Source organism: Apteryx rowi, unplaced genomic scaffold (genome assembly GCF_003343035.1).
Source record: "Apteryx rowi isolate R43461 unplaced genomic scaffold, aptRow1 scaffold_495, whole genome shotgun sequence".
NCBI classification, from domain to species: domain Eukaryota; kingdom Metazoa; phylum Chordata; class Aves; order Apterygiformes; family Apterygidae; genus Apteryx; species Apteryx rowi.
In genome coordinates, this window is record NW_020450755.1 from 234,277 (window position 1) to 306,365 (window position 72,089).

Here is a 72,089-nt window from a genome sequence, read left to right on the forward strand (position 1 = left end):
CTGAAAACCATTCAGATAACATAGTTTTATCAACTGTGGTAATTTTACTGCTATGCAAATGAGGAATTTGTGCTATGATATGTTTTTTGGAAAAATGACTTGGAGCCAGGAGTTTTAAAAAGCAGACCTATATACAAGTCCTTCCATTAATTTAATGAAAGTCTTTATTCACGTCGTGGCTACTTCTTTTAAGGGTGTATGTAGTCACCTAAATATCTGTGTTCTCACCTTATCATTATTCTTGATGTACCCAGTGAAAGAATTTAAGACTGTATCAACTAAAATTGCTATAAAATATTCCACTGAAAATATTCAGTGTAGCACTTGAAAATATTTCATCCTCATAAAAGCTGACTGCTAATGGGATCACAAAGTTCTGAATAACAGCCAGAAATAAAATCAGCTTAATCCAATAACTTCTTCCTAAAAATTTTAACAAAGGACAAATTAATTTAGTGAAATTAAGTATGTTCATAGTCTAGGTTAAGAAACCTTCAGAATGCTTAATCCACTTTGTTTTAATAAACTAAGTGGAGATCACAGAATTACAGATATCACAGAGTTGCTGAGGTTGGAAGGGACCTCTGGAGAATGTCTACTCCAACCCCCCCCCACTCAGAGCACCTAGGGTCACCTAGAACAGGTTGCTCAGGGCCACGTCCAGCTGGTTTTGAATATCTCCAAGGATGGACACTCCACAACCTTTCTGGGAAACCTGTGCTAGTGCTCAACCACCCTCACAGTAAAAAAGGGTTTTCTTATGTTTAAGTGGAATTTCCCGGATTTCAATCTGTGCCCATCGCTTCTTGTCCTGTCACTCAATACCGCTCAGAAAAGTCTGGCTCTCTCTTCTTTTTATTTATATACAGTTCATATTTATCCATCACGTATTTATACACATTGATAAGATCCCCCTGAGCCTTCCCTTCACCAGGCTGAACAATCCAAGCTCTCTCAGCATCTCCTCATATGAGGATGATGCTCCAGTCCCTTTCTGCTGGATTCACTCCAGTATGCCCACATCTCTCTTGTACTGGGCAGCTCAGGACTGGACACAGCACTCCAGATGTGTCCTCACCAGAGCTGAGCAGAGCGGAAGGATCACCTCCCTTGACCTGATGGCCACACTCTGCCTAATGCAGCCCAGAAGGCTGCTGGTCGCCTTTGCTGCAGGGCGGCACTGCTGATTCATGGTCACCTTGCTGTCCACCAGGACTCCTAGGGCCTTTTCTGCAAAGCTACTTTCCAGCCAGTTGGCCCTCAGCCTATACTGCTTCTTGGGGTTTTCCTTCCCAGGTGCAGAACTTTGCACTTCCCTTTGCTGAACTTCAGGAGATTCTTCCTGGCCTATTTTTCCAGCCTGGCAAGGTCCCTCTGAATGGCAGCACAACCATCTGGTGTATCAAACGCTTCCCCCGGTTTTGTATCATCTGCAGACTTGCCAAGGGAGCACTCTGTTCTGTCATCCAGGTCATTAATGAAGATGTTAAACAGTACTGGTCCCAGTCTTGACCCCTGCAGTTCACCACTAGCGACTGGCCTCCAGATGTATTTTGTGCTGCTGATCACAACCCTTTGAGCTCGGCAGTTCGGCCAGGTTTCAATCCACCTCACTGTCCACTTATCTAACCCATACTCATCAGCTTGTCTATGAGGATGTTATAGGAGACAGCATCAAGAGCCTTGCTAAAGCTGAGATAAACAACTTTCACTGCTCTCCTCCCATCCACCAAGCCAGTCATCTCATGATAGAAGGCTATCAGGTTGTTTAAGCATGATTTCCCCTCCATAATCCACATTGACTACTCCCATTCACCTTCTTGTCCTTCATATGTTTACAGGATTATTTGCTTCATCACCTTCCCAGGGATCAAAGTGAGGCTGACCAGTCTGTTCTCCAGATCTTCTTTCTTGTTCTTCTTGAAGATAGGAGTGGCATTTGCTGTACTCCAGTCCTCAGAAACTTCCCCCGATCACCATAACCAAAGGTAATCGCGAGAGGGCTAATACAGACATCAGCCAGCTCCTGCAGCACTCGTGGGTACTTCCCGTATGGTCGAGCAGTCTCTTTTTGATTCACTCTTTGCATTTGTAACTGTATGATCTGTCCTGTTGGAATCTGGGACAGTGCGGGGGGTCACCCCTTCCCGGGGAGCAGCATGCAGGCTCAGCTGGGGCTCTCACAGGACAGGGCTGGCCTGGGTAGGGAAAAGAGCAACACCCTTGAAGCAATGGAGAGACCTCATGGAGCAACGAGGAGCTGTGCAGCCAGGCTCAGAGGTGACAAGATGTCTGTCCTCAGTGTCCAAAGGGGACCCTGGAGGGGGAATTGCTAAGAGTTGCTGAGACTTGCAAAGGAAAAGACCTGCCCTGCAAGCACACAGCAAGGAGAGGGGAGATTTCTTTACCYGCTCTTTTTTTGTAACCTTGATGTGGGAACAAGAGAGAATTCAGGGAGAAAGATAAGGGGGCACATGGGAAAAACAGTATGTGGCAGCCAAAGCACACCACCCTTTTGCAACATGAGTAACGAACTAGCTGGTGAAGGCCAGACAGTTTGTTCCAGCTGCACGGCGGAGGAGGGAGCGATATGGAGGTATCAGGGTCCTCCCCTGACCACAAAGGGTTGCATACCAAAAAATAATTGCTGCTCACGGACTAACTGTTGACCTGTAGTACCCCCAGCCTCATTATCCCTGATTACCATATTAAAAATCATGCCCTTTGCTGCATAACGATACGTAAATAAGGAGGGCATACCCCCAACAACTGCGCAAATGGCAATCTGGCCAATGAAGTATGTCTGCCGCACTTCCACATCCCACCTTCAGCAACTATAAAACAGAGGATAGCTCACTAAAGTTTTTGGAAGGGAAGAAAACTGAACCCCCGACCTGTTCACTGGAGATTGCTGACGAGCGAGCCTCCTTCTCCCCTCCCCCAAACAGGGACACCACCTCTTTGGTAAGACTTGTGCTTCCGACAAATGTCGGACGTTACCCAGGAAAATATATTATTATTGAAAGCGCTTAATTGTTAGTTTGAGGTCATAGAAAGAAAATTTGTAGCAGCCAGTGCATTTATCAATGGCAATTCCTGAACCTGTTGTATCTGTCACTTTAATAAAATCTTATTCTTTTTACTTTGCGAAACTGACCCAGGGAAAGTTCTCAAACAGGGGGGCTCTGGCAGGCAAATGTAAATTATAAGATAAGGAAGGGCCTTCTGTCCCTCCCTTTCACGCAACAAACCTGTCACATGCTACTGGCATTTCTTTCATCTCAAAGCTCTGCCCAACTCTTGATCCTGTCACAGGCCCCCAGCATAGGATGCGCTGTGCGTTTGGTCACCCAACAGGGAAAGGCGGGGACAGCCATCTTACCCCTGCCACCATCTCACATGTTGGGGCATAACCTGACTTTCCCCTTACTGCAGGTGACTTGGCAGGCCATGGCTATACCCAGCCTGGTGGAGCCTGCATCCGTAAGGGTGGTGGTGGTGGTGGTGGTGGGGCCATCCTGTCTTTTCAACATAGTTCTGCAAAAAGGTGCCGCCACAGACTGTGGATCAGTGGGCTTAGTAGCTGTGCCTGGTACATGTGACGAATTGCTGGAGGGATGTCACCTTATGCACAAGTTGCTCATGCTGTATTAGGAACATATGAGACAGGGCCAGATGAAAAATATCTCCCATATTATGGAATTTTTCAGGTCTGGTGACACAGAGAAGACATCATGGGTGCTCCTCTCATTCCTTTTCCCTCTTGCTCCTTGTTCTTCTTTCTCATTTCACCAGTGGAGGCACTTTTAACTTGTTTTCCACAGCTTACTACCTACAAAGCTGCTAAAAGGAAAACCCAACTGGTAACCTGTGGGAACATCTATTTGTACAATATTTTAGCTGCTTTGGAGTTTTTTGTTTTTTTTTTTAAGATGGAAAACAGCTAGTGTGAAAAACAGCATTTTGCATATGTAATTAGGAAGGTAGGATACAAAGACTCTATTTCTAGAGATGCACAGTTAAGAGTTGGGAGGTTTTGGCACTTATTGAAACAAATAGCTTTTGAAGGTCTGAAATTGCTCCTGAATATATTTTGATTACAGCGTGAGCATAGTAATAAAGGAGTCCCTTGAGAGATAAAAGATTTGGATTCAAATATTAATATCGTTTGGCTGGGTACTGATTATCTCCCCAGCTAAAGCTGTTAAACTCTTTCTCAATTGATAAACTCTTTCTGTCTGCTTGTGGAAACAGTTGGAGCTGGGGTTGGCTCTGCAAACAGAGTGCAGAGCCCTACTTCAGACAGAATCAACTGTTGTTTCCACATTGGTCAGTAATGTAAACCTCTTTTTGTTACCACAGTTTCCCTTTTAGCCTCCAACAAGATTATTCATTTTGATCCCAGACCCCTTGTGTTTCACCGTCCTTTTGACTCCCATTCTTGACTCCTCTTGATCCCTGGTGTATGCTGTGGTTCCAGACTGTCCATCAGTTGAAATATCCTTGACACTAGTGTCAGGTCTGCTAACACAGAAAAAGGAATTCAGCCTGTGTCTGCTTCATTCCACTGGCTTCTGGAGTTCAAGAGGAGCTGGAACTACAGGCAACATTTGTTGTTGGAGTTAAATTTTATTCTTTCTTTTCTGGATAGAGATAGAAGTCTTTCTCTCCATTTTGTGCATTATGGTCAATGACTAAGCTTGCAGACATAATGCTTGCATACAGATGCGAATTTCTTTCAGCTGTTATCCAAAAAAAACAAGTTTCAAAAATTAAGAAGTTCTTGGTGCCCCATTCCAGGCAACTGACCATAGAGTACAGAGGAGAACAGAAGCCAATACTTACTATACCATTGCTAATACTGGCAACTGTATCACAAGTATTTTGATAACTGCATAATTTTTTGTTCAAGCCCACTTCCTGCAGCCAAGGTTTTTAATAGAATTCATGCCTTTTATTAAAAAATAAACACATGGTTAGAGAGAAAAGCTGGAAATGAGGGGCCAGATGCCCTTGAAGTCTCAGTGCTCAGTCAGCAACCCCTGCCAACCATACACTTTTGTTTTTAATTTTAAAAATTTTAGAACAATCTGATTTTTGAATCTTTGGCACTGACAATGCTAATATTACATTAATCTTTCAGAGCTTTAGGGATTTTTTGAATGTTCTCAAACTGCAGAACAGTTCCCCCATCTGTAATGTGAGTACAGTTCATTAAAAAAATCCATTAACATTAATGAGGTACTTAAATAAAAAAAAACTGTAAGAAAATCTCTAAAAATGATATAGCTGTTTTTCTGCTACTAGTCATTCAGTCACTGTTTATAGAAATTCAATAAGTTTCTTTTACAAAGCTAGAATCAACCAATGCTGAACCTTGGCCTCTGTTTCTTCAGAATTATCTTTAAAATAAAAAGGAAAACAGAAGAAAAAAAAGTTTGCAATCTAATCAGCGTCAGCAGCTTCTCTCTCCATGAAAGTTGAATGGTTTATCAAATACATTGTGCAATTTCTTCATCCATTCAACACAGACAAATCTTCCACTCACTTCTTAAATATTATAGGGATATAATATAAAAATGGCAGAATACAGCAGCTCCACCATTTTGTATAGTCTGATACAAAGTGTACACTCTGATACAACAAGCAAGTAAATGGCTGTCAGATGATCAGCAAAACTAAAGCACCTTGATCCTCTGGATCACTTTTTACCTCCATCCATCTGTATGTGTAGCATGGAGGCATATTGAATTCATCCAGGTTACTAAGACATAAAGTCAAACACACACACAAGAACTATAAGAGGACCCAGGCAGAGTTCAGAGTCAATTGAAATGATTTTGTCTTTGAGAAACAAAGCATAAATATCTAATATTAGCATTAGGATGGACTAGCAAAAGCTATATTTATATGTATATATCTATGCATGTATGTATATGCCATCTAAAGTTAATAATTAATTTGTCTTGTAAAGGGTAAGCGCTGTGGAAAGTACTTTAAAACATGAGACAGACCTCAGAGATTGCCATCAAACAGAACTAACTGCAATAGGGATCTGCAGCTGTAATTGATAGAAACATTGATATTAATGCAGAGATACTTACATGGAAGAATTCAGCACCTCATAAACCTCTTTCCATGCAAAAAGTGACCTTTTAAGCTAATGGCAGAGTTGCCTATCTCTTACAGGGGAACTCAGCATGCTCAGCACTGCTTTTTCCCAAGCCACCAGAACAAATCCCTTTTCATCCTTATTCGCATCCTTTTTAGGACAGTTGCATCTCACGATAATGATAAAACAATAACAAAATGAAATACAGTTAGTTCTTTAATCAATAAAATATCCTTCCCTGAGTCTTGTCTGAATAGTTTGTGCTAGAAATTGGCTGAGATCACTGCAAATCAGTATAATAAAATGATGATCAGTCTCTTTGTAGAAAATGAAGCTATAAAGAGCTTTTGTGTTAGCTTTATGTTTTTATTGATAGATACCATATTGAAGACCACACACGTTATCGTTATATATAAGAAAAAACATAGCTGTTTCAACAGACAAAAAATAAAGTGCATTTGATTCATCGGCTCCTTTAAGAGCACTGGCATCTGGACCACATGCACTTCAAAGTCAAATGCTGTACTGAGATGTGCTGCTTTGAAGTACAGCTGCTGATCCAGACAAATTTTGGAGCCTAAACCAGCACATGAATCTGCTGTACTCTGAAAAAAAATCTATTTCAGATGCCAGTTTTGACTCATTTTAGAAAATTGCTGTCTGGATTGCTGAACTTCAAAGCAGAACATCTCAGTGCAGCTTTTCCCTTTGAAGTGCAGCTAATCCAGATACTGGGTCCTCCCCTGCCCCCCCCACCCCCCGCCTTTCTTTAACATAGTTAAAATTGGCATCTGACTTTACCAATATTTCTCCTCACCCTTTGCACATTCCTCTTCCCTTCTCCCTTATTTCCTCTTCTTTTGACCTCTCTGAAAAATACAGCAATAGTCACTATCTTGCTAGCTCCCGCATTATCAAGAGCTGCTATAAAGAAAATGGTTGTGGCAATAGCCTATATCAAGTCACATAATGGACAATGGCCAATTATTGCACTAGGCTTGTTACTGAGTTTGTTAATAAAAACTGTTTAAATCTTACCGTCTAAGAAAAACAAAGCTCAAAATAAATCTCTTGTAAATGCTTGTATTCAGAACATTCACAGCCACATCTCTGTGGTTCTGGTAATGCATGTTAATGGTCATTGGTCCTTGTTTAAAAAGTATCTGAGTTTAACAAGCATTTCAAATCTCAGTATTATTTCCTGTGGTTCCTTGTATTTTAGAAATGCAAGAATTTATTAGACTTATATTTGAGGACATTTTCTCTAGCAACATCTAGAAAGATGTTTGCTATTTTGTCAGAGAAATGTCTCCTTCAGGGTCAAGCTGAGGAAGGCCTTTAGAAAATGGTTTTACTGGGGAAGGAATGAGATCACCATTGGCAGAGTTCGCACAGCTCCTGGCAGAAGGGGGCCAAGGATAAATCAAGAGTGCTCATCAGGAAGGGCAAAAGAGGAGCTAAGACTTGGTCAGCTGGGAAGACCTTCCTGCAGTGACTTCTGAGCAGCCTTGGTGAGAGACTTCAGCCTCCTTCCCCCAGGAAGATCAATTGCTACCAGTTCCGCAGTTTAAGTGAGGCAAAGGAGAAAGGATTTCCCTTTAGAGAGTGCAGAAAAGTCAATAAATTATTCTTCTCTCTTAGTAAAAGAAAATCAGAAAATGTGTTCTTCGCATTGTATATCACCATGGTGCTGGCTGTTCAAATAACTACCTACTAAGGAAGGTCTTAAATAGACTAACAGCATTCTCTGGTAAACTGACCTGTCAAAATGTTTTGATCTTGCTGAGTGGTACCGAATCCTGCTGACTCATTTTTGCAGGTGGCTCGTTAAATCATCACTGGAATAAACCTCCAAAGAAGGAAATAGGCTGAACAGTCCTCAGAACAAACTTTGAGGAACAGGCACATCTGCTTCTATAAATTAAAAAAAATTCCCCCCAAATGGGTAAGCTCTGGCCCTGGACAGTTTTCATGGATTGTATTTGCAAGAAGCTTATATTTCTTGAGTACTATAAGTGCTGCTGACACAGTGTCCCTGCCCCAGAGGAAGGGTGGGAGCTGTGTCAGGAACACGTGGGGGGCCACAGAGTCCTGAGCACCTCCAAACGCTGCTGGATCCATGCTCACCATTAATGGACTCATCTTTTCCATAATCTCTCTGGGCTTCCATTCCTTACCTGTGAAATGGGCACCCTCCCCTCCCAGATCTGAGATGAAGGTAGCTAATGTTTGTGAGGCCTGAAACAGAAGCCCGTAAGGAAATCAGTTGCTACCTCTCTCTTCCAGCCAGGCAGAGGAGACAGTAGGATGAGTAGCTTTACACTGAATGGTGTGGACATGAAAAGGAGAAAATGACTGCTTATTTTATGACTGCAGTGAATTATGGAAAACTATCCTGCATTTTAAGGTTGCCATAATCCACAATCATGAGAAATCCAGATAAATATTATGCCCACAGCCTTTAGTCTGGTGATTTCTGACTTCTGACTGAGTGACTTTGCCACTCCCAAGTTCTTTTAACAATGCTCCTGTCTTATATACACATAAAGGATGCTCCCATTTGCTATTACATTAAAAGCCAAATCATGAAGAATTGTTATACTCTGTTCAACTGCAAAGTGGAAGCAAAAAAACCCCAAAACAAACGCAAGGACAATTTAATGAAAGTATCTCTCATTTGCTGAGAAATAACTTTGGAAAGAGGAAGCACTGGACAACTACCAGCATTTTATTTGCCCAGGTCATAAGATATGTCTGTTAGGTGATCTGTTCTTGTCAGGGAGTCCTTAATTAGAAAATTCCTAGAGAGAGCTCCCACTAGGTGCTTATTAAGATCTAAAGACAAAAGAGTTAGTAGAAAAGCCTGAGGAACGGCCAGAGACCTCAGGTTACACTGGAAGGCAAGAGTGAGCTGCTGCTACCATAGGAAGAGGCACTCAAGATGGGATGCTGGATTTTGAATGAAAAACTGTCAGTCCTGTTATTAGTGAGTATTTTTAGCATTAAAAAAACCTAATTGGACATATATAAATATTTTAAGCTTGTTTAAAAGAGATTTTATGGTTTGCTTACAGTAATACTCCCAAGCTAAATATAAAACTTGCTATAAAATATTCAGCAGCCTCTTTATAACTAGTCTTAAAAACAATTTAAAGTCTTACTGTTTTATTTTTAATTATTTTTAAGTCCATGTACTTTAGTCCTCAGATATAGGGAACAGGGGTTTGGAATTGTATTTCAAATTGTATTCTGAATTATTTTCAGAGGCTTTGGTGAATTGGGGTGGGGAGCAGACCTCCCCAGCTCTTCAGCTCCTAACTCCATTTCTGAAATTCTTTAATTTTAGATTCTACTGGCTTTTTAGAGTCTAAGCTAAGTCCTGTGTCTAAGATCAAGTTTGCCATCACACAGTAAATGTCATCTACATCCTCTATGGGATGGGGGGATATAATCCCGCATTTTCTAAAAGTTAGCCTCATTCCAGCAMGCATTTATGATTTCTATCATCTGTGATCAAGAGCTGCATTGCACACTGATTTTTCAAGTATCTCTCAGATTCTTTTAAAACTATAACCATAAGCATTTTTATCTGCAGTAAAAATACTGCAAGTGTCATTAATCTGTGGCCTGTTTTGGAGGTGGTGTGGCTGGGATTGAATTTATATTTGTTTATCGATACCTTCCACTGGTATGAAGATGAAGATGCTTACCTTTATACACGGATTATGTTGGGAGTAAGTACAAGTTTGATTGTTAAAGGGATCCACAGGGAGAATGTATGCATAGTTTGATTTTATTCACATCTTTCATGATAATAATTTTCCTGATGCTTCAACAGTAATTTTCTCATATAAGAGTATTATGTTAATATGGTATTTCCTTTCTTTTGTTCTTGCTATACCAAACTTGTAATCTAATTTCCTTATATTGCTATATGTACAGTCAGCACTGGCTTGGGCGAGAGCTTCTGCAACATGCCTTAATTTTAACTGCATGCTAATCCTGTTACCAGTCAGTAGAAACCTTATTTCATTCTTACGAGGAGCAAGCACTGTAAGTACCACTTCTCAAATAGCCATATTATCCTTCTCTTTCTATTTCTACAGTTCAGCAATATTTTCCATATCAAACATTTTCAAAGGAATTTTAATTTTTGACAGAGAAGTCTGTACCCTATTGCCTAGTTATTACTGTTTAAATTGTCAGATATTCATGACTGAAGAGAAGCAAGTGGCTTGTTTAACACAGTACTCTAAATGCAACATTGATTTTGGCAGCCGCTGCATAGCACGGTGTCATGAAGTGAAAAGTGAGTTGCTACAAAAAGGGAACATAAGAATGCAACCTAGCCAAATGGAGAAAATACGTATCCATCATGAGTATCCTGTGTAGTTGCATAGTGAAAACCAGAGTGAGGAAATGTATAGATAAAAGTGCTGTAAGGATGAAAAGGAACATGTTTAAACACTTGTTTCTAAGTGGCCACCTTTCAGCTCCTTCCTTCTTGTAAAAACGTGTTTTTGTAATTGAGTGGTCATCTGTTCAGAGGCATTTGTGTTAACCTCGGCATCACACATAGGAAGTGCTTCAGGCTTTAACTCTAATGCTTAGCTAAGGCTTCAGCTGACTGGGAATTATTACAGTCAGAGCAATTCCAATTCCACATGTTTGGAGAAAAAATCGCCAGTCACTTCATAACTCAAAATACGACAGGAATTTTAAAATCATAATATGAATTTATTTTATTGTAATCTGGTTATTGTTTTCAGTTTTGCTTTTCTCTCTTTAGACTTAGAGTGCTGTCACATGTCAAACAGTCCTCAGGAATCAACACTGTTTTACAACAGGTTGAATTCAGGAGCTGACAATTTAAGGAAAGAAACCTTGTTGGACTTGTGAATCAATTCATAAATTAACAATAAGTATTTGTATACACAGTTATGTGTTGTGTAAGAACTTAGAGAACTGGATGTTTTCTTGAAGACAATCAGTATTTTGTCTTTCTGGACAATATTGTCACCTTGAAGAGCATGGTAGAGAGGAACTTGAGTGGCTGCAAGGCGGCTGGGGCAGAGCTGGACCCACCGCCCTCCTGGGAGGCACGGTGTCTCAGGACTGCACCCACCTGTGCTCACATGCTGGGAAGATTTATTAGCTAGGAAGCAGCGTGGATAAACACAGGGATCTTTGGCATGGCGCTGTGCCAGGCCAAGTGAGCGACTCAGACGCCCAGAACGCAGTTCAGGGACTGAAGCAGCTCAGCAAGAGCTGTCGCGGTGCCAGCAACGTGTGTTAGCTTTGGCTCCTTGCAGTTCATAACGGCCCCGGGCTGGCTCGGTGCGGAGCCACACAGCTGTCTCCCAGCGTACCGCCGTCGCGCACTTCCAACAAGGGGAAGACGATTCAGTAACACGTAAGCGTGCAGCCACCTGAGGTCTAGACAGGCTTACTCTCTTGGGGTTTGCATTTCGTGAAAGCAGCTAGAATGTTTTCATTGAGAGCTGCCTTTGCCAGCAGTTTAGCTGTGTTCGTGCAACTAAACCTGAGCCTGCATGCACTGCTGGTCCAGCCTGGCTTTGTATGTAACCAGCTCCGGTGTCAGTACATCAGCAAACGAGCTAATCCCCAGCCCAGATAAACCACTCACAAACTACAGCTGAATGTAGCAGAGTTTTATCAAATCTGTTTTTGAATCCCCACTTAGGCTGAATAGCTTTAAGAAATCCTGGAGTGTTGCTATGCTGAAAATAGTTACCTTGGTCCCAAAATGAAGGCTAAACCAAAATTTTCACTGAATTCCTTCAACAGTTCATTTTTAAACGTACTGAACTCCTCTTCTCTCCTATCCAAAGTGCGAGTTGTAAATAGTAAAGGGAATGATATAAAACAAATTTTGCTTTTTCACCAAGCGCTGTGGAGGAGCACTGAGGAGACAGCTTGACAAAAACATCGTATTTCACAAGATGGTTGCCTATGGAATAGCTGTAAATGCAAGTAAGCTTTCAGTTTTTTTCTTCTTTGCCTTTGAACTGTTTTGAATTTCACAGTGATTCTGCCTAATGCTGTAATCCCCATCAGCTCTGACACATGTGCTACTTTAGTGCGATCATTTGCTGACTGCAACTTTAAATAGGTGTAGAGGTCCCATCTGATTAATCATTCGTGACCTTTTTTTCAACAGTTGATAAACTTTCTGCTTGGGTAGTAACTACTAGTTGCCCTTTTGTTAACTTGACCAACTTGTGCCCTCTTAACATCTAGTACAAATAACTTCTACTAAATCCCTGGGAGTAAATGTTTGGAGAGAAGACGCATCATTGTAGTCTGATCTTTTTAAGGAAATTATGCTTATGAGTCATGCTGCTCATCTGTCCACCCCTACATCCCCTTCTCCAATAACTTTTCAACCAGATAATAAATTTCACCCAAATTTGAAACAAGTAGCTGTCTCAAAAACATCAAGGTCTTAAAAATTTTGGAAAAATAGGTGAAGGGTACAGGGAGCTAATGGCCCCCTAGAGTGAAAAACTGCAGCTTGAGATCAAAAGTTACCTGTTTGGTTTGTCCTGCAGACTTACTGAGCTAGAGGTGTTCGCTGGCCTGGCTGGGAACAAGGCATGGCACCCTCCTGTTCCCAAGTGGTTAAAGGACCTGGAGAGGACTGAAGTTAGGAGGAATTTAGATGGCATGAGGGGAAGAGGAGATATGATGGGGAAGGGGGGGATGTGCAGAGAAGGAAGAACGAAGGCTAATTGGAGGACATAAGCACGTAAAGATGGAGAGGTATCTGGGAGAGGGGACATTGTTCTCTTTGGAAATTAGGTCTCATGAAGTCCACTGCTCTTAGGACAATTTGACATTAGACTGTGGTCCCAGCCTGCATTTCTGAAAACATCTATTTCATGTTGGACATCTTCAGATGCTTAGGGAAGTCCCATATTTTATAGTCATTCTGTGACCAAAGATCTCAAAGGGAGTTAGCCAACTTTTGAAAAGGAAAAGGAGATAAAGGAGTTTATCAGAGTTATTTACAAGCCTAATACATTGTAACATAAAAATTCTACCCCCAGGCTGTCAGGATGGACCTTGATTCCAATATTCTTTTCTCTGTATACAAGGCAGCGGCTTTTCTTTGCATGTATATGACAGTAGTGTCCCCACATAGTTAGACAAGTATATGGAATCAGGAATGTCATTGGGATCTAACAACTAAAATTTGTCCTTTCTATATAATGGTAAAGTTTTTGGAGGGGAAGGCAGGGGGATGAGAATGTGCATCTTATAATGTATTACAATGATTTGCTTATCTGTCATGTCCATTCATTTATCAGAGTTCAGTTTCAGCATAAAGCAGATTCCTACAGAATGGAACATTGCTTCTTTAATTAACAAATCAACCCAGGAATGTAAATTAACCAGCTTCTACTTGGTGTATAATTTGTCATGCTCCAAAAAGAAAGCAAAACTGCACAGTCAAACCTTTTATGTTTTGGGGTTTTACATTCATATAAAATGTTTGCTAGTGCATTAAGGTGGACAGTTTGGGAAGTGCAAGTTTATCAGAAAAGTGATTACTTTGTGGCTTCAGCAATTCCAAAGACAAAGACACAGGGCTGATGTCAAATGACAGAAAGCACCATTATTTAATTCTGTCGTTCTCGAGTGAAAAAATGAAGGTTTGGGTTTTTCTAGAATATAAAATGGACAAATAGCTGATGAGATTATTGATGAAGAAAACAAAATACAGGGAAGTCTGATGAACAAAACATGACAACTTATGAACTCATGCTTTCCTAACAGATAAGTGAGAAACAAATATCTTGTTTGGGAAAACACTACATCATTTTATAGTCAGCCTTGGGTAAAGAAGGGCCAGAAATTCAGCTGTCTGAAATTAAATTTAAAATGCATAAAAAACATTCAGTCTTCATAACACACTGTGTGAAAAAAACACAGTTCCCTCTTCTCACAGTAAAGAGGTACCCACAATCATATTGAGTTCCTTATTATAAAATTTAACAATGTTAAAATGATGTGTAAATAGAAAGATGCCATTTTCCACTCATCTGACACATTATTTATACAAGTACTACCTGTACTGCCTTTTGTTACACAAAAGCATAGTCAGCTCCTATTAGACTATTGCAATTTAGTCGTTCTTAGTTAAGTTAGAGCTCTCTCCTTATATGATCAATAGCCTAAATGTGGCAGCAAGAAGTTAAACCAATTTGCAGATCATATCACTAAGCTTATCCTCACAATATAAAATTGTAGACTCCTTTATTATTAAAGTAACATGTTTTCATCCCAGCTTGCCAGGTGGTGTTATTCCAGCATATTTATTTAATAGCATACTAAAAATAGTGTGACATTAGTATTGTCTGGCTTCTAATAACTAGCTCAGCTGAGGTGTGTGTGACTTTGGATAAAGTACATCTGTAGCTTTAATTTTTCATCAGCTCTAATACAAATTCAAATGCAGGCTTTAATTGGTCAGGTCATAAAGGGATATAATTAGAGACTAGTGGAAGAAGGGAAGCTGGAGGAAAGAGAGAGTAAACAATGCTATCTATAATCAAGTGCATCATTGAAAATTCAGTAAAGGGAATTCTGCTTAGTTTGGCTTCCTGAGTTCTGCATGCCTGTCTATGATAAGAGCTGTCTGAGAGTTATTCACCCACTAATAAATCTTCCTTATAGACCTGTAACTCTGCTAGAATAAAATCATAGTTTCACGCACTCTCAGTTTGATCAATGCAAATCATTCTAGACTTTCTAATTCAAAGGGACTTTTTAGTTGAGAGGCAGTACATTGAACCTAAAGATATCTGTAAGAGATAAGTATGTTTTGTACAGCACATTTCTCTTACTGTGTTGTTTTTACCATAATGAGAAAGCAAATCCATGCATTTTCTAAAGTGAGGAGTGTTTGGGGGGATTCTTTTGTTTTTACTTTGGCATGTCTTGAAGAACTAATCGCTTCTTGTGTTCTGATGTTTGCAGAAGGTTATACAGATACATAGCTCCAACAGTCTTTGAGTTATGATATGAATAAAGCTCAAGCAATTAAGGGAAAGGAGGGGATGGAAAGAGAAATCTTTTGGAGTTAATCTGTTTGAAATGGTGTTTCCCTCTCCTTAAAATTTCCAATAGTGCATATTCCTTTAAAAACATGCAAAACAAAGACAGAAGTATAGTGATGCCAGATATGCTTGGCTTCTGCCTAGCATTGAAAATGCTATAGCTAAAAAATTAAAAAATCTTTCTATTTTCAACCACATTTTGTTAATGGCTGGAATACAGAAGTAGCTATGTGAAGGGGTCTGGTGACTAAAGTAGCATTTTTGTGTAAACTGTGAAGCTTTCAGGAAAGCAGGTGCTTATCTTAAAAAGTGGTTTAGTTGAAATCTGAGTTTTGTATTTCCAGAATTTGCAGAAAATTTTCCATCTAATTTCCATGGAACTGCATTTTTTCAGTCAGATTGTCTAACTCTTGGATTTCCTAGCAAGTACTAAGAAGAAAATTATATTAAATTAAAGATTATAAACCTCCAACTAGAATAAAAAATGGCCCACGGCAAGTTCTTGTTTGATGCTGATAACCATTTTAAAAAACCTAACGCAAGTTGTGTGTGGTGACTATTGCCCTAATTTTAACATCATCTCTGCTTTTTCAGTTCACAAAGACAATATGAAGCCGAATGAAGGGTTCCACGTAACTAGAAGTGTCACAAGGTAGCGGGTGGCACCAGAATTCAGACTGGGTTAGTGCAGAATTCCCAGCGCTTTGCTGAGATTCCTGTGAAGCCGCTCTCTTCACTGTGGGCAGAAAGGCCAAGATTTGACCCTTTGATTTTCTCATGATAGGTCGGTTAACCAAAACATTTAACTCCTAGCAGCAAACACCGATTTGATTATTATCCTGTACAGGCATGCAGAAAAGAGAGAGGGAAATCTTGCCCTTAGATAAACACATGCAATTTCTGTTTAGTTCAATGAGAGTTGTGCATGCTTCACTAAAGGCACAATTGGCTGAATAAGACTAGCTAAATTGACCAGACTTTCAAGATAATTCAATTACATCTCTTTGTATTTAAGAACATGTACAGTAAACACCATGCTCTAATAGCAAACCTTTTTCTCCCTCCCTCCTTCCAATAAAACCTTTTATTTGATCTCAGAGGTGGACTAGATAGAACATCTCAGGGTCAAACACAAATTAATACATGTTAAGTGCTTTAAAGGTTCCAAATGTTGTTAAAAACAACAGCCTGAATCCTTCAGTCTTCATGAATTGATATCAAAAAGAGCTTTGCTTTAAAGATTGCATGATTTATCCTATAATTTATATTTAGTCATGCAGAATGAGGAAAACATTGAATAGAAAATGCTGAGATGTAGTACCTTAAGCTTTGCATTCATGGTTAACTTATATTAGTGATATGTATATATGTGTGTGTGTGTACGTGTACATATACATATATATATATATATAAAAATGTAGTAAGCTCAGATTTCAGAAATTTGCATATTAATTTTGGAAATGCTTAGTAAATTCTGTACACTGCAGATGCAGAGGACCTTCAGAAAATGCACTTCAGGGATGTAAAATATTTTAGCTAATGGCAATGTATCCAGTGCCAGACTTTTTAGCCTGCTACAACTATTGTGCATTAAATGAACCACACGGAAAATGGAATTAGATCTTTGCATTACTCCTACCATCTAGCTATAATTCACTTTTAGATTGCATCATTTATTCCTAGTGGCACACAAGAAACCCATCAAAAGTATTAATCTAATAACACTCAGGGCTATATTTAAGATCATGGGAGATCCAGGTAAACCAACATACTTGATGCATTAGTTTGAATGTTAATATTTTTCTGTATATCATTATACTCTGTATGTTAACAGCTGCCACAGAGTAGCTTGCAGAAAAGACCTATCTTAGTCATTCTGGCAGAATTCTACGCTTGTAATACCCTCTACCTAGCTAGTTGAAAGTTGGAATGAATGTTGCCCAGGAGGGAAGAAGAGGTAAATCCCAAAGAAGAGAATATGACGATGTTTCCATTGACAGTAATACTTAGAATAAAGTGGAATAAAATGCTGTTGGACAAAACAGTGTCTTTTAAAAGCCTGCAGACTAGGTTAAGTTGCAGAAGCTTACTAGGTTAAGTTGCAGAAATCTGATGTAATCTTCTAGAAAAAAATTGCAACATGATTACCCCTAATTAAATTTTATGCTAAAGCACTTCTTGGGAAGATACATCTATTCAACCCATAGTTTTTTCTATTCAAATGCAAATACATTGTTAGGGTACATAGATTTCTGTCAGTCTGGAAGGAATTACTAACTCATCTCATTCTCAACACTCAGCATATACCAGCTAGCACTAGGTTTCCTGTCACTGCTGACCTGGCTGGAATTTGTACACATCACAGACAATCTTGCACTTTGAGGAAAGTGCAAGACTTCATAGCCTTCTAAACAACAGAAATCTCATCATTTTGCACTAGAACTTCACAGTGTGCAGTATTTATTTTCTAAAATCTGTGTATTTCAATGGTGAAAAGAGACAACGTGTGTTCTGCTATGAAAACAGATTCAAAGTTCCATTGCTAGACAATGTTGCTATTTTAAATGAACAGAAATAGTCCAAAACCTGCAGCTTATACATTGCAGGGAACCTTTGGTAAAACAATGGTAAAACTGTGTTAAATTCATCTAGTCCAAGGCTATGGTGACTATTTGCCTCATTTAAGAATTATAAAGAACTCATGCATGTATAGAAGACAAGAGGCCCAAGTGCCATTATTGATTTTGCCACTAATCAGTAGCAGATGGCAGGATAAAACTGCTCAGCATAAGTCCACTCCAAGATTCATTGTCAGGTCTTCCAGTCTTGGAAACTTTTCTCTCCTCTTTGCCATGGTCAGGTTCCGGACTGCATGCAGCATGCAGCCCCAAAACCTACTGCAGCCACCCCTCACCCCCATCCTCGGAGCAAGCTCTTTCAGATGTCAGAGAAATCAGGTCCTCATCAAGCAGCAACTTGGTTCCCATCCAGCTGGATCTGATAACACCCTCGCCAGGCCAAAACATCTGTTCTGAAAGAAGCTCCATGTAGGAACAGCTCCCCCCCTTCCCACTCAGCACTTAAAAGTGCTGTTACACTTAAATACATAAACAGTGTTTATATACTGTTTATCCATCAGTTGTACTCTCAGGAACAGATTGCCACAGCCCCCACACAGCTGCCACCTAACCCTACAGCTCAGAGCCTCTCAGGCATTTGGGTTTTGACAATCTGAATCTGCGTGTCTCACTCTCTGCTTGTGGTCTTGTGCAACGTTTCCAATGTCCCGGCGTTGCCAAGTCGCTGGGAGCCCTGTCTCATAGGCAAGCTCCAGGAAGGCGCTCAAGTCTGGTGCTGGCCAGATTGTTTCACATACAGAACCTAATCCATAAAAACATACACAGGACATTCCAGGTCACTGAATCTGATATCTTCTAATGCTGACAGTCACATCACATATGCTATTTCATAAAACTGACCAACCTTCAGCCTAAAGCCACTTAGATTGCTTGATCCCATTATCCCGTTTATTGAAAGGTTATTTTAGAATCTCATTCCTCTGATGGCCTGAATCTGTCTTCTAATTTCCAGGCTCATTTTATCTCTGTGCAGCTCATACCCATTTGGATTCAGTCTCCATCCTGCTGAGGCTATTCCAGTTTGTATAAATAATTTATTATTCATTGGGCCAAAGATTCAGAAAAAATGGGAACTTGATTTTGCAGTGTGGGTGCTCAGGACTTGGAATATTCACTTGTGATACCTGTGCCAATAAATATTTGATTATTTTTATTAAAGGTTACATCAGGAATCAGCTGACAAGAGAATAATCAGTCAGCCTGGTGCCTAGGGCTTGTGCCTTGATTTAAGTCCCTACTTTAAATCATGTATAAAGAGGATTTTAAAATAGGTCTCTTATGTCCCAGTGAGTACCTAAGTATGGGGCAATGAGGTAAAACAGGTGTAAAGCAATGGTGCGGGGGGGGGGGGCCTAAGCTAACACTATCTTTTGCATGAGGTGCAATCTGAGAGCCATTCACAGTGCATGCCTGCCACATCACCTTGTTCAGCTCTACAAGGATCACGTTAGGAGAACAGAGTGAAAATAACCCCTCACCAGCCAGGATAGACAGGCTAAACTATTCTTGAGAGGCTGAATGTAATCTTTCACCTTTTCACACTGGCTGCTTTGAGCACTTGCACGGTCAGTGTCTGGCTTTAAATCACATTCTCCTGCACAGAGCTCTCTCCAGGCATTGTATAGGAGCTCCCCTCTCACGTAGGGCAATGGAGCTCACTAAGTGGATAGGCACCCAAAGAACTTTGCAATACTGAAGTCCTTATGCATTTAACCCTGTGTTTTCATTTATGGTATGACTAGTTGACTATGACTAGTTCAACACAGCATTATTTTTGTGCAAATAGACAATTACAGAATCACAGAATCACAGAATGGTTGAGGTTGGAAGGGACCTCTGGAGATCATCTAGTCCAACTCCCCTGCTCAAGCAGAGTCACCTAGAGCACATTGCACAGGATTGCATCCAGGCGTGTTTTGAATATCTCCAGAGAAGGAGACTCCACAACCTCTCTGGGCAACCTGTGCCAGTGCTCTGTCACCCTCACAGTGAAAAAGTTTTTCCTCATGTTCAGATGGAAGTGTCTGTGTTTCAGTTTGTGCCCGTTGCCTCGCGTCCTGTCRCTGGGCACCACTGAAAAGAGTCTGGYCCCATCCTCTYGACACCCTCCCTTCAGATACTTGTACACGTTGATAAGATCCCCCCTCAACCTTCTCTTCTCCAGGCTAAACAGGCCCAGCTCTCTCAGTCTTTCCTCATGAGAGAGACGCTCCAGTCCCCTAATCATCTTTGTAGCCCTTCGCTGGACTTGCTCCAGTAGTGCCACATCCCTCTTGTACTGGGGAGCCCAGAACTGGACGCAGTACTCCAGATGGGGCCTCACCAGGGCTGAGTAGAGGGGGAGAATCACCTCCCTCGACTTGCTGGCAGCACTCTTCCTAATGCATCCCAGGATACCATTATTAAAAACAAGAAAAAAGAAAAAGAAATCTTCTTCTGAGAGAACATTATTGTTCAGGGAAGCAGATCATATTTGTTTTACCTCAATCACTGCACTTTAGAAAGTTTAGAGGTTTTTTTAATGGTCAGGCACAGGAACAGATAAACACTGAAAGAGAGATGTTGATGGGAAGCTAATTATAAAAACTAGAAACAGTGCATCCTAATAGCTGTACTGTAAACATTTAATCATTTTCATTGTTGTTTTCCATCCTGAAGTATTTAATATTTTGCATTAATGACAACTGTCCTGTAATGGATTTGAAAATCTCTCATATTTAAAATTGTGAAACTCTGCATCTAGCATGATTATGACTTTATGTCAGCTAATAATGAAGCAAAGTCTTTCTCTCTTTTGAAATTAAGATCTTTCCTTTCAGGAAAAGGATTATGGGGGTGTTCTTACTTCACTCTTAGGTGTTTTTCTAAACTAACCATCTTGTATACCTTTTAGGAACAAGCCAGAAGCAGAGATGGTGTATAACCATCAGGGCAAACCAGAACTAACACCAGAGTGTTAGTGATTCAGACCTTTTCCTTAAAATCATAGTTTCTCTGGCTTTCCCTCACTGAAGTAAAGATTGTCATGGCGCATAATGGGCCCTTCCTCATTCATATGAAACTCGCCAGTTCAACTGGCATGAAGTGATGTTATATCAATTTGTTCATATGGGAAGATTTTGGATGCCTCTCTTAAATCTCCTCTGGTTTAAGTTGCAAGCTGGTCAGTGCCAGAATGGACATATTAATGTCCTGTGTAGCAACATTAGTTTAGGACACATCCTAATTTTTAACAAAATCTAGGGATTTTAATTAATTACCTCATTTGGAACTATATAAATCAGGGGCAAGTGCTTTTATCTCATCTCTCAAGAGGTCCTCCTTCCATGACACTGAAGACTGCAGGGCACTCGACAGTAAACATGGGAGATCACACTGGAGCTGTTCTTCCTCTCTGCAATTCGAAGCAGTTGCTACGCATTAGACACCAATAAAATTTTCCTGTTGTTGCTAGTTTACTGTGTGAAGCTCTCAATTAACTCTTAATTTACCCTTAATTTAACTCTTTTTGAATAGTTCATAGTGTGCTTAATGATATTCCTTCTGGCATTGCGGACACATACAAGTGCATCTTCAATTTTACACCATTCTTCCTCTCATGCAGCCATCCATATTGTTGCCCACTTGATCAACATAGAGAGGTATCATAGAAGCCAGTCGAAGGAAGCAGGGGAGTTACAGAATAAACTTTCTGCCCTTGGCAAGAACTCACATGAAAGCTACTTGAACCCAATCAGGACCTATGAAACAGTAAGTTGTCACTTTTTGGTTTTCCTCATCTAAAAAGTTTTCCTCTGCGGATTCTTTTGTCAGTAAAACTGTATTTCAAAGCCTTTTAACCAGAGCAAGAAGGTGCTGCCAGAGGTTAACCTCAATTTCAGCTGAAAATACTTACTCAGAGCTGCAATTTTCAGGTTACTAAGCTCAAAGAAATGTCTATGGTATTTTAATTAGTTTGTCAGGAAGCAGCTGGGGTGGGGGAGGATCAGGAGTGTTATGAATAGGAGACAATGAAACAAAGCTGCAAAGAATTTTTGTAAACTAAATTCAGCTATCAATATATGGAACAAACACAGCAACTTCTTTCCAGAAAGAAAAAAAACCCAATAATATCACACAAAGATATTGCTTTCACAGCTGCTATTTGGCTATCCCCATGGTTTTGCAATGTCTTCCTAATTTGGGGGTTGAGTCTGCTCTGTTACATGTAGAGCTTGGCTACACAGGGAACTAACTGCATGTGAAAAATCACCCAGCCGCATGCTGCTTGTAGGAAGCAGTTCACCAGGAAGCTAATGCAGGTGTGTGTTCTTCAGAGCCAAGCAAGGCTATGGGCACCTTACTCCTGCTAATAAATGGCTCTGCTTGGTCTGGGGAAAAAAAAGTTGTGCTTCCTATTCACTCCCCAGGTTATCTCACAATAGCATGGATAGAACTCTTCTTTCTGCTATTCATAACATACAGAAAAACTGACCTTTTTCTGCAATGCATGCACATAGAAGAAATGCAGAAGCTGATTAGCTTTTTCTTTTTATTCCATTATACCATACATCACATAGATGTTATTTACTTGCTTGTGTATACTGTTGCATACTCTGGGCTTGAAAAAGAAGGTCTGAAGCACTGTTGAGACTCTCCCGTGTATTGTGTCCGCTCTTCAGAAAATTCCCACATACCCAGCATGCAATAAAAGCCATTCAAACACCAAGAAGCAGGCTCTTTCAGTCACTGGTGTGCTCCACTGAAAGAAGAAACAGTGAGATGATGGCTGGACAGCCATCAGTACAACTTCATAGTATTTTTCAATTGTGAAGCATTTTGTCCTGTTTTTTCTCAGTTCTTTTTCAGTTTAGATAATGTGATTTTGCATCTTTCCCAACAAAGTAACCAAATCTTAAGTTTGAAGAAAAACAAGCAAATGAATGGTTTCAGCAGTAGGAACACATAGGTCCTGATGCTAATGTTGACAAACAAGTCAGGTTTATCAGAACAGGATAGCAAGCAAGGACTAAATGCACAGCCCTTTCTGAATATCCTGTGCTCACTCTCACCGCATGCATGTGACACATTCCCCAAGAAGAAAATAGAGCTTACACTGCAGAATGGCAACCTACCATCTTTCAGTGGTTACTTGCATGCATTTTTTCTCCACTAAGCATTCCCACAGTGATATAATTGGGCAGTAGACCTCTAATTAACATTAAGATCCTAAATACCCTTTAGGAAGGAGGCTAGCATTTTCTGAAATCCTTTCCCAGACTTCTCACAGTAATACACCCCACAATTACATGCCAATTTACAGCCTAGATTATAGTCTAACCTCTAATATTTTTATTTCTTTTATTGCCCACTTGTATCTTAGTAGGTACACTCAGAATTCATAAATTATGAGGGAAAGCAAATAAAAGATTGCTCCTACCTTCAAAGAAGAAAGTTCTGAGAGAAACGATTCAGGTTTTCTTTTAGGTTTCGTTGTACCCCTGTAGTAGCAACGTACTAAGTGTCTGACATTTTTCCTTGTTTCATCTCAAGATGCAAACTAGCCACTGTAGTGAAAATGTTCAAAACATCACCTAGATCAATCCTGTTAATATGTAATAGGATCTGAACATACTCTTCACAGGCACCAATTTAAAAATACACTGTGTGCTCTCAAGTGTGAACTTTTGAAAAAATGATTTTACTGTAAAAAAATGGCTGTAAAAATAGCAAGGTGGAATTTTATCATCTCTAGGATTTCCATATCAAATGAGTGCACTTTACAAGTACAATATCGTTTTTTTTGTTCCTCACTTAATAAGCTGCAGATCCAGCTCAGGCTGCAGATCCAGCTCAGGCTCCAGAAGGCATGCTGAATCCCTTCATTCCTGTGCATCAGCACCAGCAACACAGATGTCCTTTGCAGGCCAAATGGGGACTTCATTTACACTCTGCCAGAATATTTAGCTTGAGTCTCTTCTCATGTGTGTGATTTTTACTGCCATTCCTCCTGATTTTCACTTTATAACTGATATCAGCATCTGACTGCTGTGTTCAAAATACATCTTCATTCTCACTTCAGTTGATTTTGATGGGTTTAGACAGAAGTAGGTAACAGACCTGTGCTGAGGTCTGCTAGTCATTCTGTCATAATCCAAGATATTAATGTTTCAGCACCTACAACCATAAAAAATGTAAATATAAATAGATATTTTTAAACATAAAAATAAGCATTCTCCAGTACATTTCTATGTAAGTGTAAGGAACAGGTAAGTGAAATATGCCATTTAGGTAAATGAGAACATGTCATTTTTATACACCATTTCAGGGATGTAAAAAAACCACACACTTTGAGGTAAAATAAGCATGAAGGACTCCCACACTTTTTATGGTTGCAGGTGCGTTAGCACCTCGTTTTTATCACCCTCACATGAATAGGCAGGTTTGTAATGCTGTTTTGGTTATTACACCTCTGGGTTTAATCTTCTCATTTCTCTAATCATTTTCCTTTTTTTCTGAGACACTTTTATAAAAGAAAAATAGATAAAAATACTACTGAAATTGTGTAATTTCCTCCTTTCAACTCCCCAAACAACTAAATGGTGGCAAACACTTACATATCTGTCTGGGGTAAGCCTAAGTGGAAATAGAACAGAGCAATGTTTTCCCATGCTACATAAAAAGGATGTTTGCCTTGCCTGTGTTTCTTGTTCTGGTTTTGTTCCTATGCTGAAAATACAAGTTGGATTTCAGCATCACATGTAATAATAATAATAATAATAATAACTAATATTTTTTTTTCTTATTCTAGAACACAACAGAAGAGGTTCTAACTACCATAGCTGGAGTAACTGGAGTTGTGATTACTGTGGCTTTAATTCTGATCATGACTTCATCCACAGAGCTCATCAGAAGGTCATCCTATGAGGTGTTCTGGTACACCCATCACCTCTTTGTGGTTTTTTTTATTGGTTTAATATTTCATGGTATGGGGTAAGTATCTGCATGAACTACATAAGGTGTATGTACACAGTCTGAGTTGAAACATGATTCAAATCTATAATACTGTGTCCTTCTGTTAATAAGCTGCTGGGATCCTTGCTTAGAGACAGATTGCAAAATGAAAGCACTTTGAAATTTAAACACACCATTTTTATGAGGACTGAAAGTGTGTTTTGGTTCTTTCAAACCCTTCTCACAACCTGCACCTTATCAATAGATCAGAATGAATGAATGAATGAACTTCCACTGCTGGGAACTGGGGCCATTCCAGATTAGGAATCAAACCGTTGTGGGTTCAATTTAATAAGACAGACCTTTTCCTCAGTCCTTTGGACACGCAAAGAAGACCCAGTGAGCCACGAGAGCTTTCAGCATGTCAGCTACTCAGTGGTGAATGTCCCTGTGGACATTCTCCTGTGTATCCATAAAAGTAAAGTGGTTTTGTCCCTCTTTCGCTATGGGAAAAAGAACTGCAGATTTCCTCACCATAAGGAAGCAGTATGCAGTAGTGGTGGGCACTATATTGTGAACCATGTCGGTTCTCCAGGTCTAAATGACTGTAGTAGCAAACATCTCAAGTTTAGCACTAGCCTAATTAGGTGGCTTTTAGGGAGAGGAGTGCCGGGTCACTGATTCTCTCCCTGTTATTCGTCACAAGAGAAAAATCTGTACTGTTGGTACAGGGCTCCTGTTTGAAGGGAATCTGCTTAAGAAGCTCAGGGGGCAATAAATCCCCTGCCTATTCCGTGTGAGAGCAAGGAGGCACCTGTTGGTGGAAAAAGTTTCTATCTTCTGTTTCCAGCTCCACCAACTTCTCCTTCCTTTCCCTTGTTCACTTCCCTCCTTTTCCCACTGTCATTTATAATAGCATTATTATGAATCTCCTGCAGTGCATCTATATTAGCATTTTAATTCAGATAGGGAGTACAGTTTTGAAGCACATCTCCTGGTCCTCCTCACTTACTATGCTTTTGTTCATACCAGGGAGCAGTCTCAGAGTGCATGACCTGGATTGCTTTTGGATGAAACTCTGCTGAAAGATTAGTCTCTGGGAATACTACCATGTGGTCCAAGTACTAACAAGTGATTAGTTCATGGGACCAAACTAGAGCTAATCCAAAGTAACCCCCTGAACGTATGCAATGCAAAGCCCTCAGCAAATAGTGCTTTGCTCTATAGATCTTCTGTTGACTACCTAGAGTGTGCATAGCTTCGAGCTGTTGTAATGCTTTTCAGATCTATGGACAGAGTCACTTCATGTTATCATAATGTGCTTCTTGTGTCTGTTTTGTAAAACATTCAGATGATATTGCCCACCTCTAAAGTACATACAGACAATTATTCTCTGATGCACAGGAACTTCTTAGCCAACAGCAGTGTGTGCATGTGTCTGTTCCCTTGAGGTGCACGGAGTCACCACAGGGCAAATAACAGGCTTGTACAATGTTTTGTGGTGTGTTACTATTCTCACCTCCTCCCTTGTGATTTGAGAGTTGTCACATTTAGTTTGGCTTTGAGTGTGCCTGAAATTGGCCCAGTTAATTAGTCCTACGCTTCAGAGGCACAGCTGCAAACAAATGCAGTAAACTGTATTCTGGCCTGATTAAAAAGGCCTGTCTCTCTCTTTCAAATATTTTCAAACAACTATAATGAACACTTTAAACTTTCAGCTTTGGAAGGTCCATCTACATAGCCAACTGATTGACACTCCTCAGCAAGTGATTTCTCTGAAAAGGGGACACTTATTTAACACCAATATCAATAGCATTAAACAAGCATGACAGTTGCTCCAGGCTGGGGGTAGACTGCAACAGAACAGCCCCCTGCTGCCCCAACACATCTCTGCCACTACTGCTTATAAAAAGGAGTGAGCCAAAAATCAAGGTTTCATTCACTTTCCATCTCTTCCTCCTCAGGTGGCTGAACAAAAGCAACTGCCCCCTGGAGCCTGCCTCTTTTTCTATCTAGGAGGTGGCAGTTCACGACACAGCCACATAAAAGAAGGCAGTTCTTCTTATCCTCTACTTTCTCATAACACAAGTGCAGGGCAGGCTAAAGTTGTAGAGCCAAAGTAAGCATGGAAGGGAAAAAGAGAGAAACAATACGAAACAGACAGGATTTCCTGTAAAAATCTTCCTTCTCTACCCATAATCAACACCAGCTGAAGCCCATTTAAACTGACTAGTCAGGATTGATGTGTCTGGGAAAACTCACATCGTTAACATTTTCTGAAGTAAGGAAGCTAGAATTTAATGTTTAGAAAGCACACATCTCATTACAGTCCTCCAATTTTATTTTCAGCTTTCAAAAATGCATTTAGAAAGCAGCAAAGGAAAGAGAAGGCCTGTCACTATTAAGTATTATAATTTTTCTAAACAATACCAGAGTCTCATATATAGAAGAGGTCAAAGCATCTGCTCCAAAGAACTTACATTGAAATTTTGCTACAGACGGTATGTGATCTGTGCAAGGACTCTCCATCTTCAGATGCATTTACATATACCACTCCTTCACTTGGTAGAAAAATCATGGCAAACCTAAAGGATACGTGATTTGAACAAGAGAGCAGAACAGGCTTGAGAGAGCCAACTGTTGAACATTCAGCTGAATGCATATCTGCATTCAAGTAGTAGTACAAAACCTACAGATACTTAGAAAAATTGCAAAGCATATCACTGATGAATATTTTTGTTTTAAGTCAGCTTGTTCGAGGTCAGACACCTCAGAGTCTGCTGCTTCACAATGTCACTTACTGTAAAGATCACTATTTGGAATGGGAGAAAGCCACTCAGTGTCCCCTGCCACAGTTTTCAGGCAACAGACCTGTGGTAAGAGTGATGTTTGTCTTCTGTTCTTAACTTAATGCTCTTCCTTAAAAGACCAAATGTCTTAGCAAATAGGTAGCTGGAGTGTATGCTGCTATTAACTGGCACTTAGCATAATGTTTTGAGAGTTATGTTACATTTCTGTTCCATGACCTCTCCCTGTACAGTAGGAAGATAGTGATCCCTACCTTACAAATATATACAGATAAAGGGTGCTATGTAAAATTTTGGTGTTATAAATAATTATTATTTCTGGAAGATCCTTTAGTTAGGCAAAACTCACATTGAAAGGTATGGATTTCAGAATTGGTCTCTCGCTATTTAAATCTGTTGTGTACACTTATTTTTTATTATTCAGTATCACCAATATCCTTGATGTGTTTGTTGCACAAATATAGTCTCTAGGTGAAAATCTTATAAGGGTAGAGATACAGAAAATACAATGGAACAGAAAATCTAGGGATGCAAATTATTATTATTATAACTAATAATGCTTTAATATGGATATTCTAAATATCAAGGGAGAGTAAGTCGGAGATAAAATTATGCCCTTGCTTTGGGGCACATACTTATCGTCCAGCCTTGAGATCTTAAGTTAGGTAAAAAGGAGAGAATTTGAAAATGAGAATTATGAAAGGGAAAGGAGAAAGGCAAGAAAAACGTCCCACAGAAGGGTGGTTTTGCTGCAACAAGATTGCAAATCCACAGGGGGTAATTAAGTAGCAGACTTGTACAGTATGTCAGATGTCTAGCATCTAAACAAAATCATTTAACATTTACAACTAAAGATTTAGATTGCTCATATGCAAGTTTTTGTTATTCCTTCCAAAAAGAGAAAGAATACCAAAAGAAATCTTAAAGGGGAATAATTAGCATTCAGTATCTTGTAGCTCTTTTAATGGCTGACATAGATTTTTCTTAAACTAAGCTATTGTTAGCCACTATCCAACCCGCATATTAATGAGAAAGTGAATTCCTCTCTAAAAATTTCAGCTACAATGTCGCCATAAAAATCAATACCTGACTACGCACTGTGAATACAGACACAAGCTTGCTTCCAACAGCACGTCTTGACATTCATTATCATAAAGCTAACCGATAGAACTTTCACTTCTCTGTGTTAAACCTAGTATGCCACACTTTCCTGCATACCCAAGGCCATACTTGCAAAGTCACATTAAATGAATTGTGATATCACCATATGGCACATAGAGCATGTATAAGAACGGTACTTTGCTGGATGGGTAATGCACTGTGGTCTGATACCTGATGGACACTTGGTTAGCAAAATTCATTCAGAAAATAAAAATCCATGGTGAGATCTCTGCAGTGCCCACAGGGACAGATGCAGATGTGACTGAGGCAGGGAGGGGACAGCTCTGTGCACAGCTGTGACCACATTTGGGGGCACCAGACTGGCCCTGCTGGCCATTGCTCCTGGGGGAGGCTAATGAGACCAAGCCCATCTCTCAGTAATGCCACACCTGCTCCCTGCTCCATATTTCAGCCCATGGGAGCCTGATCTGGCTCCCACTGGGGATGCTGAAGCACTTTGGTCGTAGCCGGGGCATGTGGACTTCTGTTCTTGTGTTTTCTCCTGAGTCATCGCTGCCCCATCAGCAAATTCTCGTTACAGGAGGAAATCGCCAGTTGGGCGAGAATACGGATGTCCTGATTATCCAGCTAGGAGCTGTGTTGCTTAGCAGCCCACCCTTCCCAGTCGATGCCCTGTTGTCCTAAACCAACCAAAAGACATTTCAAATTGAATGTTCTGTTGTGCTGGAGCAACGGCACAGTTGAAACCTGAACTGAGCTCCTATCTCATAGGATAGCCTTAACATTCCTGTCACGTGCTTTTATTTACAGGTAGCACAAATAGAAGGGAGAAAAAACAGGTTTCATCATTACTGTGGCTTGATATATGCTAATATATTCAAGATATGTGAGATTACCCACTGTGCAGAGACACCTGTAGTATTTAGGGACAACGGATGAGTTGAATTTCTGCTTTAACTCAGAATCTTCTGGCTTATGCTGGCTTCTTCCCATTATTAAATCATGCATTTTTTAAATTTAATTTTCAAGATTTAACCTTGGGAAATTGCCACTCCATCCTCTTAGCACTTTCTAAGGAAGCCACATAATTTTATGGCTTGCCTCTCATAAATGATACTTTACAACCTGTGTTACTCAGCTTGCAGAGCAAAGTCAATGTTTCAGCAAGTAAAGTTACTCTTTGGAGATTTTAAAAACCACTTGGAGTCTTCAGTTAGCTCGAATGATCTATGTGTGTAGTTAGACTGGAAATAAAACAGTATCTTCTATAGACAAAAAGAATTGAAATTTTTAATCCTGAAGATTGAATTATATCTAATTATCTAAGCTGTCATAGTACAACAGAATAAAATCATCAGCTAGTATACTTGAATAGCCAAGTACCTTTGATTGTTAAAGTGATCAGTACATGAGTGATCAGCAAGTACAAGTACAGCAATCATCTACAATACTTAAAGTACAATCAGCTTAGTATCCTAGATCAACAAAACACATTTACTGATACAGAGCAGACTAATGGATTAAATGGAAATATATCCCATTCCTTTAATTGAATATTTGGGACTTAATGTTTTTTCATGCAGCATCAGAAAATTCACAGCTGACAATGAGAGCTACTCCCATCTGACCCTTCTGAAATATTTTCAACTCTAAAGAGCAACAAAATAGTAAGGCCATGGGCAATATTGTATAAATGTATGCATCTATACTTCCTTGTGTCCAATGACATCTCTATACAACTCCTAAATAAATTAATCTTTTTGACTGTTAGTAGGAATAGATTTTAAAGGCTGGTTCTTGGCCAGAATACAGATGGTTATTAGCACTGCTTTTGGAGTGTGTCCGTGAAGGAGTCCCATATGTCTGCTCCAAGAGAAAGCCAGAATTGTTACCATAACACAAGAAATACTGTCTTGAGAAAGGTGGAGCAAAAATCACAGAAGAGAATTCAAATCATCTTCTTTTAGGCTAACTGCTGTTTTATGCCAGAAATGCAATATATTTTTGTAGAAATTAAAATAAATTTGTGGATTTTTAACATGCAACTTTCTACAGGCTTGGAAGTGGATTTTAAGTCCTGTGGTGTTGTATATCTGTGAAAGAATCATTAGATTTTGGAGATTTCGACAGGAGGTGGTCATTACTAAGGTATGCAATGTAGCTTGCATAACTGCATAAAAAGAACCAAATGCCAATGATTTTTTTTTTTATTGATAATTTCTCTATATTATGATCTTCCTTTTTGCTTCTAGTTTCAGCAGCTCTTCCATGAGTACCATGGTTTCAACCAAGTACTGATTTTATGTTTTGCATTTATTCCAGTAGCAAATCTATAAGTACATTCCATATGAGATCAAACTTGACTGACAAAGTACCAGACTTATGAGACTCTACCACCATAACACAGACCTCTCTGGTCAGAGAATATCTTTTTTTTTCTGAAGTGAAACCCACATACTACTGCAGTAAATGGCACAGAAACCATCGACTTCAGTAGGATACAGTTTTTGCTTTCAAATCTGGAGTCTTCCAGGAGATTAAGGGATGTATTATCAATTAGCATAAATGGTCAAAGATTCATTAACATCAGTACAACTGTGACAATTTATCCCAGCTGTAAATATCTTTATGTACTTAGGGCCTATTTAATACACAGCAGAATGAATCAGGAATGCTGCTCTTGAAGCAGCCCAGTCCTCACATATCTAGCCAGTGATCAGAATCAAGCTTATCTTGTATGAAGGAAAAAGCATGCTGGATAAATCTTGTTGCTGATTTCACAAAGTGGCTGTGATCTGAGAATCTCAGTATAGTATGTGTGACATGTATAGAACTGGCTGCTTAACTGAGATGAGCTCTTAATAAAAGTATATTAGAACTGAACTTACTGGGCTTGAGTCTTTCTGCAAAATCAACAATAACCCCATATCGGTCAATTGTGTTACTTGACGGTAAAACTGGAAAATCATTCCAGTCAATTAAAGAATACTTTTGCCTAGGCTCTACTATGATAGAAAGTTGTCAAAGTTTTGATTTGTTACAGCCTTTACTCTGCTTCCTAGACTCATAATTCAAGTTGTCACATGTTACATACTGTAAGTGCTCTCAAGCTGTCAGGCAGCAACAGCACTACAACATATAGAATAGATCATTATCTACAAGACTTTTAAAACTTACTATGCATCCCAATTTCTATTAACTTTTGGCTGAAATGAAGTAGAAATGATTATAAAGTCATCTGTAGCTGAATGGAAATAAACAATTACCTTTCTAATAGGCCCTTTTTTATTGTTTAGTGCCCTTTTTATAGGATCTATTTTAATATAGGCCCTTTTATTATTGTTTAGGTGGTGATGCATTCCTCTGGAGTCCTTGAACTTCATATGAAGAAAAGTGGCTTTAAAATGGAACCCGGTCAATACATCTTTCTGCAGTGCTCATCTGTCTCACAGCTGGAGTGGCATCCTTTCACACTCACTTCAGCTCCAGAGGAAGAATTCTTCAGTGTTCACATAAGAGTTGCTGGGGACTGGACCGCAGCCCTCTTCAAGGCCTTTGAAGCAGAGGAAAAAGCTTTCAGGGAGCTGTGGATGTTACCAAGGTTTGAATAATAAACAATACATTTCAAAATGTTAATTTTACTTTTTAAAATAAATTTTAACATTTTAATTTTAATTAATTATGTGTGTATTCTTTGTGACACAGTATTATATCACAGTCCTAGATCCATAAATATGTCATTTTACTAAAGAGCTATAAGCAAACATAGTCATGAACTTAGGCCAATGGCTATCAGGAAGACCTGACGACTAATCCAAGATTTAAAGTCCATCTGTGCTTATATCTATATTTATATCTATCTATATATGTATCATCTATATTTGTATCATCTATATCTGTAGATATCCATTTCGATAGGTGGGTATTTATGAATTAAATTAAAATGACATTAGAAGCTATCTGCTAGCTATTTGCCTGAACGTATTCTCCTGATGGCACCCATCACCTGCTATTCAAATGTCCAGTTTTTACCTTAGATATTCTGTGGCCCTAGAAACTTCTTCCAGAACCTTACTTTTTTCCAGCAGTCTCTCTCAACTCTGTTGCTGGTGTCCAAAATCTGTCCAATTTACAAAGGTTATCAGCGTTCAAATTCTGTGTCCTTGGCAAACTAACGCAAACAGGTTGATTCTTCATTGGTACAAGTCAACAGGGCTCCACTGAAGTTAATGGACCCACCTTGCCTTACAATAGCTAAATATCTGGACATATATGTAATGAATTTAACTATTTCTGCTGTAGTGGAGATTCTAGGGAAAGAAAATGGCCCAGCACAGGATAATTTGAATTCTAGTGGAGTGTGTAGGGCCCAGACATGAAAATGCTATTTTTCCCCCTTGAAAATTGGTTTTGATGAGGGAGTTCTAGTAAAGCTGAGAGCAAACAGCACTTGTTTAACTACATTTATATAATTTAATGGGATCTGGATGCTAAAGAACATTCCCCTAAAAAGCTTATAGATGCCATCAAGCTACACAGGCTTACTAGAATGTGGGGGCAGAGAAGAAAGCCTGGTCCAGATCTTGCATTGTATCAGTTAATAAGAATTAGAAATGAAAGTTGTGCCTTTGTTAAAGGCAACTGGAATGAGAAGTATGCCATTTCAGCAGAACTGGGACAGAAATGGTCTGAAGTGATTGACAGCCAGTGTGAAGAATGAGAAAGAGAAAAATGTTATCAAATGTTGCTGGCCACAATACAGGTTGAAATTAATGTGCTGTCATATATGAAGACTCTTCTTTTTAATCTTGTTAGGGTGCCTAATGCCATCACTCCGTTGCTTTCTTGCAATCTATTAAAAAGAATATTTCAATAGTTAAGCTAGCAATAAAGCAAAAAGTTTTTTCATAGGTACCAATATCTAAAAATAATAACCAAATCAGTGACTATATTAAAAAATAACATACAGCAAAAACTGAGCAGAAGACAGAAGACATTTAGCAACTTAATTGTAAGGTAAGGTTCTAAAAATAAAAAATATATATTGTAATTAATAAAGGAGGATTAAAATAAAATATACATACATTTATATACATAGAAAAGACTGTTAGTTGTAATTTCTGGTTAATTTGAGAGATAAGACCATAGAACAGACTATTACTATAAAAATCATTAAATTCCATCTTATGTTTCTTAGGTTTTTTTGGCTCACATTATTGCCAATTAAGCACATTGTCCCAGAATTTTACTCCTCTTAGGGTCAGGAGTACTACAAATTTCTGCTGATCAGGATGTTTAAGTTTCAAAAATAACACAAGAATCCTCTAATGTCACTTTTTCAAACTAAACAGTTTCCCTGCCTTCCCCAAACATACAGTACTTCTTTCTAATGAAACTGTGTAGATAGACATAAAGAATGTGGACAACTCAAACCATAGTTAGAAACTTTTTACATCCCTATTTTCTAGTCCTCTCTTGGCATATGCAGAAGTAATTTTTTTGCCACTTTATTTACTGTCCTCCTACCTTCCTCCATGCTCTCTAGATCAAATGAATGGGTTGTATAGGTTGGTTTTATGTTTTCCCTCTTTCTCCTCCCTACTTCTCTGAGTCTTTGTATTAGTCTAAGCTTTCTAGCTATGGGAACCGCAAGGTGTCCAAATAGATTATGAAATCTCTGCCATTGGAGAGTTTAGGAGCAGACTGACTAGACAAATATCTGTAAAGAATGATTTAGATAAAATTGATCCTGTCTTGTAGCATGGAGACAGATTCAAGAATCTCTTGAAATTCCTTCTAGATCAATTTTTCTCAATCTGTTAACAATAGTGAGAATTGCTACCAAGCTCGCATTGAACTATATAGAACGTTCACCTGAAAGCAGTTCTTAGACACTGAGTTCTTAGATATCTGAAGCCAAATCTTCAAAAGTTATCCTTGAGTAGCTGTTTCAGTTTGCACTTACAGACCATTTGAAATATTGAAATAAAAACAAACCTTGCAACAAGTACAACTGAAAGAGAAAATGCTAAGACTTTAGGTACACTTAAGGAAAGCAACAGTAGGGCTTCAGATACACTGCATCCCTATATATGTGTATATCATTGCTTGGTGCTCCCCCTTTCTTTTCTTGTTAAAACACTTCATTTTTCTTATGTCTGCATATTTGTTTGTACTATTTAAACTGAATTTTTAAGATAATTCATGCAATAATGAGCACAAAGCAAGAAGAAATCTGGAAGAGAGGAAACTCATTTTTTCTGAAAATGGGTGTTAGATTGTGAAACAATCTTCCAGAGAAGGGAATGGAAACTTTCTCATTTATGTTATTTAAAGACAGACTGGACAGAGCACTCAGAAGTATAGTGTATATTTACATTCCATGTTTCTAGGGGAATGGATCTGATTATTTAATACTCTTTTTCATCTCTAATTTTGACCAAAATGAATGCTTTAACACAGGAGTAAGTAACATAAACAAGTGGTTCTGCTCACAAATTTCCCCTTTATGCCAGTTACTAAGTACAATATTATTGCCAAAAATATATTTTTGGAATTCTGGTTTCTCTGAAAGAGCTGAGAAAATAGTAGTTTCCTTGCATATGATGACTTCCTTCTTGCTTTCTCTTTTATTACTTTTATACATATAGAGAACTTTTCAAAATGATTAATATAATCTGTTCCTCTCTGCTTTGATATATACAGTATAGAAAATAAAGCTCTAAAAACAGGATGCTTTTCAGTAATTCATAATTAAATATGCAAATTCCACAGCTAAATTTGGACATGCATTAATATGACTAATCACATTCCAGAAAGCCAGAAAATTGCAATTGCATGCTTAAATAGATGGCCAGACCCCAAAACCACATGGGTGCTCTTGTTCTCTCATTTCAGGAAAAACAGTTGCTTTGCTATTAAATGGCACCCTCTGAAAATTAAACGCATTTGTATGTGTAATTCATGTGCCAGCTTAGACATGTCTTTCTCTCTTTCATTTTAACACATTCAAAAGAAGCCCAATTTTTAAAAATGTAGCCCAACAGATTTTAACTTTTACATCCCTTTGACATGTTGCTGACTCTTAACTAAATGTCTTGCTGCTGTAGATTGGCCGTGGATGGACCATATGGAGCTGCAACTACAGATGTTTTTCACTACCAAGTGAGCGTATGCATTGCAGCAGGAATAGGAGTCACACCATTTGCCTCTATTCTAAAATCCATTTGGTACAAATGCTGCAATCCTAGCACAGTACTGACACTGCAGAAGGTAGGTGTGAAAGTTTATCACTCTGTTAAAAAGTTCCACAAATGAGCTTATTTTGCCAAAGTTGAAGAGGCAGTTCAGAGTTAGAGACTCACTTGAGTGCTCTAACTCACCCCCAGAAGTAGTCACTCGCAAGGCACTGAAAAATGGAAAAACTAGCTTCCTCATTTAGGCTGTTAAGGCTGGTACCTCACGTGAGGTGGTGTGAATAACCTCTTCCGCTCCCCCATTTGCAGGCGCATTTGCACAAGTCCCCTCTCTCTCCTTCCTTTTCCTACACCTCTCCTTTGCTGGCTCTGCTCTTGTCTGACCTCTCAGGGAGCCTGTCTGGATTACTAACCCAGGCAATACTCGGTTGATCCATTTCTGCCAGTGCAGGGAGCAGAATCTGCTAGCAGACAATCAAGCAAGTCCCAGAGCTGCCCCACAAGGAGGTAGAGCTCGGGCCGGGGGGCTCCAAGAGGAGAGAAGAACCAGCCTTGTTACATTGGTAAACCCCGGCTTGCCTATCTACACCCTCAACTACTTTTTCCTACTGCAGTTTTTCTACCTCCTTTCTGCTTTCCAGCTGTTTCAGTTGCTGTTGCATGGTGGGGCCTCCTGAATTCACTGTCATTTCCAGATGGAAGAAGGTAGCCTTTATTGAAATATTTTTTTATTAAAAGTTACGGAATCAGTTTTTCAGTAGTAATTGGAAACAAACAGGGAATCTCTTGCAAATAGATAGGTAGGTAGGCAGGTAGGTAGAGAGCTAAAAATTTGTCCTCTTTCCTACAGAAAAATCCTGTAAGTTCATCTCAGACAGTCCTGAAGGGCAGAATATGCTCCTTGCCCAGCTGCAGGTTTCATGAGTGCCCTTTGGCTGAGTGTTCCATCCAGAATGCAGCGTTAGGCAACTATTAGCTGCTTTTGTCATGTTGGAAAATCAGAAGGCTATTAATCAGTATAAAAGGAATACAAAAAGGCCTTTTAAATGTGGAATGAGATGCGTATATCAAGATGCATATTACTGCCTGCAAACAACTTTATTTAATTCATAGAAAAAATATATTGGGGGCTATAAGGCATGGATGGTACCAATTAAGTTAACATACTCTTGATTTGCTAACCTATTATATGTTTTTTGCTAAAGATACATGAGGCAGCACTGGGTGAGGAGAGGTGAAGAAGAGATAATGGTGAGGTAGGGCGAGGGATAAGAAAGTAATGGAAAAAAAATCAGAGTTAAATGTCCTATTCTCTATCCATAGCGGCAAGTGGTAGCTTGTGGCTTCTTTTAGCTCATTTTCCAATGTAAAAGCTGAACTGGGAACTGTTTAACATTTCACATTTAAGGACAGATGTTGCAATTGCATTTGAGTGGACAGATCTCTGAGAGGGTCAGTGCATATGGAGCTGATTGCAGGACCAAGGGGCTGATCTTTATAAATGAAAGAGTGTTACAACAGGCATCTTAATGACAAGCTGCCACTGAAAAAACATCTGGGATTTTAATAACTGAGGAGTTTGAGAAGAGGTTCAAATTGCCAGGGGGGATCTTTGAGGTAGAGAAAGCATTGCGAAGGAAGTGAAATAAAAATGAAAATATGTACTAGATGTGAAAAGAAGTATGCCTGCAAACATTCCCATTGCACCAGGTTTTTTCCCATTAGAAGGAGAGTGACATGTATGTATATATGTATATATATGTATATATGTTATATATGTATATGCTGTATATTATATATGTATACATGTAAAATTGTTATTATTATCATTGCTGTTGTTATCTTAAGGGGAAAACAAGCTGAATTTAACTATGCATTGAGAGTATAGTTCACCTCAGGGTGTTCATCCGTAGATTAGGGAGAATCCTGGGTAGGTGCACCTACAGAGCTAAATGCATGGTGCATCCTACCAGAGTTTTTTTGCTGTAAAGAGCTCACTCTCTCTGAATTCCTGTGAAATACAAATATATAATGATTTCTATATATTCTTTCTCCATATGTTGGCTTCTTTATTGGTGCAGTGGGAATAGTGATGCTTATTTTTCACAGGTGTTATGAGGCTAAACTTCGTCAGTGTTTGTAAAATATTTTGAAATCCTGGATGAAAGGTGCTGGGGAAGTTCACAGTCTTATTTTAAAAATTTAGCAGTCATTTTAGTGAGAACGATTAATCTCAGGGTAGTGCCACATTTTTTTTCCATTGGTTAAAAGCTTCCACTTGTGGTATAATTACAAATAATTTAATCTTCCTCAAAGTATTCAGCACTCTCTTTCTGCCATGATGAGTACCATAGAAATGTCTATTAAGGAAATAAATAAGAGGTTTTTCTTTTTTTAACAACTTCATTTTGATTTGAGTACAGCTATCATTATGCTTATTGAACTAATATTTCTTAGTGTTGCCTACATACAGTTGAGATATAAATACTCATAGCTTCCATAATGTCTGCAGCTGTATAATTTAAAAAACGTAGCAAATCAAAAGGAGTACACATTTATCTAATTGATTCTTCACAATTAAATAACCTTAGAACCTTCATTTCCCTATCATTTTTTGAGATGAGAAAGGGAGCTACTACTAGTCATGGCTGGATTGTTTCTACTGGCTTTAGTTATGCATACACTGATCTTTTCCTCACATTAGCGGGTGTCATTTTTCAGATCAATTGCTGTTGAAACTGATGAAATTGGACTGATCCATCAGATGCCAATATTAGCAAATGTCTACTTTCTCTTTTACCCTATGTAAGGACTTAAGAATGGTTGTACTGGGTCTTACCAAAGATCCATCTAGCTCAATATCCTGTCTCCCACAGTGGCTGTTCATGAATGCCTAGGGAAAAGTATACAGACTGGAAAATCATATAGTGATATTTCTTTGGTGAATACTTTCTCACCTTTGAGCAACCTGCAGTTCAGTAATGTCTTGATACAAGAGCTGCATCTTTGTGTTTAATAACCCTTAGTAGATTTTTCTCCCATGAATTTGTCTAATTGCTTTTGGAACCCATGTAGACCTTTGACAACCACAGCATATTGTGGCAATAATTTCTAAAGTTCACCTACATATTGTGTGGAAAACAAGAATGCTCTCTTATTTGCTTTCAACCTGGCCATTTCCTACCAGAGGTAAAGCTCTACTTCGAGTTGCACCCCATCCCACAGGCTTTTCAGCAAAACATTTTTGTCTGAAAAGCTAAAAATTCTGGGCTCTTTATGCTGTTAAATGTAATTATATTTTTCTGAGCTGTCTTTGAAAAGCAGCCTTTGCCTCGACAGGATTGACTGCTAGTTGCTGGCTGGTCTTGCCAGCCTTCCTAATCTCCCGAGAATACTTCCTAGAAAAGGATATCAAGGCAGAATAGTGTAGGCCTCTTGCTACACATTCAGGGTGTGAATTTGAACCTTGTCCTGCATTTATATGAAAGGCTGCCTGCTGTCACCACAGCTCTAAATTAGCGCCTTGTTGTTCAGGCTGCCAAATCCCACTCCCCAGCATACCCTTGGCTACAGGCACTGCTGTGACTTCACTGTACTGGCCCAGTGGATCAGTTAAGTGAAGGCAAGTCTCTGACCTCTTTTGGTAAACTTCAGCCCATGGGTTGTGTGGTATATTCAGGAGCAGGCAGAACTGTGGTTTTGCAGGGAGGTGTCCAACTGTAGCTGTAAGAGGGTAGCAGGGAGCAGCTTTGTGTCCAAGGGGGAGCAGCAAGAGCCAGCGATGAAGGTTCCTCCCTGGGCATTCCCCTGTTCATCACCTTTTACACCTCTTTGCTGAAGAGCTGGCTTTGCTCAGAGGCAGAGCTCCACTTCTGTCTCCAGGGAGGGGGGAGAAATGGATGGATGGTCATCAACAGATAATTATTAATGACTTTCCATATGAAGCTGATTTACAAAGTATTTTCTTTCACGTTACAGGAAAGATGCATCAAAGCTCTTGCTCTTGTCTGCTGTACAAAATTCAGGATGGGGGAAAACAGATGATAAATATGCACACACCACAAGGGAGTAGAGTAGTACAGAAATAAGCGACTACTCAAAACCCTGCAGTATGATCTGATTAATAGCAATACTGCATCTAACTCAATTTGCAAAAAGAGCACTTGGAAAATTTAAGACAGTTTACTTGGGCAAGCCATCAAGCTGATGAATGTAGCTGATGGAGGTAGGGTGGGTGGAAACTAATGAAACATAAATCTAAAACAGATTTTTAAGGGTCTTAAATAATTGCACAGTCAGTTAATAGTATGAGGCTTACAAGAAAGAATATAGGATTCAGAGTAATTGTTTAATTATAGAAATGTACTGATGCTGGCTTTATTCTACAGTGTTAATAAGGATGAATTTTATTGTGTGTTTATTGTATTTTAATTATATATGTCATATGTTGTGCTATGCTATGGACGCTCAGTGGAGAGAAAGGAAAAGCCCTTTGTAAACAGCATTTATTTTAACATGTTATACTAGAAGTCCTCCTTGGTCTAAGGCAAGAGGATACTTCTTCCCCATAGGCCAGCCTTCTTCACTAGCTTTTTTCTTTAAGACTATAATCATGGCCAAAAATACTTCTTGTAATGATGGTCTTTATTCATTACCAAATGCTCTCAACTTCTAACATGTGAAAATTACAGGCAGTGCACTAGGTATAGCTTCAGCAGAATTGCACCAGGGATGAGCTTAAGGAATTTCTGTGGCTTTGGAAAGATATACCCTTTCTCAGGAGAACTGTGCTGGAGGCAATTTGACCTGATTTGGTTGGTCTGGCTGCTATCATGACAGCTAGGTCTGGAACCAGTTGGTTAGAACTACTCCTTCAAGCTCCATACCCGTATTCTTGTTCTTGTTCTTATTCTTGTTCCCCATTTCCAAGACCCATATTGCCACAGCTCATCATCTGGCTTTTCTTCTTCCTTCCCTGAATGTACTTGGCTCCTAATCCCGCCCACATGCTCCCAGTTGCTACCCTTAGCACTACTCATTATTCATTTAGGAGCACACGCCTCCTCTCCACACACATGTACTAAATATACACTTCCATAAAATGAACTGCTGAAAAGGCTCGAGAAATAAGATGATCAAATAGAGGTTGGGGAAGAAATTTCTCACTACAAATCAACAGCCACTGTGCAATGCAGACTGACAGCACTCTGTGGCCTGATCTTCAAGGTGCTGAGGACTTGGGACAAGCAAGGACTTCAGAATTCAGATACAAAACCTACATAAAGTTTAAGGCTGTAAATCTTATGTAATTCAGGTAATTTAGAATAATGCTGTTGTTAGTTACAAAAATGAAAGGCTATAAAATCAGTAGGATTGCTTTTCCTCATAACCTATGCCAGTGAAAATCAGCAGCAATCCCCTGTGAAGCAATGAGATTATATTTAAGGTGAAATGTTGAAACAGAGTGGAAAAAAACAAACCGGCAATATGGTTGGCATTAAAGTTCTGCAGATACTCCTATTCCTGGCCTATAAAAATACCCTGCTTTACCCAGAATTTTATATTTCTATTTCCTAGAATCATACCTTATCGATATTTCTCGTAGAAACCACAGATGGTCCCTTACAGTACATTCAGATCTAAGAAACATCTCACATTACTGTTAGTCTTTTTCACCAAATCTCCAGTGAAGCATGGTGTTACCATGTTTCCCTTCTATCACCTTACCAGAAGTCTGACAACCTAGCATATTAAATCTTCTGGAAATTTCCTTACAGCTTGCTGGTGTCTGTCTTCTCTGTTTTTTTCCTTTGGAATTGTCTAATATGCATCTTCTTCTCATTGATCCTATGGGAAAGGGCTGCAAATTCCAAATCACCAGAGCTCCCAGAAGGCTTGCCTTGGGATCAGACCTTCCACGTTACTTTTGATATTGAGGTATAATAAAAGACAAGGGGCCTGGTGAGCACAAATAGAGATGACCTGGAGAAAAATTAAGGGATTTTCTAACAAAATAAAAAAGCATAGTCAAAATAAAAAATGCTCCAACTGTCCATTAGGTATGGGTTTATATGTTGTCCTCCATGCCATTCCTTTTTCATCTGAAATTGTGTAGTTTTAGGCTTCCTCCATGTTTGTGAAGTATGTAAGTTATAAGAATGGAAATCAAATTTGTCTTATAGTTATAATTGTGTTGCAGCAGGGTATCAGGGTTGTGTCTGGGAACACACCCAATGCTCAGTAGACATTCATTCCCTAGGTGGTCCAGGAGCTCTCTATCTAGTCCTCTACACAGATGGACTGGTTTGAGATGGTGGACTGACTTAAAACCTGGTGATTGACTGAACTCCCAGCCATCTTCACAGCAAAGCATTTGACTAATTGGTGGAGGAGGTTTCCAGGTGGGAATTTCTGACTATCCTGAAGATTCTCCGAGGCAGCTGCTGCTCTGCCTAGGCCAACTGCATGTTTCAGTGTGTTAATTAAGATACTGGGTGGGTAATCTAGCCAATCCAGAGACTCCACGGGCGGTTCTGGCTGCAAAATTGATCAACTTGTGCATAAATAAGACACGTGTAAATGATCAGTAGAAACTGTTTCTGCAGAAATGGTCACATTGAACAGTCTTTTGTACATAGTTAAGTAGTTAGAAGATGCTTTGTATGTAGTTAAGATAATCAATCACAATATATCATGCATGTGCTGGAGTGGTCACAGAGGTCCCTGGGCCAGCTAGATATAAGATTTGAGCAGAACACAGGTGTTGGGGATTCTCACCTGATCCCACTGAATATCCCATGTAAGGACTCTTACAATAAAGACTTTCACCAGCATATGGAGAGTGACCAAACAACTTGTCTGAAAGATCTGATTCCCTATGCAAGCATTACCCTATGTCAAGATCCCAAGAAATAAGCATTTTTTAACAAACACTCTGTTTATGAGTGTCTGTGCAACAGATGAGGAAGATTCAGAGAAAAGCCACAAAAATGATTAAAGGATGGAAAATGTGCCTCACAGTGACAGATCCCAGGAATGTTTGGTTTTCCATAGAGAGGATTATAGGGTGACTGGAGCCCAGTCTCTAATTTCTACCTGGGGAACAAAGCTTTAATAATGGGCTCTCCAATCCAACAGACAACAGTAAAATAAGATCCAGCAGATGGAAGATGAAGCTAGAGAAATCTGGATGAGAAATACAGTGCACTTTTTTTCATAGAGAGGAGGTTTTTAACCATTAGAACACCAAATCATGGCATAGTGGTTGATTTTTCCTCTTTGGCAATTTTAAAATCATAGTTTCATGTTTCTTTAGAAATTATATGCTCTAATTTAAACAAGAAATTAAAAAAGAACTAGGGACAACCTGTGGCCTGTTTTATATATGGTATTTGAGTTGAAGAACATAATCATACCTTCTGACCACATCAATTGTTAACCTGTGGCATAAGGTCTTGAGAAAATAGAATTCCTTGCTGCAGTGCTAGATGAAACTAATTCCCTTTTCAGTGTAACTGAAAATCAATCCAAATTTTCAAAAAGTAATCATGTTATTTGCAAGAAATGAAGGATTAGGTATTATAAATTAAAGTTAAGATGCACTGGCAGAGGGACATGGGAAACTTGTACTTTGACTATCTTTATTAACACATTAATATAGTCACTCAATCTTTAAGATGAAAAAGAAATTGTTTAAAAGATAGAAACTCTGCATCATCAAAATGACATGTGATTATGTTTAAGTTTACAGTCGAGAAGAGTAGCACACTAYACGGTTGATGATTTGACTCAGTCATTAAGAAGTTTTATTGAAAGTTTGCTTCTTTTTAAATCTCTCTACTTTCATCTGACAGGTTTATTTTTACTGGATTTGTCGAGACCCATCAGCATTTGAGTGGTTTGCTGATCTGCTATCCTTTTTGGAAGCAAAAATGGCTGAAAAAGGGAAAAATGATTTTCTAAGTTATCATATATTTCTTACTGGTTGGGATGAAAGTCAGGTAATAATGAAGCTCTTATGAGTCTGAGTTAATGTACCTTGCTTTTCCAGTATGGTAACATATGGAACAGGAACAGTAGAATGAATGATGGATGAAGCAGAGACACAAAGAACTGTAAATATAAAGACACCAGGCTGCCTGTTTCCATCTCGTATTCAGGAAAATAGGAACAGAGAGATCAAGCCAGTGATCCTTCCACTCCTGTACCTTGTTCTGGGCAGTGCTGATTACCAGATATTTTAGAGGAAAGTGCAGAAGGTCTTTCAGAAGTTTGCGAAGGGACATTTTGTCCACACATCTTTCTTTAAGTAGGTCCTGGCATTTTGCTTTGAAATATGAAGAGTTGTATAAAAAGTGTTGGCTTTATTTACTCTTAATATTTATTATAACTTTTGTTGTTCATATATATGTCCAGTTTGAACCCTGCTGCACTCAGAACATTATGGCAATGAATTTTATGGACTAATTCACGTTGTTTAAAAAGATATTTTCATAGCTTGGCTTTAAAATTAACATCTTGTAATTTCATTGGATCATCCCACCTTAAGGCACTTAAATCTTAGACTGGGTGGATTTTTTTCAACTTCTTTAGTCTTTATCTAGACCCAAATGAGTTGATTTTCTTTCTTTTTTTAACCGATCACTCAGAGCACACTGCAAATAGACTTAGGCACCTACCAGAAAAACTCTCATAGGAGACTCCTTGCTCTAGTGTTTTATTTCCTGCTGTTTCTATTGAATGAAAGGACTGCCTAGCAGAGATAGAAAATAGAAGATGTCATAGAGCATTTCCCTTCCTGCCTCCCCTGCCAAAAATACATTGTTTCTTTCTGCTTTCCTTAGGGTTTATGTCAGGTAATGAGATATGTGCATAAAACTGTATTCACGCTTTTTATACAACTAGTACCTAAGGGAGTGTATAAAAACATCCTTTGAAATGAAAAATCTACTCCCGTTGTGAAGTATATGGCACTTTTACCATTGTTATACAAGCCATGACCCTGTGTTAACAGTATCACAGGGTATTACCTAATACCTGTTTTGAAAGAAGCTATTCAAGAACCTAACAGGACACAAAGCTGCCAACATCTTTCAGCTGTCAGTATCCCACTTCCTTCTTGGACAAATGTCAGTTCAGAAGTTGGGTAGGGAGACAACACTTCTTGCTGGGATGTCTTTTCAAAGTGCCACTACCTTCTCCCCAAACCCGTTCATCCAGTCTCCTATGAGTCTGCAGAAGCACTTCTGGAGTTGGGCCAGTCCACCCCAACCCCGGACCTGCCCTTGCTTCTGAAGACCCCAAGTATAAAATATTGTTATCCCACTTCTAAAAGGTTGCAGGTGAAGAGGAGCACTTTTGAAAGGTTGCTTCTCCTACTCAGACCAAGTTCAGGGAACTGTACTTGGCAACTGGCCCGCTACTTTCTGAGATCCACAAAACTCCCTTATCTTATAGGTCTTTCCTACTTATCTTTAGGAAATCCCAGTTCATCACTCCTCTCAATGAGAGCTTCAACACCAGTAATATTTGAAAGATGCTCAACTACTACCACTACTACTTCTCCTTTAGTAAGCAACAAAACCAGCATTCTCTCCTAGCCATCTCTCCATTTAGATGACTAGTAGTTAGATGAAGCTGAACCAAAGCAGGAGGGACAATTTACATCTAGTACATCTTCCATTGTTGCGAGGGTGTTTACTTTTCAGTCATAATGTTTATTCAATGCTTCAAGCTCTTTGTGGATTCCCTATTGGCATTGGATGGACAGATGTCAGATGTCTGTCTCTGCTTAGTCAAGAAATCATGCTCCTTGTAATGTCCTTGAGACTCCTAGGCATCAGTAACACAGTAAGTTGTATGTAGGACTGACACCAACAATCCTAAAAAAAGTCCCACTTGATGTGAATGGAAATAGCCCATCTACTGAGTGGCACAATTTTGCCATAAAAAATTCACAAATCCCACCCCCTGCACACCACTCACTAAATACATTTCAAGTTCTTTCTTACACTATTCTAAGTCCTCCATGACATTGGCCCAAACCAAGAAAAAAACTTCTAGAAACATGACCTCTTGTGACAGCTGTGCTTGACCGGAATAATTAAGTTGTCAAGCAACAGAAAAGACTCATTAGCACAGGAGCACATTCCTAGAAAACAGATAAAAATTTTGGCAACCACTTCTGCAAGAGATGCCTAGTTCATGCTATGGCCTGAATGCAAAACCCTTTTTAACATAGCTTTCCTCCAGTAATTTCTTGACAATGATAGTAGTGATGATAGTCTGTAATGAAAACAAGCATATTCATCCTACCCAATAGCAGTACAATTAGGAGAGAGAGAGAGGTTTTGTTTTCAAGCGCACCTGGAAAGTAGTCAGAAATCTTGGTTATGGGTGCGGCAGAGGATCTATGAGAAACAGTAAATGCCCATGAAAATCAGGATTTTGTTTCTTGGCACCAGGAGCTATGTAACTTACTTAATTCAGTGCTCAAACTCAGCTGATCTACTCCCTGCCTCTCCCTCCACCTGACAAAAAGAGACAAAACAGTCAGGGTTTTACCCTTGAAAACTTAGTACATGTGCTATTATCTTCTCCATGAGCAGCAGAAAAAGCTCTGGACATACCTAGAGTTCCTAAGGTGCACATAATTTCTAATATTTGTCATCAAACATGATTGCATTGAACTTTCTTCCCTTTCCTAAACTTCAGCTCAGCCATAGAATGGTTGCTGTCTCTTCAGTATCTTCAATAAAGGAAATGTAGGGTGTGATATTCAAAAGCTGCTTAGAGGTTTAGGAATCTAAGACCTGCCTGTGAAAGTGATTTAGGCACTTAGGCCAATGCCAGTAAAGATAAGTATTTAATTCCAACTTCTTTCAAACATTTCATCTTAAGCAATTGAACACCTTTGAGGTCCTGGGCCTAAGTCACTTTTGGAAGTGCTTTTTATGCTTTTAGTCATTTTATACAATCTTCAGAGCGTACCTCTCCTTCTCCCTCTATGCTGGAGTGCAGCCATTTGATAATTATGCAATTTTCTTTCCCTAATTCATATGTCTATCTTTCATTCAGAGATAGTATTATTGTTTTCTCCTCTTCCTTGGAATATACATTGTTGATTCTAAAATGATTACCTTGTAAATGTGCCTTTAGGCTACTCACATAGCCCTACATTATGATGACAAGATGGATGTAATTACTGGTTTGAGACAGAAGACCTTCTATGGAAGGCCAAACTGGGACACTGAGTTCAAGCAACTAGCTGAAAATCATCCTAGGTAAGGCAGGTTAGCTTCTAACCTTGTTATGTAACTCTTCTCTCAGCATAAACAGTGGGAGGAAGGGAGGGTGAACCTTTTTAAATGACCCTTTTAAAATAATTTAGTTTTTTGCTGTGTGGAAAGAAGATTTATACCTAATGAAGCTTTTAATGAAGAAATCTCGGAAAGAGAATGACAATAAAATCTAATTTTTGGACAAGAAAATCTAATATTTAGAAGTATTTCAATATCCTGGCCTTTGTCCAGATATAATTGAAACACACAATCCAATTACTGTTCTGCACAAAGGACAAAGTAGCATTAATTTCCCTTGAAGATGGTTATTAAAGAGATAAACTGTGATTTTTTTCTTATRATGTCAAGGATATGTTTGTTCCCCTAACATATTTGGCTACTCTTGCAAGACTATGCTGTTCTGTTATTAGTTCATCTCTGCTGGCAAAGACAGTTCATTTGAACTTGGTGGATTTGCTAGTGGTCTGTGAAAAGCCTCTTTGTTCCTGAAAGCCTTTGAAGGAAGAATCTGAAATATTTTGTGTTCAGCAGTAGAAAATTCCAGAATCTTTGTAACTCTTTATTATTTCCAAACATTTACCTTTTAATACAAAATAAAGGCCTGCACTTGGGAGACAATGATACAAAAAGAAAAGGAAGAAAACACTTTTTTAAGGATGAAAAAGACCCAAGAAAAAGCTGAAGCGGGGGGAGGGTGATCAAAGAGAATACAGTAAGCTACAAGAATACCATAAAATTGCAAAAATAATAGTAATAGAGAAACCACTTGATAGTGGTCAAAGAGAATACAATCAGGAAATAAGAAAGATTAAAAATAGAAAAAGGCCAACAGTAAAAAATATGATTTTTGAAAGACCTTTTAAAATGACTCTATTGCAATAACAAAGCTTTTATAGTTGAAACATTATTGTTTTGTTATTTTTCTTAAATGCAACTGAGAAAAATCTGGTTTTCTGATGCTCAGGGAAGAAGATGGGCATTAACTTTCCATACTGACTATTGTGATATTTCCTTAGAAAGCCAGCATTAAAGTTATAGCAAAACTTGTATTTATAGTTACATATTGTATTTATATTTGTAGAATAGAACTTGTATTTATAGTTACAGAAAAACTTGTATTTGCTTCTAAGTCAAGATGCACATATTTATGGTCAACTTTGAACGTATTAAAGAAAACACTGCATGAAATAAACATTTCTTGGGCTCCTAACGCATCCTGAAGAACAAATACCCAAACTTTTCTTGGTTTGAGTTACAGAAGGTTAAAGATGCAGAGAACCTTGAGAGTTTCTATTGTGTGAAGGAACAATCAGCTCTTATGAACTGACTAAATTTTGAGTCCCTGCATCTAGGTCCAGGGGGTCTCTCTTGGCTGCAACAGTGTCTTTTTGCAGATTAGCAGGAATATACCACTCTAGGTTAAACCTAGTGCAATAGAGCACTAGAGCAATACTAGAGCACTACTTCTGGGGACAATAGCTTTGGCACCAAAATCAGATCTACAGCCACTCCTTTACAGGAGCAAGCTTTTTGAAACTCATGCTGTCACTTGTCTCTTGCACGTTGTTTAACTAGTTTCASCTTTCCTCAGTAGCTCAGGAAGTGTGTGTTTCCATGTGTGCATACATATGTTTTCCAGGAAGATGTGCTGCGTATCTGTTCTTAAAAGCTAACCCTTTAAGGCACTTAGCAGTAAAGAGCCAGGGTTCCAGTTGCTTGTAACAGGCACGAACACAGTTGTTTATTTCATTGGAAATGTTCTTATTATTTTATGAGAACTATCTATAGGCAAAATTAAAAAAGAAATCAGCCATTTAAAAATTGTCCATAGGTAGAAAAGGGTAAAATGAAAAAAAAAATTAGGAAAACTCAGAAAAAACTGAGACTTCTGTCCATTTTTTTAGGAAAAAAAAATAGCTGGAGAAAAAGCATAGAAAAATTTCAGTCCAAGGAGTGTGTTGTTTGCCCTTGTCTTTATTTCTCTGTCTTAAAAAAAACCTAGGAGGATCAAAACTAACAACAACCATTTAAAATAATATGTGACCTCCAAAATGGCAATCTAAATAAATAATGTAATAAGAGACAATAAACACTGAAGTATTACAAGAGTTATACAATAATCCTTTGTGACAATAACACAAGACTTTTCAAATGCATTTCTCAAAAAGCCATTTCAAAATTAGCAAAGCTGGAGACTGCTAAAAGGTGTATTTTTCTGTTAGCTATGCTACTTTTATGTTTCATTGTTATTGTGATTACAGCAACAGTATTGGAGTATTTTTCTGTGGACCCAAGACTCTCTCCAAGATCCTTCAAAAGATGTGCAATTCATATTCATCGGCTGATCCAAGAGGGGTTCAGTTTCACTACAACAAAGAAAGTTTCTAGGCTGTACTTCTTAACTGTATAATAGATATTACCAAATAGTGTCTTTTCCTCACCTTCTCCAGTCCTCTACTCATTCTGCTGCATTCAGGCCAGATATTAGCAGTTGTAAAATGAAGTAGCTGCATTGACTTCAGTGGAAAAATTTTATCCTATGCCAGCTAAAGATTTGGACCCCATCTTTAGTCTTTCCTTTGAAGAACTGAAGGGCTGATTCTCCATTGCTTACTCTGCTATGTTGTGAATCCATCTACAGCTATGTGAAAATAAATACAAACCACCAACCTTTAAAGAAAAATACATGAATAAATCAGACATTTAAAACAGTACTTCACTGTTGTGTATAATCAAACTACTACTGCAGGCTATTCTGTCATTCCAGTTGTTTACATGTCCAGCCATTCAAAGTACTTTCCTTCCTGTTGTTCTAATTTCTCACTTCTTCTAGCCTCCTACTGCACACATATCCACATCACCCTTTGTACCATAGCAATAATGTTTAAATAAACACTGTTCACCAAATTCCTTTTGCTCTACACCATGCACTATTTAAACCTGTTATTTCTGCAGTGTGGTGGTACATGCCATAAACTAGTATATTCTGAAGATTAATATGTTGAGTAGACTCCAGAAATTTTTATGCTCAGTGAACGGCTCTCCTAAGACAGGCAACTGAAACGGTGGGAACAAGTATCAGGTGTCCTTTAAATGACACACTGCTTCATTGGCACTGCAGAATGGGCTTTAAAAGATACAGAATTACAGATATCACAGAGTTGCTGAGGTTGGAAGGGACCTCTGGAGAATGTCTACTCCAACCCCCCCCCACTCAGAGCACCTAGGGTCACCTAGAACAGGTTGCTCAGGGCCATGTCCAGCTGGTTTTGAATATCTCCAAGGATGGACACTCCACAACCTTTCTGGGAAACCTGTGCTAGTGCTCAACCACCCTCACAGTAAAAAAGGGTTTTCTTATGTTTAAGTGGAATTTCCCGGATTTCAATCTGTGCCCATCGCTTCTTGTCCTGTCACTCAATACCGCTCAGAAAAGTCTGGCTCTCTCTTCTTTTTATTTATATACAGTTCATATTTATCCATCACGTATTTATACACATTGATAAGATCCCCCTGAGCCTTCCCTTCACCAGGCTGAACAATCCAAGCTCTCTCAGCATCTCCTCATATGAGGATGATGCTCCAGTCCCTTTCTGCTGGATTCACTCCAGTATGCCCACATCTCTCTTGTACTGGGCAGCTCAGGACTGGACACAGCACTCCAGATGTGTCCTCACCAGAGCTGAGCAGAGCGGAAGGATCACCTCCCTTGACCTGATGGCCACACTCTGCCTAATGCAGCCCAGAAGGCTGCTGGTCGCCTTTGCTGCAGGGCGGCACTGCTGATTCATGGTCACCTTGCTGTCCACCAGGACTCCTAGGGCCTTTTCTGCAAAGCTACTTTCCAGCCAGTTGGCCCTCAGCCTATACTGCTTCTTGGGGTTTTCCTTCCCAGGTGCAGAACTTTGCACTTCCCTTTGCTGAACTTCAGGAGATTCTTCCTGGCCTATTTTTCCAGCCTGGCAAGGTCCCTCTGAATGGCAGCACAACCATCTGGTGTATCAAACGCTTCCCCCGGTTTTGTATCATCTGCAGACTTGCCAAGGGAGCACTCTGTTCTGTCATCCAGGTCATTAATGAAGATGTTAAACAGTACTGGTCCCAGTCTTGACCCCTGCAGTTCACCACTAGCGACTGGCCTCCAGATGTATTTTGTGCTGCTGATCACAACCCTTTGAGCTCGGCAGTTCGGCCAGGTTTCAATCCACCTCACTGTCCACTTATCTAACCCATACTCATCAGCTTGTCTATGAGGATGTTATAGGAGACAGCATCAAGAGCCTTGCTAAAGCTGAGATAAACAACTTCAGTCAGCCATGATTTCCCCTTCATAAATCCATGCTGACTCTTTGTCGTTAATATGTCTGGAAATGGTTTCCAGGAGGTTTCCAGGAGGAAGCTACTTTCAGCTCCATCACCTTTCTAGGAATCAAGGTGAGGCTGACCAGCCTGTTGTTCCACAGATGCTCCTTCTTGCCCTTCTTGAAGATAGGAGTGACATTTGCTGTCTTCTTGTCCTCAGGAACTTCCCCCGATTACCACAACTTTTCAAAGGTAATTGAGAGTGTCCTCACAGTGACACTGGCCAGCTCCCTCAACACTCGTGGGACTGAGGTTCCATGTGCATCAGGTCCCATGGACTTGTGTATGTTCAGTTTGCTTAAATGTTCCGTAACCTGATCCTCCTCCACCAAGGGTAAGTCTTCATTGCTTCAGATTTTCCCGCTTGTCTCAGGGGCCTGGGATTGCTAAAGGCAAGTCTTAGCAGTAAAGACCAAGGCAAAGAACATATTTAATAAATCGGCCTTCTCCAAGTCCTTTGTCAACAGGTCCCCTGCCCCATTCAGCAGTGGGCAAACTTTTTTCCTTGTCTTCCTTTTGCAGTTGATGTACTTGTAGAAGCCCTTCTTGTTGCCCTTCATGTCTCTCACCAGACTCAACTCTCAGCAGGCTTTGGCTTTCTTAACCCTATCCCTGCATGCTTGGCACTGTCTCTATATTCCTTCTGGGTCACCTGTCCCTTCTTCCACCTCTGGTACTCTTCCTTTTTATGTTTGAGTTTCGTCAGGAGTGACTTGTCCATGGAAGCCTCCGGCACCTTTGCTTGCTGCTTGACTTCCTGCACATTGGAGTAGAGTATTGTTGAGCTTTGAGTAGTGCTCCTTGAAAATCAAGGTCCTCTCCTGGACCTCTCTCCTTTCCAGGACTGTATCTCAAGGGATTCTTCCAAGCAGGTCCATGAACAGGCCAAAGTCTGCTTGCCTGAAATTCAGGGTTGCAATCCTGCTATTTGCCTTGCTCCCTTCTTTCCATATCCTGAACTATACCATCTCACGGTTGCTGCAGCCAAGGCTGCCTCCAACATTCACATCCCCAACTAGTTCTTCTTTGTTTCTAAGTAAGAGGTCCAGGAGACCATCTTCTCTCATCAGTTCCTCAATCATCTGAGTCAGGAAGCTGTCAGCAATGAACTCCAGAAACCTCCTGGATTGCTTGTGCCCTACTGTGTCGCCCTCCAGCAGAGATAAGGGTGGTTTAGGTCCCCCATGAGGACCAGGGCCTGTGAATATGAGGCTTCTTCCAGTAGTCTGAAGAAGGTCTCATCTACTTCTTCCTGATCAGGCAATCTGTAGCAGACACACACTAGAACGTCATCCACATTGGTCTGCCTGCTAATGCAGGCCATGACACAAGATTTCAGCTGACCCATCACCTGTTCCCAGGCAGAGCTCTATGCATTCCTGCGACTCTCTCGCATAAAGGGTGACTCCCCTTCCTCACCATCCTGCATGGGCCTTCCTAAAGAGCCTGTATTCATCCATTGCAGCACCCCAGTCATATGAGCTATCCCCCACCAGGTCCCTGTGATCCCAATGAGATCATAGCCCTGCAATGGCACACAACCTCTAATTCCTCCTGTTTGTTCCCCATGCTGTGTGCATTAGTGTACAAGCAATTCAGAGTTATGCTGATTTTCCAGAAAAGGTGTAAGAGCTTCCCTCATCATGGTCTCCTCTCGGCACCTCTGTATTTGTGTGCATATACTTTGTGTGGGCCCTCTTCTTCCCTGTTTTGTTGATTACGAGGTCTCTCCTGTCCACATTGCCCTGCACTCTTTGCTTGCCAGCCTGGTCCACCACCTTCCCCACTTTATTATGAGTCATCATCTCCCTCCTTCATTGTTTCCAGTTTAAAGTTCTCCTCACCATATTGGCCAGTTTGTTGGCAAAGATGCCTCTGACCCACTTGGGCAGGTGGATCCCACCTCTTCCTGGCAGCCCTTGATCTTCAGAGAGGGTCCCATAGTCATAAAAGCCAAATCCCTGTTGTTGACACAAGTCAAGCAACCAGTTGCTGACCTGCAGGATCCAACCCCCACCAAGTTCCACATCATTTCTAAAAGAACTTTTTGTTTGGTTGGTTGCAGAAATGGGAGGAATTATGTTTGCATCCAATTTTATCACACTTACACCAAGCTGACAGCCTTGAGAATGGTGTATCAAAATGTACCCATACACATATTGCTGTTTAGCATTTTTAACAGAGTCTAATTCATATCTGCATTTCTTGTTTTTAAATCTCCTGTGTAACTGATCCAGCTTTTCCTCATAGGTCACAGATTATGTTATTCAGAATAGTTATCTGTTCTCTGATACACTGACATAGCATTCAGAGGTAGATACAAAACAGTAAGTCAACTTTTCAGCTCTGCAAACCTTCTGCTGGCAGGTGCTGGAAATCCTGAAACACAATTCAGACCAGCTGCAGAGCTGCTGTAAACACTGTTGTCTAACAACTGTGTTCCAAACAGCCCATCCAGGGCCCAGTGTTCCCTGGAGCCAGATCTCCTAACACGCTGGGACTAACATAAAACTACGCACACCATCTGTACAACCTGTAATGCTTTCTCTAAGAGAGATCTCCAGCTGGTTAGGTCAGCCAGCCTTACAGCATTTTGTACTTCAAAAGAGTAAGACAATGGCCTTCATGAGACCAGAATTTAGTTCTTTTTCTTTCTTTACTGCTATGTTCTGGTAGTTCTTATTGGCACAAGAGTTGCCATTTCTATAGTTCCTATCCTCTAGAATAGTCTTTCTCCTCACAGTCTTTATTGTTTATCTTCAAAGTCTATCTGAGCATGTCATTACTGCCTTTCTAGAATTGAATTTGTCTTGCTCCTCCAAGTATTATTTATATTTAGCTTTGGGACTTCAACATTGTCAAGCATTTGGAACACAGGACAATTTGGAAATGGGGGGGAACAAAATAAAAACTTTGCAACATTTACACAAACTAGAAGAATGAGAAATTTTGTCCTTATTAAAATAACCTTTCCACTCTCCCAAGAAGCATACAAACTTAAAGAAAAACTACATTAGGATTGGACTGAGGTATAACATAGAGTTCACTAGGATTACATAATGCATTTATCTAGCCACACAATAAAAATGGGAAGTAGAAAACATCCTAAGTATGACAGCAGTTGAATAAGACAAATGACAACATTACATATGTATACTTATACACAATACATGGGAAAATGCCCACTAGAGGGGACATAGCTGTATAGACAAATGAAACAGAATAAAAATTATGTCACAGAAGACTACAAGATTATTTTATATCTCTTCTATTAGGGGACACAGTGTGTGTGAACTGAGCTTGTTTTACAAGATACAGTTGTATTATTATTGAGTTTAGGGCAATGCATCTTTGTTTTAAAATTGTTGAAGTTTTTCTAAATGCCTGCCTATGTGAAATGATTAATGCAGTGCATACTGTGTAGCAGTAGAATGAATGGAGAATTAGAGCCTCTGCCAGTTCACCTAGAGGCATTTATCTTTTTTTTTTTTCCCTGGTGCCCGTGCTGAGCCTCAGGGTAAGCTGACACATTTTTTAATATAAATTAAGCTTCTTTTTTTATGTGTGTTGAAAATCTTGAAGGAAATGAGAAATGTGTGTAGGTACCAATACCAGCTGCCATTGCATGAAAGAAAGAGGTGACAATTTCCTGCAGATTCTGAATGATTGTTTTAATGGGGTTGGATCAGAGGTAACAAGCACAAAGATATTGTGCTGCCAGAAAAGCAGGATCTGTTCTCCCCGTAGCCTCATGCAACAAGATGTAACATTTAGCTTCTGGCTCAACATGGCATCTCTTCACTGCTTTGATTTATTCCCACTTTTGCAAATCACTGTGGTATGCTACAGGAGATGCATTTAGAGCCCTTGTTATAGTTCATTGAGTAGCACTGCTGTTATCACCACCAGTGGAGAATTTCACTTGTATCAGCACTGAATGACCTAGAATAAAAGAAAAATAATAATAATAAAAAAGAAGTGGGGAGGTTTGTTGGACTAGGATGAAACTGCATTTAGGCTGAATGAAAATCCCTTTATTACAAATATAATTTAAATCAAAATGGAAACTAGGAAGATTTGGCTTCCTGCCTTGTTTTGAATAATACTGAGCACAGAGCAGCTATGATAATGTGAGTGCATATGTAATGACTCTATTATTATGTTTGTATATGGAAACATCATTCACTGTCAGGGAAAATGAAAGATATCTTCATGGATTTGTCCATTCAGCTTCTTCAGCAGGAAGTGTTCAGCACTGTGTAGGAAAATATTAGTAAATAAAATATAGTCATAACAGCACAGACTCATCACATCCTGTGACAGAAAACTAATCACGGACAAGCATTGTAAATATATAGATTAATTACTTTGGCTCTTACAATAAAAATAGTGGTATTACAATAATTGAAGTTGTGTTATGATAATTTAAGTTTATTCACTAATAAGTTAAATATATGGCTTTATATGTTTTGGGCTTCCCTCCTCTTCTTCTCCCCCCAGTTATGCATGTAATGGAAGTTATTTAAGTTTGCTCTTTAGTTTACACTGAAAGATCAAACAGGAACTGCACTTTTAACTGAACTTCCATCATACTATGCATGTATCATATCATTATCATTATAAGGAATCTCCTGCTTCTTTCCTGCTTTTAGATAAAATAGAATATTCTATATGGTTAATAGCAAATACTATTACCTGCAAAAAAGTGCAGAACTTTCCAAATGTTTGCATACTTCCGATTAGAGATTTTATAGGAACTGCCTTAAAGGCAGCTTGGCTGCTCTGGAGAAGTAACAATCTAATTGACATGGTAGATTTATAATCTTAACTGGTCAACAATTTCAGTAATTTTTTTTCAGGGAATATCACTTGAATTTCTTCACGGACAGAGAAAAGAAAAAGAAAAATGTGACAGTGCTTCCACCCAGCCTAACCTGTGAATACCAGAAGCTTAAATGAAACATGCACAGTCAGTAAAGTAATGAGGAATGTAAAGCCCTGATGGTCAAAGTAGCATAGTAGGAGATGGACTAGTAGCTGTATTTGTTTGCAGCAGAAACAAATTGTCCCTACACTTTCATCTCTTCTCCTCACACTTCTCAGCCAATCATATACCAAGTATGAATTCACCTTGTTCATGTCATACAAAAAAATTACATGGTAGGGGGTCATTCCACCAAGGACCAGATGGCCTAAGCCTATTTAGTACTGAAAACTGGCTGAGCTGAGGCTTTCTCCCATCAGTCAGAGTAACTATTTTGTACCAGTAATTCCTTGTCTGTAATCATTTCATTGTCTGAGAAATTCTGCATTTCTGTGTCTGTGGAATAAAAGTAGGTGTTCATTTCATTAAAGATACTGCCACAGGAAGAAACATTTTCCAAAAACGTCCACTTACACATTAATATGTTCAAACACAGGTGGACTGATGATTTGCATTTTAAAACACTAGTCAGATAAATCTATTTAACACAAGTCTTCTTGACATTCATCAGTTCATGATTTGCAGTAAGAAACATCTCATTTGCACAATGGTTTTAATATATGTTAACAAATGTGTTAGTTGACATGGAAACATTTTTTTGTCCTATTAAAAAGCAGGTCTAAAAGATTTAAACTCTTTAAAAGATATATTCATTTCCTTTCGGAATTCATAGGAACAAACAGAAGTTGTTTAGTATAATGAACCACTCAAACTAGTGTATTTCAAAGGCCAGCAGCTTCAAATATTCACAACTATTATTTCTAAACAATAATGACTTATAACATAGTAAAACATTTGTATTCATTGAGGATAAAAGCCCTGAGCCTGCCAATACTTACACATGTGCTTTACTAACTTCAAACAACCTTTTTACTGTTCTAGAGGACTAAATATGGTTCCCTTTGAAGCTCATGCATAGAAGACTGATGTCAGGCTCAAGGCTGGGTCTTGAAGGATGATCTGTACTATTCAGCTATTAAACCACTGGACTGTCTTGATTCTTGTGTAGAGGCTGTTTCTCTGGTACAGTAATTCTGAATATGAAAGACAATTTACAATCATGCTTGCCTTAAGGTACACGGATAAAATTGCATTTATGCACTTTAACAAAAGGCCTGGTTTTCAGTGGTCTTACAGCTTCTCTTAATTAAAAAATGTGTTCTTTCTTTTCTTTATTTGGCCAAATGATGGATACCCAAATCTGAACATTTTATTCTGTGTGAATATGAAAATAAGCAGGAGTGAGTGCAGATATAAGCTTGTCCTGTGATATATTCCTTCCCCTGGCTGCATAATTCCTAGCCTTCAGCCTACATCTGAACATGCCCCAGCATTGCTGTGCTGAACCTACTACCCAGCATAATGGCCTGTGTCTTTGCTTGGGGCAGGGGTTCTCTGCACAAAAGCAACATCTTTCCTCTTGCTGCTATCCAAGGATGCAAAAACCCATACAGAAATCATTATTGTCAAAAACTGATCTATGTGGAACTTTGTGAGCCAAAATAAAAAAGCACCATAAGCCTAAATTAACACACACTAGTTCTGGCATGGATGTACATGGGAAATTTATAGAAACCTATCTGGTTTAGATCTGAGAGAAGCTGACGTCCACAGTTCCCTCTTGCTATAAGAAGTACATTCATTGAGGTGTTTTCAGGAATTGATCAAGGTTAAAAAAAAAAGAAAGAAAAACTTTGAATTAAAAAGGTCACAGGCACCTAATCAACCTGCAACACAGAACACATTAATTATACCTTACTATACAATTACATTACATTTAGGTAAAAGTGTTTAGATTGAGCAATGCCATCATTTGCACATTAATGTTAATAAAATATCCATGCAACTTTCTGAGTTTGTGTTCTGCTGAGGCAATTCAGAGGGCTATGCATATCAGTGCACAGCTAGGTATTTAAGATCACTTTTTTTTATATTCTTACCATACAGGCAAGAGGAAGATAGTTAAGAGGTACAGTTGGACAACTCTGAGTGTAACATCAAAGGCTTGAGGATGAAACAAGCAAATGTGTGCAGTGATACTGGTTAACACAGAAGTTCTTTTAAATATAAGCCAGGTGGAGAACAGCTAGATCTGACTAAACTGCACCTTGGGTAATATATATAGGCCTGAGTGCAACTTCTCTGGTAGGACTGTACATCAATTATTTCATTATTTAATAGAAACTGTGGTTGTCATTACAAAGATGACATATCTAGAGTACAAGACATTGAGCATAATCAGAAATGCCAGACATCCTCTGATATTACAGCAAGTACATCATTCTTCTATAACATTGTGCATTCATAAAGGAGCCTAAAACACTTTAAAATGGCCTGATGCTGGGAGGTGCTGAGCTGAAAGAGTTTTTACTGAAACCAGAAGAAACTATAGCTGCTGAACGTTCTGCAGAACCAGACCTTAGGAGTCCAGCCAGTGAAATTAAATGGAGTTTTGCCAAAAAGAGGTCAGTAAAATTTGGTATAGTTAGTCAATGTCAGTGCAGAATGATATATTGTAGATATCAAATGCTGAACTTTAAAGAAAAAAAAATTGAATTCACTTCAAATTGTCTGACTTTTTTATAATGAAACAGCTAGTGCTTTACTACATGCTGATTCTGTTACAGCTATACATATGGAAAACCATCAATAAGGAAGTCCATAAGCAGGAATACATCTCTTTGGGGAAGGATGCAATTATATCCAGAGATTAACGTTACTACACTAGGCTCCAGTTCAGCAGAGCATTTGGGTTTATGCTTAATTTAAGGCATATAAGAAGGTTTCTTTGTTTCAAGGGGGTTAGACATGCTCAAGGCTCAGTCCATAGGAAATTAGGGTAAAGAAGATCCAGAAACATGTTCAAGGACCGCAGAAAATACCTGGCAATTAAAGGACTCAATCAGTTTAACATATCAAAAATTAGATTAAGAGATTACTCTGTAAAAATGTACAAGTACCTTCAGGTGGAGAAAATCTAGGCAGTACCAGGCTCTTTAATCTAGCATATTAAAACATAACAAGAACAATTTCAAACAGGAAATAAGACACTCACTTTTAACGGAGGAGGTGATTAGCTACTGGAAAGCCACTACCATAGGAACTGGTAAAATCTCTATCTTTTGCTATCATCCAGTCAAGCCAGGGTGCTATTCTGGAAGATCCGTGCTAGCCACATACAAGCTAGGCTCAGTTAACTGGAAGTTATTGGTGCAATATAAGGTTAACTGGGTGCAAATTATTGGCTGCTGATACTTAAGCGTCAAGGCTATAAAGGTGCTATGGTCCCTCTGGGATTTCAGTGCTATGAATGCATGTTTTCTCATAATATTCTTGTCATGTGGAAAATTTATTACCTCCAGCTTTAGTTCAGCAACTGAGACATAGAAATGCTAAGTGGTTTGCCTCAAGGTCTCAAAGGAATGGCAGAACAAGGACTAACCCACAGCCTTTCAGAACCAAGACTATTTCATGAACAGCTAGAGCAATATTCCTCTCCAATAAACTGTACTACCTGTATGTGACATGGCCCTTAAAAACACCTGTGAGCTGAATGAACATAGAACAGAACTGAATGATTTTCTTATTAATGGCAATGGTTAACATTGTTATTAGGCAGCACGAATTGAATGGCAAATATTTTTATTCCCAGGACACAAATGATATATGCTTGTTTGCTCTTATGATTACATGTATGATAAAGTATTTCCATGAGAATTAGGTCCTCTGACATACAATAAAGTAATGTGTGGTTTAAAACAAAAAATTAATATGATCAGAAAAGAAACAAGGTTTTGGGTTTTCTACTAAGCAATATTATCCAAATATCTGAGTACAGATTTTCATGCTGGACTGATCCTATTTTGAGCAAAGAGCACAGGGAAATGCTTGCTGCCTCACATAGTAACAGGATTCAGCTAAACACCACATAGCACAGCAATGGGCTGTCAGAAAGGCCAAGATTTCATTTTCACGTAGGATAGATAAGAAAATTTTCAAGTGTATTAAAGCTCCTCTTTAAATATTTCATGTAAAGAATATACAATAACAAAGAATAGAGCTAGGTAAATAAATAATGTTCTGCTTCAGTTTTCTGGGATGCACTTATCCCCTTTATGACCATTTGAGGCTGCACTGCATTTGTTTGCTTTCTGATTTCTGCCACCTCACTTGCACTTAGAGAATTTTCTAAGATTGCAAAGGTGGACCTGTTCATTTCTTATGTCTAGCCTCCTTTAACAGCTTAAAATAAATTCTAACAGAATCAGATGGGAAGTCTTCATCCCAACTCCTTATCACCTCTGCGTTATTGGCTCCACAGTAATCCAAGCTAATGGTATTTGGTTATTGCCCTGCTTAAAGGTACGTTAAAGCTGTATCTGCAATAATACTATTTACAAGAGTAAATTCGTTCCTCCTCATTCCATTCACTAATATTTTCTATTAAATTAATGCTGGGGAAAGAGGGATTTAGTACATTTCAAACCCTGCAGAAGTAATCAGAAAACATTTAGGAATGTCTGCAGTTGTGATGGGAGAAATAGAAAAGAAAGCATTTTATTATGCTGATTTTATCCTATTTCTCTTGACCAGTGTTAACTAATGTACAAAATCCAAGGCTCATCTGATAAAACGGATCTGTGAATTTTCAAAATTCTCTCTATAAAATAAATTTGATTTATTTTATAATAATGGGGGGGCGGGGAGAAGTACTTCATACCTTACTATGTAAGTTCAACTCCACTAGCTGCCAACAGCATGAAGCACTTGGACATACTGTTAAACAGAGGAATGAAAACTACTCTAAGAGACAATAGCAATCTAGAAATCCAGTCATTGAGAGCTTGCTTCATGAACTGAAGCTAATTAATGCTCTCATGTAGGGTTGAACCCAAACCATCAGAATGATAGCAGCTCCACAGCTGAATTACTTTTTTAGTATGCTGCCACTTAAAATTCCACCCAGTCACTTTGAAAGGATTGAGCACATGATTAAATCTTTCTACAGGAAGGAAGAAGATGAACAATTAAAATGAAAACCTCCTAAAAACCAAAGATGACGAAGATATTTAAACAGAGAAAGACTTTATATTGCAAAACACTTTCTGCAAAAAAATCCTTTAATTATGTCTACAGAGTTACCTTGAACAGATCCGTTTGGAAGCTCTAGAAAAGGCACCTTTGTCAGTTCAGTCTCACATAGTTGCTTTAATAAAGAAGATGAATTAAAGCACAACAAGGAAGTCTGGGGAAGACAGCCTGAACTAAGCAATTTTTAAACCAGAATAATTTCTCCATGCAGATGTCTGGAACAACATGAAAATAAAAACCAAGAACAGACTGAGCAGATTCCTTTACCTGAGAAATGGGAAACAGGACAGATCATTCTTACAAAAGATAAGTATCTGGAGTATTCACAAGTTACATTCTGATTTTGCAAAATGGCTTTAACTTGGGATACTATGACTGAGCTTTCATGTCCTTCCAGTCTATTTGCATTCCTATCTGCTCTTGTTTGTATACTTTGCTTTCTGAGGGAGACAAGAATGAGATTTCAATGTGTGTTTAGGCTGGGAGACAATGATCAGATGTATATGGCTATAAAACCACATCTGCTAATGTCTCTGAAAGATGCTACAGCTGCTTAAAATCATAACATTTATTTGTCTAGCTTATCAACTAGATCAAAATTATATTTACAACTGGATTTCTCATCAAATACACAGCATTAAGAAAGTAACATTTCAAAAGGAATTGAGTTAGGAGACTAAATCACATCAACTTTCAGCAGAATGCAGGCATCTATGTGACATAGATATTACCGAAAATACTAATCTGTGTCAAAGGTATGAGGCCTTTTGGGCTCACTGTGTTGGGAAATGGTACACAGCAACTGAGAATCAGCCAAAGGCCTTAAGGAGAGAAGAGGCAGAGGAAGTGTAACAGGACACGTCATTTGTAGTGACTATTGTTAGTGAGGAATGGTTTTCTTCTCAACCAGGAACAGCTGGAAGGCTTGCCCATGTTGCCCTGAAGGAGCATTGGTGTTTTCTTCTGTTTGGTGTTTGGATTGTCTTAGAATTTTGTTACATATGCAGGCAAAGTCAGTTTGTAAGACTCAAACCAACATGGCTTTGCCAATCACTTTTCTTAGTTAGAAGATGGTAAGATCAGTTCTACTGGGGGGCACACCTGGGCGTTGAGCTCATAGTCCATGAGCAAAATAGTTCTGGCAGAATGGGTGGTAGGGCAGCAGGAGCTGCAGGAACCAGTAAAGCAACTGGAGGCCTAGTGACAATTCTTATTCTGATCATTGGACTAGACTCAGACATGACTGTGGTATCACACATGAGAAGGAAATACTAATATGGCAGCAGAACCTTTACAGATGTTTTGGAATGATTTGTGAGGTCCATAAATGACCCTGGGGTGTATGAGCTCTCTTTGTGTGTTTGCATTGGTGGGAGGCATGGGGCATACAACGGCCATGCTTGACTGTAGCAGGCATGTGTAAGTGAAGATGCTTACTGACGATGATTTAGGCAAACAACGTTTTTTTTCAGACTCATTACCAGCACAACATCACTGCAACTCAGTATCTGTGCAGCTTACTCAGAAGCATGTTCCCCTACTGACTCAATGATTTTGCAACAGCTTCTATCTGGCACCATCCAGAGAAAAGTTTTGCTTCCAGCAGGGTATCTAGTCCTGAGGAAATGAGAAAACACACAGAAAACTTCTAGGAAGATGACTGGCTTTAGACAGCCAAAAGAGCCCAAAGCTTAAGATTCTGAACTCCTAAGTTTGTCAAGTCCTCCTGAACTCCTAAGTTGGGCCCCATTCTGAGCTGTATCTATTTTTTTTCTGTCCACATTGACACTCAGAGTCATGGTAGACACCAAAAATGATTTAGAAGGTGAGCACCTCAGCAGAAAAGAGAGGTCCTTAGCATATTTCACTGAACAAGTCACAAACCTCATATGGTTCCCTCATACTGTGTACCTTTGGCTATATCTCAAAGGTCATTGGAGAGCTTTTAGAATTACAGTGGAAAGCACCCTGGTCCTGGAGTAGTACACAGCTCAGTATTCCCAAAGCTGAATAACAAGGCCAAGGTGTGTTTATGGGCTGCAGCTGTGGATCATACCATGTGGCCAAAGAGACACTGACACTGAGGTTAGGTAAGGTGATGGTGGCAGATAGCCGACCCTGCTGCATATAGGTGTAGGCTGGAAAATGGGACCTATGAGACCAATTTCTAAAATGGGATAATGAATCAAGTTCTGTACACTTGTGTAACTGCCTGGAAGAAACCTTCCTTTTCTCTTATCCCTTCAAAACAGAATTAAAATCACATTCAGAATGGAGGCTCAGTGGAGGATGATGGTGCACTCCAGAAAAACAGTCTCTGCAGGCTAACTTGGAAAGGTTCTGAGTTTCTGGGGCAGGCCATATTCCATCACAGGTCACCAGATTGTTCAGCTCACTCTATGGATGACTGGCCATTGCAAATGGGGTGAGAGTTCATCCCTTATAAGATTTTCAGTACCACAGGTAGATGTCCTGGTGAGGATAGCACAGGATGGAAAGATTAGGGCTTCCCAGCACCGGATCTTGGTTCCCTGTAAGACAAGATGTTGCTGTATTTCTTGCTTCCAATTTAGCATGTCTTAGGGTCATATATAGATTTTCTCCCTTTCCATTATTACACAGATGGCAGTCCCAGGGAATATTGAACTTGCTGAGAAAAAAGCAGAGACCAGAAGTCAAAATATGATCTGATATATCAGATGTATCATGTATCAGTCTGGAGGAGAGGTTAGATCTAGTTGGATTCTTTGCCAAGGAACCTACAGGCCACAGAATGCGCTCAACCATAATATAATTCAGTGGCACTCGGCACTTGTTTTTTACCAAAAAGGTGATCAGATTTTGCTTTCAGCTGAAAAAACACTGCCAAAATGTCAGTAATTGTGATGTCTCATTTGAAATAACAAGGGAAGCGAAGAAGCTGAAACTGTCATTTATTTAGTAGGGAAATGTTGCCATGATAATCTACTGAAACTTTGGAAAACAGGGAAGATGTGTTAAACTCAGAGTTGCACTGTCCAAACTAACCTTAAGAATTCAAAGATGTAACTTGGCAGAGGACCTAAAAAACTCCTCAGAGAAAACCTATCACAGATATCAAAAGAGGAAGCTACATGACTGGTTTAGAAGTTGCCAGATGTTTTTATAACCAGATAAGCTGAGCACCTAGTCTTTCTAAGTAAACAGAATCATTGCCTAAGTGCAAGAAAATATTTTGCAGGATGGTTATCAAAGATGATCGAGAAATAGTGGAAAATAGTTCACTTAGGTATATTTGGAAAGTCCCAATTATTTTAGTCCATAGTATCCGTATTTTGTATTGATTTCTACAAGTGTACTACTAAATGTAATATGTGAATTTGACCCAGCCTGATGCTCTGAACTGCTCAAATGCAAGAGACTTGGGAAATATTCAGTGGAAAACCAGTCTTGAGTTAATGAATGGATACTGGCAGAGCCTGTTAGCTCTGAAATCCAAGAGTTAGGCTAACAGTTTTTGTAGTCCCTAGATCAGTTGCACCTGTTCCATATCCTGCTGCTAGGGCTAGATGGAACGTTTCAATAACTTACAGATGAGACACTTTGGTACTGTGGATATTTGGACACATATCTTGATCAATATCACCTTGTGAACTGAGTCCTTGCATACATAGCTCCTCAAGTCTGTTAGGACTTTTCCTCCAACAGTGTCACATAAATAACTGCAGGTTTTAGTAATATCTAATAAGGTATTTAAACCCTGTGCAGCCTAATTAATGTTGCTTTAATCAAATTAAATCACCATTTCCTTTCGTTGTCTCTCACATCAAATATAAGCCACTTCACCTTAGAGTCCCCTGATGGCCTATTCTCACTCTTCTTATGATCTCTTGTTCACTACTGTGGCTGTACAAGTCAGTGAACTACTTATGCAAGTGAAGCCATCCTTTGGATTCCTGCTGATTTTAATTCCTGTTTAAAGCCTTTTTATTTAATACAGAAACAAACTTTCCAAGCTACTTAGAGCAATAAACCTTCAGAGTTTTGCTTAGACCTCCTTCTCTAATGCTCAGCTGTCCTTCTAGATCACAGCCAGATCCACATAATGTAACCTTTTCGTTTGCAGCTTCAGTCACAGAAAACTCCTCCTATCCTTCAAATGCTTTCCTAAATTCTTCCTGCTAACAATTATAAACAGTCTTTCCCATATGCCTGCTGATCCTGATCAGTACTTCACTCTTAGCACACGCCCAGGGGCAAGAACTATGTTTTTCAGTTTTACCATGTACCTATGTGCCTTGAATGAGGCCTGGGATGGTATGGTCTGGATGAAAACCTCTTTAAAATATTCTTCCTGAACACTTCTATCAACACCTTGCCTGACCACTGTCAACAATACTACCACTGTGCTCCCATTTACTCACGTAACCAGAGTATCATCACCACCTTGGACCTCTAATTGTACTTCATTCACAGCCACTGTCTTGCATACCTTTCTGCACAACATCTCTAATATACTTACTCATTCAAGTAGTTAAAATTCTCATCCAGGCTTCTCAGCACTTCATGCCTTGCATATGGAAACTGCCTTCTCTCTGGCCTTCCTAAAGGCATCCTTGCCCCACTTGTCACATCCAGTCAAAACTACACATCCTTCATCACATGCCCACCTGTCACTTTGGTCAGATCCCTTCTCTCTTTACATCTTCCACTGCTTCCCTTTTTATATTGCAACATATGTCATGTACCTTCACGTCCACTCTTCCCCTTACAACCGTTTCTGAGTGTTTTCTGACAACTTACTCACTGCTGTGATATCAGTTCATTCACGTGAGCAGCCCATCTTTCAAACAAGCACCCTCATGTTTTTTCCCCTCTGCCCTCCCTGTAAACATCCACAAAGTTCCCTTACTGTGTCCTTTGGATACTTCTTCTGTGATGCTACAGGAAAGCACTTAGGCTTGTGCCTTGCTGACACCACATCTTGTCAATTGACCATGACTAACTTGGTACTTCCTTATTCTCTTCATCTGTCAGTATCTACTTTTTCCTCTTCTTTTAGGGTTTTCCTGACAGAGGTCATATCTTCTGCTGTGTTAGTACAATTTTTGATATGCTAAAGTTCTGTTGGGGGCCTCTGGGTTTAACCACAATAAAAGAAAAATTCATTTTAAGTTTTGAGTACAACGGTGAATAGTGTCTGTTTAATACATGAGGCTAATCAGATACATTCATTAGCAGTCTGAGCAGAGCTGTAGTTCCAAATTAACTTCAAACAAGAGTTTTGCAGGTGAAGAACCAGAAAGAAATCAGTTCATCTCCCATCCATCTCAGTTTTCAGATCACAGTACGACAGAATATATTTTGAAATGAGCAGATCACGACTGTTGTATTTTCAAAGATGTTAGCATATTTTGGTTTAAAACCAAATCCAAACATCAACGCTTAAAAGAATTAAAATGTATTCCCATATGGTGTAAATCAGCACAGTTCCAGTGACTTTAACAGAACTGTCACAATTTAAGGCAGGTAAAGCCCAAGCACAATATAGTTAGAGAAACCTCATACTGCTGTTTAAGAGAGCAATTTCTTGTTGATGATTTTTAATTTTAGTTTCAGCACTTCCTTTAGTATGGACAATAGCAATTGGACAGCAGTTAGTTTTACTCTCCAGTACTCATCACTAGAACAATGTTGGTTGTTTGCTACCCCAAAAATACATGGTCATAATGTTGTGGTAGCTAGAACACCCTAATGATATACTATGTTTTATTGTACCAGATGCAAAAGACGAAAAAGCAGACTTAAAATCTTAAAAATTAAGGAAAGTCTTTCTTTTTAAAATAGATTTTGAAACAATCTTCTTACTCTTTTCTTAACAAAATGTAAATTCTGACCTAACCTACTTAGGAGTTTCCAAAGAGCAGAGCAACTGTGATTAACAACCTACCCTTTCACGTGGTACATTTAGTAAATCTGAATCTCCAGGTTTTGTAGTTTGGATTTTGCTTGCTAAATCTGCTTTTCTTGTTTACTGTAAGCTTCTATCATTGACCTTCTGCTTTTTATTTCCAGATATAGCATTCATATTCTGGCAGCCTGACTCAACATAAGGACATACAGTGGAGTCAGTAAGCTTTTTGTTCAATAGTAGGCTGTGGCATTCACTCACCATGGAACAAGAGAGGCACCCAGTGGCCAAAAAGCTTGGTCCAAATACTCATGCCCTGAAGCTTCTCCCTTCTGCATTTTAAATCCTTTTCCAGAATTCTGAAGACAAAAATCATTCCACGCTTGAGCTTGCAGTATCCTCTCCCACCTCTGTACTTGAAAGACAAAAGAGAATTAAAGCTAAAAGGCTTCTTCCCAATATATTTTTTGAATACCTCACTTTCTTTTAGCAGAGCATAAATCACAGGTAGTATGCACTTAGTCAGGGTAACACTTACTTCTGAAGGATCAGGCTGTGACTGACTTGTTTGACAAGAGCACATAAAAAGGAGGAGTGCAAGAACCTTACCTCACTTTAATACATTGTATGGTAGGTCCAGATCAGGTAAACATGCATTTTTCATCTAAACTGCCCTGCAGAACACTTGAAACAATAGGCTGCAACAGTAAAGAAAATCCCGAGGACATAGCCTGTTTTTTGATCCCCCCCTTGCGGGGAACATAAAGGCTCTGTGTCTCTCCCAGTGCAAGGCTGTGTTTTAACAGACAATAAATTAGATTGTTACACAGGCAGCATACATGATTGCATAGTGTGGCTATAAACACAGCTATCTTTAAACAAGATTTTGGGATAGTACAAATTTTGTGTGCTTTTCAGAGATTCATGTAATTTTCTATTTATTTTGCATTATATGCAATCAGAATATAAAAGTCTGGGTTTCAGTTGACAAGGTATGCTGCACTTTCAGTTAAATTCTTTGAGGGAGCTGTTGCAAGTAGTGAGAAAGCTTTTACTCTACCTTTATTTCTTTAACTTAACACTTAAAAAAAAMCCCTCCATTTTGAAAATGCTCTGACTGAGTGCCTATTTAAGATGCAAACACCTATTACTGCCACGGGAGAATGCTCCTAGATAGAGACTCAGTATTTGGAAGCCTGAACATGACCAAACTCACTAAAACACAAATGTTTCAAAATTCTGCAAAATTCCAAATGATAAATGGGTGATAATGGAACCTTAGCTTGCCTACAAACCTTCAGTTCACAATGCTGCATCTTTTTTTTTATGTCTTCAGGCCTTACTTCTGGTCCTAAAAAAGAACAATTCTACAGAGACCCACAGATTAAAGTAGGTGAGATTACTCTTGATATAGTTCCCGGCATTCCTAGTATTTTACCACAAGTTTTGCATTAACTTATATTCTTCCTAAATACCCTGGAACATAGAATAGTATGATCAACTGGAAATCAAACCTGTCAAATAAAAATAAAGTTTCTAGCCTGAATGGCTACGGCTAAGAGCTCAATAATGTGACCTCAGTAGCTTAAATGGCTCAGAAATCAAAAGGCACATCAGAAGAATCAAGCATTAAAAGAAATTCTAATGTTTTAAAGTAAATATAATGATTTTTAGACATCTGCTATGGTAATACTGAAAGCCACGGATTTTTGTATTTCCTGAGTTATGTTAGGAAAGAACTCAGCAGTCTGGATAGAATTTTCTGCCAGATTTTCTATTAACAGGAAGTCTTTGTTCCTTGAATGTTTAGTTTTTGCTACATTACATTACTGAAGTGGTAACAGAGAAAATACTGTTCTTGATCATCTGCAGCCTGATGAATCCACAGTGGTACACTGACAAGAGCAAGAAGATTTTCCCCCATGACTGGATGGACTGTTTTGCTTTAGCTGAAGAAATGGATGTAGGAATTCTGTTTTTATTTTACATTGTATGTAATCATTGATTGAGTAGAACTATTTTTATTTCAAAAAAAGGTACTCTAAAATGCTTGGCCTTCATCAACAAAGAGCAAGAAACTGTCTTAGGGATCCCCTGTAAAATTAATACAGAAGACATTTCATGGCAGTTTCAGAAATTGCGGCTTCTAAAATTCCTATGACTATTAATGTGAATGTACCTCTCTTTTCTGTTACCTCACCTCAACTTTTTCCCATTTGTTAATTTATTTTCTTCAGCATTTTATCTAGTTCTTACACTGAGAATTTTCTGAGGGAGGGGAATCATTGTGTTGTTTGTACAGTGCCTGGCACAACAGGATCCTAAAATCTGTTTAGGATCCTTATGAGTAGTGCAATAGAAATAATAAACATGTTATGTTAACAAACAATAGAAAGCAGTGTCTCCAAGAACAAGTTGAAGAATAGAGGCCTTGTGTTATGAAAACGCTTCCAGTAGGCTGGAAAATAAAAAATTTTCTTTCTCTAACCTCTTTTAGGCTCTACATTTTCATACCATTCTCAGTACAATCTGGCCATTTACAACTTCTCATCTTACATACCTTAAGTTGACATAAAATAATTGCCAAATAGATCTTTCTGAGAATTCTGATGGAGTATGGCATTTCAAGAGCATCGTGTAAAGCCCATTTTCTAGAGCAAGACGCTACAATGTACAACTAGTAAAAATAATTCCAAACAATACAATCATTTTAGGTCACAGATACTGTACTTCCTTTTGGGGGGGGGTACAATTTTTAAGTTGCAACAACCTGACCACAGATTCAGTAACCAATTAATATCTATTACTGAGCTCATAAAGTCTGTAAAAATAAAAATTGTAAATGCCACTGAAATTCCACAATTATTGTGAAAACTTTTCACTGGTACAGATGTTTTTTCATAATTATGGCTGCAAGTTTGGCTTCAACCCTGCAATGCAGGCAAGTGAAACTGAACTGAAGCTGCAGTAAAAAAAATGGAATTCCAAGTGATCCCATAAGGGTGTCTCTGCACCGCTGATCGTAGGACCTCAGTCTGAATTTTTTCAGATGCCCAGTTTGTTTTTCCTTGACATCTGATCTGTGGAAAAAGTGCTACATTTCTCATCGGTTTCAAAATTAGTAGGCTATATCTGTAATGTCATGACAGAATTTTTCCACAAGGATGAAATAAGTCAGATAGTAGATTTGTGCTATCCTCAAAATAACCTATTCTACCATCATTCCAAAATTCTGTATTTTTTGGTTATTTGTCCACAGCTCTCACTCTGGAGAAAAGAAAATAGATAAAAAACTTCTTTAATGGATTCTTGGGCTGAGCTCCAGTATCAAAATGGAGTTGACTAAAGTCTAATTTGAGGGGTCATTAAAGTTTTATCATTGCTATTTATGGTAGTACTCTCCATATTCTAGCTGCTTTCTGATCATTTAAGGACTGTCCTCCACCATGGCACTCATAACCTTCTACTGTTACACAAATCATTAACAGAAAAGCAGTTCTTTTACCAAAGACCTTACATTCAACGTGGATAAGACAGCTACAAGGCAGTGAATGTAGAGAGACAGGCACCGAATCTCCCAAGGATCACACGGCAGATCACTGGAACAGCTGGAAACAAAACCCTGTCTCCCCACTCCATGGGATGCTGCCTTGTCCATGACACCACAATGACTCTTCAGGTTTTTCCTCTCACAGTGAATTCAGGAGAACGAATCCCTTCTGAAAAGTATTTCTTTAAAGTATTTAAGTATATAGCTATTATATCTTATTGTTATTACAGTAAGAGTTATGGCTATATTACATACCTAGAAACTTCAATACATGCATTTAACGTAGGAGTATGTACTATGATGGAACAATTTGTGTATACAAAGATTCAGTAGACTTCTAAGGTTGCGAGATGAAAAAGCTCACCCTAGCTGAGTATATTTTTCATGTACTGAAAAGAAATATTAAACTGGCACCTTTTTGCTTTAGAGTTAAAAGCAGGACTGGATGCCTTATTTGGTCATAAAGCTGATTCATCCCATGCCAGTTTTACACTTGCTCCTCTTCAAAAGATACTAAGCAGAAAAGAAAAAAAATCACCATTACATATTTTTCTTGTTAAGCCCTTCTTGGAACTGGGTGAAGTAACAAACATCATTTGAAATCCTACATTTTCACCAACAGGTGGAGCTTGCATTTTATATTTCAATTGTAATGACTTTATATTAAAAAAATATATATATAAAGACAAATCCTTTATAACCCACACACTCAAAATTCCAGTATTTCAGCTAACTAAGATTAGGATCATTACATGCTATTCCAGTATTCCAGTGCATGTAAACAGTAAACACTGGAACAACTCCTCGTCTTATAGACATTAATTACAAAACCCATTTTGTTTTTAATGGCTGCATGATTAGATCCATTTCCATTTTTCTTTAAATGTGGCCCCTCAGGATTATATTACCATTTCTTCTGACTCCACAAATGCTCACATACATATTATTGATCTCTATGCATAGGTTTAGACTGTGACAAACTCTGATTGACCTTAGAACAGGACTGAACCCATATTGTAA

General features: G+C 39.0%; 1 protein-coding gene across 1 annotated transcript; it reads left to right on the forward strand.

Moving 5' to 3' along the window:
• The first annotated feature begins 9,053 nt into the window (after positions 1-9,053).
• On the forward strand, positions 9,054-49,580 carry NOX3 (NADPH oxidase 3). The gene is made up of 13 exons (XM_026079232.1): positions 9,054-9,098; positions 9,751-9,846; positions 10,055-10,165; positions 12,022-12,106; positions 21,439-21,584; positions 24,625-24,806; positions 27,514-27,643; positions 30,752-30,844; positions 32,044-32,297; positions 35,806-35,968; positions 43,746-43,892; positions 47,050-47,174; positions 49,454-49,580. Exons 1-13 carry the CDS (start codon positions 9,054-9,056, stop codon positions 49,578-49,580), a joined length of 1,704 nt encoding a protein of 567 aa, XP_025935017.1.
• Positions 49,581-72,089: the final 22,509 nt, after the last annotated feature.

Excerpts from the sequence above, each read along its gene's own strand:
- NOX3 (XM_026079232.1), top strand. The coding sequence starts at position 9,054 with ATGGGATGCTGGATTTTGAATGAAAAACTGTCAGTCCTGTTATTA. Across the intron at positions 30,845-32,043 it reads AGGAGGTGGTCATTACTAAG|GTGGTGATGCATTCCTCTGG; the intron begins GTATGCAATGTA and ends ATTATTGTTTAG. Across the intron at positions 47,175-49,453 it reads CTAGCTGAAAATCATCCTAG|CAACAGTATTGGAGTATTTT; the intron begins GTAAGGCAGGTT and ends TTGTGATTACAG.